General features: G+C 35.2%; 1 long non-coding RNA gene across 1 annotated transcript; it reads right to left on the bottom strand.

The window, feature by feature from the left end:
- Positions 1–23,854: 23,854 nt before the first annotated feature.
- On the bottom strand, positions 23,855–54,305 carry LOC132366316 (uncharacterized). The gene is made up of 5 exons (XR_009503417.1): positions 54,231–54,305; positions 43,563–43,642; positions 38,667–38,799; positions 36,747–36,791; positions 23,855–25,127 (listed from the first exon to the last, which is right to left on the bottom strand). It is a non-coding gene; the product is annotated as an uncharacterized LOC132366316 (long non-coding RNA).
- Positions 54,306–72,089: the final 17,784 nt, after the last annotated feature.

Below are 72,089 nucleotides of genomic sequence, written 5' to 3' on the forward strand. Positions count from 1 at the left end.
CCAAATACTGCTATTCCAACTGTCATCTTCTATCTTTGTATAGGCAAACACATTTAAAGCTTAGACAGGATTCATAGGGCAGTCTTCCTTCATGTGCCCAAGGTATCACTAAAGGTACACACAAATAAGATCAGAGTCAGTAAGACTGAATACTTTTTATTTATATATGCATAGCTTGAGTCCAGACAGAATATAAAAGAACATTATTTTATTAAAAAAATATTTTCAGTTCCTGGTTGAAGGCTGTTGCATAGCAACTAATTGTTCATGGAGTACTACCTAATAATACCTGACCCCATGTAACATTACATCTATTTTTCAAAATTTCAATTCTATTCCAAAAAATCAAGGTAGATAATTAGAGTGACCTGAATATTTTAAAGAGAAAAGTTCATCCTTTTAAATTGATAATGATGAAGCTTCTCTTCAGGAAATGTATTTTTTCTTAGATGTGCATGTCAGTTTAAAACTGTTTTAATCCAGAATGAGACTAAAAAAATTTGTTTTTCAGCTAAGATGTTTAGGTCAACCAAAGGAATTAAGAATTGATTGAGAGATCACCAATTGACCAATAACTTGCTAACAAGATTATAAAATGGTAGGCAATGGTGATTTTTCTATTTTGCTCTGCTGATGTTTTGGTGTTTTGAAAAATATTTTCTATTCTATTGCATATTCCAAATTAAAAATCCTGGAATTTATTTGGAATAATTATATGAATCTTCATTCTGGAAAAATCTGGATAGTAACATATTTCAGATCTTTTTATTCACAGGATTATAGAAATAATAATAAAAATAAAACATCAAAAGGTTTGATTCCCACCTCCAACAATTGTAGATAACTATGTGATTGTTAGGCAAATTGTTGTCTAACCATAGGTTAGTAATTTCATATATGAAGATCACACATACCTAATAGAATGGAGGTCATGGGGATTAAACATGGTAACACATGGAAAAATGCCTCTTATAGTGCCTGACAGATAGCATATGATTAGTTCAAGTTGTACATCAATTCTTATGTTTCACTTCAGATATAGTAAGTTTTTTTATTTACAGAACACTTTCCTGTAAGCCATCTTATTTTGTCGTTGGAATTTTGGTAAACTGGGTGGTAACTTTGTATTTTTGATGTGGTTCTGGATTCTTAGATTCCTAATAGAAAACAGTCCATGCTTCTCTTTTCTTCTTATTTTTCCCAAAATTGTTAGAATGAAAGGAGCTAGAACTCAGCTCTATGCTATAAAGAGAGGAAGGAGAGTGTAGCAGTAGCTTATAGCCATGTCCTTCTTCAAAGGTAAAGACCAATCAATGCAGGTGGTCGATCATGTAAAATGAACATTCATTCCGGTATCACAGTTACATAACACAAGGTATGCTTACCAAGTTCCAGAAGGAACAAAATTGATAAGGCTGGTAATTGAAGTCAAATCAACATTTAAAATGGAGAAATGAGACCAATCCAACAATCTAAAATTTTAAAAGAATGAATATAATTTGCTTTAAGGGGCTCCTAAGAATAAATGGCATAAGTACCACATGACTTAGAAGTGCTATGTATGAAGATGATTTAGGAATTATACTAGTTTTCTATCACTGCTATAACAAATTATCATAAACTTGGTAGCTTTAAAAACACAGATTTCTTATCTTACAGCTCAAAGGTTAGAAGCCCCCAAGTTTCTCTTACCAAGGATAAAATCACGGTACCAGCAGAGCTGGTTCTCTGGAGACACTGAGGGAGCATCCCTTCCTGCCCTTCCCAGCTTCCAGGGGCTGCCTACCTCCCTTGGCTGTTGGTTCCCTTCCAGCAATAACATCACCCTGACTTCTGCCCTTGTGGTCACATCTCCTTCTCTGACTCTGATGCTACTGCCTCCCTCTAATAAGGACCCTGTTATTACATTGGGCCCAAGCAGGTAATCCAGGATCATCTCTTCATCTCAAGTCTTAGTCTCATCCCAATGCAGAGTCTCTTTGCCATGTAAAGTAACACATTCACAGGTTCAGGGGATTAGGATGTGGCATCTTTAGGGAAGGGGTGTTGTTCCGCCTACCACAAGGGCTTTGGGGGGATAAGTACAATACAAAACTACCATGTAATTGAGTATAAGTAAAGTCAATATGACATCAGGCTTTCAGTGACAGAAAAACAAATGTTTTTAATGGAAGAAATAATCCAGCTCAGCTCTGCTGATCACAGAGCTTCTTACAGAAGATTGGGACTAGAATGATGAGTGGACCTAAGAAAAAGATATACGGTTTTTCAAATTTGAAAAGGTTTGTGAACAAAAAGAGGATACAATGCCTTTCCTCAAATATTTATAAGGGTGTCTGTCAAATGAAGGAAGGACTATTGTTCTGTTAAGGGCAAAGAGCTAGAAACTACACAGTAAGCAGAAATTGCAGGGTGGCAAATCTTTGAGTCAGCCTGAAAGAAAACATGTTTCCTTCCCTGGAGGCTCTCCTTTTCTACATGTCTTCAAGCTTGGAGCTTACCAAATCCTTTATGGGCATGTGGTAGTGGACATTGAAGCATCAGATAAGAAGTTGGGTTCAACTGCATTAATTTTGAAGTTATTACTTCCAAAAATTTGATTTTATTATTTAATATTGCTATCCTCTGACTTATATTTAGGACAGATTCACTCTAGAGTTTATGATTATTAGATTTTTTCCATCTAACAATTTGCTTGATGTAAGTCAATATTGATCTTAAGTAAGAAATCTTCAGTCAGGGGGTGAGTGAATCAGAAATAAAACCAAAGGATCTCTATAAAAACTTATACACTGTATCATAAATGAGAAATTCATATTTAAATGACACAATGTAAGGTAAAGATTCATGCTTTGGAAAGTCCATACAAATAATAGAGCAGGAGAGCTTTAATGTAGTTGTAGCAAAGAAGAAAATCGGAAACAATTCATTTCCAAGTACATAAGAGGGCCACACGGTGAATGAGAATTGGATCTGTTCACTTTTGTAAAACTGTTGCAAATACTGTGTATAAAATATATTATTAATCCACTGAGAGGAGGAAGCACAGATGACATCACCTAAATTTATATACAAAATAATGTATTTATGGATTATTTTCTTTGATGGAAATAAAATAACTGTGTCCCTTCAATGACATCACTGAATTTTGAGAAACAAGTTGAATTCTCTCTCCAAACTACAGAATCTGAAATGCTGAGGGAATTTTCTCTGTCTGTCTGCCTGTCTCTTTCTCATTTTATCTTAATTCTTAAAAGCACAATTTAAAAACTCACTGTAAGCTTCAAACTGTAAGTGTAGTAAAAAGGACAGAAAAGGAAGAAAGAAAGAAAGAAAGAAAGAAAGAAAGAAAGAAAGAACATAAAGATATGCTTTTTAAGTCTTTTTAATACAAAAATTACTTTGATGAGTAGTAAGGGAAAAGTTAATAACCAAAAAAATATCACTTGGCAATTAGGAAAATAAAGATAAGAAGTTCTGAGTACACTGAAAAAGAAATAAAGAGTGAACAAAACATGATTAAAAATTGCAGAAAGATAATATTTGTTATTTTCTCATAAAACATTTTTTATTTGTGATGAAGAATTACCTTATGATTCTTTAAAGCTTGAAGAGTTGGAAAGAATTAGGTGTACATACAAGGAAGAAGGAAATTATCCAAAAGGTACAATCAACTAAAAAGAAAATAGAAGTTAAATGGTTAAAATAGTCAAATAGGTAAAGAGCAAAGACAGCATAATTTAAGTATCATATGTTATTTATATCTAAAAGTCATATTTATCTACTAGCAAATTTAAATTTTATCTCAAAGTTTTTTAGAAAAAAGAAAAATTCACAGTGCTTCATAGCAAACAAGAAAGGCCTGGATGACAAAGAGACAGTCCAGCCAGGTTAGGGATACAAAAACATATTTTTCAAGTACCTACATAAAGTTCAACCTTGACATGATAAAAGGATGCACGCCTACAGTGGAAAAGCATCCAAGGGCTATTTCCAATGGAGAATGAAGAATTAAATTAGCTTCAAAACTACAAGCCGATCATTCTTCTCTTAAAAGCATACAACATCTCTTCTAACATTATACTCTATTTCATCAAGGAAGACGCCAAACTACAAAACCAAGAGAGAAGCCAGATCCCATCCAGGTCCCATATCTGTCAAGCACATTCGTTCTATCCAGTAACTAAGAGAAAAGAGACCAAGACTATCACATGTCAATCTGATTTACTTTTGTTGAAGTTAAGAAAGAATTGACTACTGAACATAACAATGTTTTAACATGTTTCTATATAAAGTCCAAAATCTGATAAGTAAAGATAAAGTAACATGTCTCATGGTTGCGAATACCAAAGTGTCCTAGAAATGATCCCTTTAGTTTAAAAAAAGATGTGTCATAAACCTTCTTCAAAATAATTTATGCAAATCATTTTTAAACTATGAAATAAATCTTGAAAATGCTATAGTGACAAGAATTTAAACCAGCCCTTTGGAAGGATAGTATTTTATACCACTTAAAAAAAAAGAAGAAGCTTATGGTTGATTGTAAACTTCCTTTGGAGACATAAACAATATTTTTCAAAACAAAATTTCCTTTATCATCACTGATTCAGAAATCAATTCTGCATGTGTAACCTGTTAAACATGAGGTGATGCTTAAACAAAGAGGCTCAAAGTTACTACTGGAGTGGAAAGAGGGGGTTGAACACTTGATACTGTACAAGAAGCAGCGTTAAATTTCTATGTGATGTGCAATCCATTTACCTTTCAAGTCAATCGTGGAGTAATTCTTTCTGCCAGGAATAATTTAACACAGCAAAGAACTCCAGCCTCTAAAACACATGCACAACAAAAAATTTAGAGATGAAAGAACACTGAACCATTTGGGTAAGGTGTTGTCATTCATTTCTTGGTGAGAGGAAACTGGGGATTTGTATTAGATATCACTTCAGTGGTAACCTAAGTGCTCAGGAAACCTGATGCTCCAGGCCCAGACTCAGAGATTCTGACTCCATATTGTGACAAATGCATAAAAACTATGGAATCTTAACAAGTCTTATGTCTCTGTGGATACTGTTATATTTCACCTAAACTCAAGAACTGAAGTTATTTTCCACAAGCAAAGGACTGACATGGATGTAAATATGTCGTGAAGATATTTTGCAGGTGGAATTCGGAAACACATGTGTTTAACACGTGGTGCAAGCAATTATATATTGCCTCCAAATAGACAGACCTGTGGGTAGGTTATGACAACAGATGGTCTTTTCACCTAAAGACATTAATCTTAAGGAAAAGAAAGCATTCATCAGTTATACTGAGCAGGTGGCACTTTCCTGATATCTCTGCCCCCTAGTTGCCACCTGCAGAGCAAAAACTAATTAAATTTTCCTTAGAATGCTCTTATGAAGGCAGAATGAAAACTGGTCAACTAAAACCGAACAGTTAAAAAGAATGTAAATTCAACGCATCGCCAATTTACCACATTGAGTCTCCTAGTCCTGATTGGGTTATTTCGGATATTAATTTGAAAATGAACTCATCTTTCTCATCTTTTGTTTTACAGATAAGGATACTGAGACCAGGGATAAAGCTCATAGAGCAAGTTGATAAGAATCCAATATTTCTAGTATTTTGTCTTAATTTTTAATTTTATGAGGAAATCTATTTTCAAAGGTCCTTTCCTATAAAAATTGAAGGTCATCCTTTCTTGGTGGTCCAAACCACACTGTCTGCCTAACCACACTCTTCTCACCAGCTTTGTTGTCAAGATATGCTAGAAAGACCATTGGTGTAGAAAAATGTTTCAGTTGTGGGGATCCTGTGCTAACTCATAGTTTTCTAAAGGTTAGTGTGATGGCTATTTACTGTCAACTCCCTGCTCCAGCAGGAGTCTGCACACTAAATTTCAGACTTTTGGCAGGAAGGCAATAGAGAGAGAAACCTAAGGGGCTCACTAGAGGGGAATGAGAAGGTGGGAAGAGGAAAGAAGAGACTAACTATTTTCAGTTTTTAATAGTGTTGTTCCAGAGCATGGGCACTGCTGCTTCACGCTCCACTTTCTTTGGGCACTTCCAGCACTTCCAGCACCAGCTGTGCTGCAGCCCCTCAGAGAGACGAGGACCAAACCCTTCCATCACCTTCAATGGTTCCAAGCTCTCGTTTCACGTTCCAACCCCCAGCCCTCCTACCAATCTGCCTAAGCCCCAGCTCTGTAGAGGGGGAGTCTCCAGTCCTGCAGGTAGAAGTTGCCACCTCCTGTAATCACTCTATCTGGGGTATCTCACGTGCAAAAAAGGATTAACTCAGCGGGCCTGGGGTGCTCAAACCCTGCACATTCACAGGAAGGTCCCGTCTTTGGGACTGGCCCTTGGCTACCTCCAGAGATGGGTTCTGAGCACTTGGAATATTCTGCCTGATAAGATTATTTTCGTATGTCTGAGGTCTTACAGCATGAGATAACTGTTTGATCAGATAGTCTATGCTAACATTGTGATTTGGGGTAAACACTTGTCTTTGTATGTCTGAGGCTATGGGGCTTGAGGTACCAGTTGGATTAGATAGTCTATGCTAACAATGTGATTTATAACAAAATCGCCTGTTTTTGCTCTGGAATGCTAAAGCCTGAGCAGCTGGGGTGAGTCACTGCCTGCCTGCTTGCCCACCTGACTCCCTAAAAATCCTTGTACACCAGGTGATGCCGAAAACTCAGCCTCCGTGCACTGGTGCTGAATCAAATCTTGGAGACAGAGTTTTGGGTGAAGTAGAAAAGAATAGCTTTATTGCTTTGCCAGGCAAAGGGGGACACAGTGGGCCTGTGCCCTGAAAAACTGTGTGTCCCAACCCGGGAGGATTTGGTGAGGAGTTTTATATAGCAATGGTTCAAGGGTGGGGTTGCTGATGAAGATCAGGGTGTGTGCAGGGCCTGCACTCCTTTAATCTGGTCTCAGGTGGTCTCCTGATGAGCTTCTTGAGGTTATCAAACTGACCTTCTCTGGAATTAAGAATGCTTCATTAAGTAATTAACATCTTCCATTTGTTGGGGGTTTTATTATAGTTCTGTAAAGAGTTCAAAGGTATTGTTCTGTGTATCCCTTAAAAAGGAACCAGGACCCTGCCCCAAGGCTGCACTACTGTTTCTTGGTTGTTCCTCCCTTGTCTCTGCATCCCCTCCCTTCCCTGATTAGCAACTGTTCAAATCTGCCCTTTGGAACTCAGGGAAAGTCCTGGAGGCTGGAGTCTATTTCCTACAGGCAAGAAACTGGGGACACAGAAAGGCTTCTGTGCCCAGGAGCCCCACAGGGTCCTGCGGGATTTCACAGGGCTTGGTGAGCTTCCTTGCCCATGTTGTCACTTCATAGTGGGAGCATGAAGTGTGTTTGTGTGATCTCACTGGGAGAGGACACATGGAAACGTGTGCCTGGTTTCTCCTGGACTTCACTTCGTCTTTTCCCTTTGCTAATTTTAACCTGTATTCTTCTACTGTTATAAACTGTAACCATGAGAATAACGGCTTTCCTGAATTCTGTGCATTGTTCTGCTGAGTCATCAGGCCTGAGTGTGGTCTTGGGGACACCTGACACCCCTCAACTTCTTGTTTGCTCTGTCAGCCTTGATAATATCTGTGTGACAAAACTTTGAATTAAATATACTCTCTGTTTGAAATACTTTGAATGCTTTCTATTTTCCTTATTGGACATTGACTGATAAATGGCAAATTAGCATCTTCAGTGCATAATTCCTTATAGATGTAGTGAATGACTTACAAGTGATAATCTCTATGAGTCTGTGCCTCCTTCCCCAGAAATAATTTTTTCTCTCTTTCTCACTGTCTGGGGCATGGGCCATTTATGTCTCAAAGAAAAATCACTTTTAATATTTTCTTATTCCATCTTCTAAGAGAGAAGGTTACATTATCTCCTAAACTGATATAACAGAACCCAGCTCTTCAATCCAAATTTCAGAATTGTTATTTCAGATACCTCCTCTTTTAATTTTTCTCCAACCTTCTTGAGGTATAATTGTATATATTTAAAGTGTACACATGATGATTTGATATAAGTATACTCTGTGAAATGATTACCACAATCAGGTTAATTAACACATCCATCACCTTACATAGTTATCTTTTTCTGTGTGCGTGTGGTATGGACACTTAAGATGCTCCCTCTTAGCAAATTTCAAGTGTACAGTACAGTATTATTAATTATAGTCACCATGCTGTATGTTAGACCCCAAGCACTTATTCACTTTATAACTGAAGGCTTGTACTGTATGACCAGCATCTCCTCATTTCCCCCACCCCAGCCTCTGATAGCCACTTTCTACTCTTTGTTTCTATGAGTTTGCTTTTTTTAGATTTCACATGTGAGTGAGGTTATACAGTGTTTTCTTTCTCTGTCTGGCTTATTTCACTTAACACAATGCCCTCCAGGTTCAACCATGTTGTTGCAAAAGGCAGGAATTCCTTCTTTCTCATGGCTAAATATAATAATATTCCATTTTGTGTGGAATCACATCTTCTTTATCCATTCATCCATCAGTAGGTACTTAGGTTGTTTCCATATCTTTGATATTCTGAGTAATATTACATGGGAGTGCAGATATCTCTTTGAGATACTGATTTTGTTTTCTTGGGGTATATGTCTTTTTATTGTGGTGATGGTTTCATTTGCTGTTGTTGGGCTGCACCCTGCAGACCTACAAGCCCTGTGCATGCCCAGCTTCAAGAACGAAGAAAGAGCCTGGAGTCAGCAACTGAGACATCAATGATTTAATGGATGGGGGACCTTACATGTCTGAAGCAAGGTCCTGGAGTGACACCCCACCGTGTGCAGTGCATGGTGGGCAGGACATGGTGTCAGTCTTTGCTCCGGGGAAACGGGGAGATTGCCAGTTGCAGGGGAATTGACGTCAGGTTGCCTCATCGGTTACCATGGAAACCAGCAGATGGGCATGCCCCTCACTGCTCCTTTGAGAAGAACAATCATTAACTGGGGCCTGGGGCAGGCACATAGGAAGGTCAGTCATGTGAGTAGGTGTAGGTGAAGCAGGCACTGGTCGAGCAGGGGATGGACAGAGAACAAGAGAACAGCCACCTTGAATGGCCTGACCATACATCTATGCAGAAGCCTTTTAGTTTGATGTAGTCCCACTTGTTTATTTTTGCTTTTGTTGCCCTTGCCAATCTAAAACCTTACCTCTTATGTTTTCTTCCAGGAGTTTTATGGTTTCCATCCTTCTGTTCAGGTCTTTGATCAATTTTGAGTTGATTTTTGTGTGTGGTGTAAGATAAGGGTCCATTTTCATTCTTTGGTATGTGGATTTTCCCATCCCTTCGCTTTCGGTGTCTTTAAATCTGAATTGAGTTTTTTGTAGGCAACATACAGTTAGGTCTTCTTTTTATTCTTTCATCCACTCTAGGTCTTTTGTTTGGAAAATTTAATCTATTTATATTGAAGGTAAGGACTTACTAATGCCAACTTAATAATTGCTTTGTGGCTGTTTTGTAGTCCTTTGCTTCTTTCTTTCTCTCTGTTGTCTTTCTTTGTGAATTAACAATTTTCTAGAATTTTATTCATTGATTCCCTTCTCCTTATCTTTTGTGTGTCTACTGTAGGTTTTTGTTTTGTGGTTACTGTGAGGCTTACATGTAATATCTTACAGTTATAATAGTCTATTTTAAGCTGACAACAACTTAACTTTGATGGAATACAAAATTCTACCGTTTTACCTCCCTTCCGCACACAAACATTTTATATTTTGTTGTCACAACTTACATTTTTTTATATTGTGCATTCATCAACAAATTATTGTAGCTGTAGTTATTTTTAATACTTTAGTCCTTTAATCTTTATACTACAAATAAGTGATTAATACACCACCCTATTACACTGTTAGAATATTCTGAATTTGACTATGTGCTTACTTTTAACAGCGTGTTTTATTTTTTCAGATGTTTTCATGTTATTAGTTAGTGTCCTTTCTTTTCAGCGTGAATAACTCCTTTCAGTATTTCTTGTAAGTCAGGTCTAGTGGTGATGAACTTCTTCAGCTTCTGTTTGTCTGGGAAAGTCTTTCCATCTCTTAAATTTCTGAAGTAAAGTTTTACCAAGTAAAGCATTCTTAGTTGGCATATTTTTCCTGCAATTTGAATATGTCATTTCATTCTCTCCTGGCCTGCAAGTTTTCTGCTAACAGTCTTATGGGGGTTTCCTTCTACATGAGGAATGTTTCATTCTTGCTGTTTTAAAAATTATCTCTGTTTTTGATTTTCGAGTATTATTATATTATGTCTTGAAGAAAATTTCCTTGGGCTGAATCTATTTTGGGATCTGTGAACTTCAAGAACTTGGAAGTCCCAATCCTTCCTCAGATTTGGGAAGTTCTCACACATTGTTTTTTTAAATAGGATTTTTCTCCTTTCTACCTTCCCTCTCCTTTTGGGACTTTAATAATGCATAAATTATTTTGTTTAATGGTATCCCATACTTCACATAAACTTTCTTAACTATTTTTTAATTACTTTTTGTTGTTCTCCTCTGACTGGATAATTTCAAATGACCTGTTTTTGAGTTCATAGATTGTTCTTTTGTTTGATCAAGTCTGTTGATTCTATTACATTTTTCATTTCATTCATCGTATTCTTCACCTTCAGATTTTCTGTTTGGTTCTTTATATGATTTCTATCTCTCCATTAAACTTTTTGTTTTGTTCATGTATTGTTTTCCTGATTTTGTCAAGTTGTCTTTCTGTGTTTTCCTCATAGGCCGCAGACCTTCCTTTAAACGATTATTTTTAATTTTTACCAAACAAATCACAGATATCCATTCCTTTGGAGTTGATTACTGGACGATTATTGTGTTCCTTTGGTGGTGTCATATTTCTTTGAGTTATCATATTTTTGGAAGTCTTGTGTTGCTGTCTTTGCATTTGAAGAAATCGACACCTCCTCAAGTCTTTACTGATAGGCTTTGGAAGAGAAAAAACTTCTGTCAGCTGCGATGGTCCAGCCACCACAGGGGGTCTTCCAGGTCCTGATGGAGAGGGGTAAGGGACTGAATAGCACCGCGAGTATGGGGTCAGAAGGACCAAGACAACTGATGGTTGCAAGGTGCTTTATTTAGAATTTACTGAATCTTATATAGACAGAAGAGGAACTCATTATTAGACAATAATCCCATGGAATTGCTTATCGTCTCAGTTCAGTCACCACCATGGACGTCAAGTTTACAACGACCATCCTTGAACATTATCTTCCCTTAACCAGGCACACACAGCCCCCAGCCATAAGGAACAACCAGGACTCTCAGTTCCCTGAGGTCTCCTGGCCTGAGATAGCTTTGCTAATCTCTTTTACATTCCTCAGGCCTGGGAAAAAAAGTGCATTCCAAGTCAAGGGTAAGGGCTTTGCTTTTTGTGAGAGACATACTGTCTCCACCAGGAGTTACCTCCGGCTAAGGCTGCATGCCTCGCACAGTCAGCCTTGCTAGGAATTCTGAGGCTTTCTGTATCTTTCCTATGGGTATGCCTGTACCATACTCTGTTCCCTTTTCATGGGGTATTGTTAAACTTGCATGCCTTCCTGAGATCCTGTAAAGTCAGGCCAATTACTGAAAGCCTCCCATTTGCTTCCTCCAGAGTGGTGCTAAATTCTCTAGTTTGTGTGCTGTCTCCCAACCCTGCAGCGTGGGGCTGGCTTTATGTGCATACTAACTACCTGTCTGCAAAGGCTCAGAGTCACAGCTCCCAAGGCTGTGCACAGGAAGCTAGCCAGGAGGTGCATGGGCGATCAACTGGGATGTTGGGGGTGCCCTTGGGCCAGTGTTGGGGGATCTCAAGGTGATGCCACCCCAGAGGCTTCTGGGTGGACTCCAAGAAGTACTTAGCCGCATACGCATCTCTCCCATGCTCTCTGAGCGCTCTGGCGGCTGCTACCTTAGCCTTTTCTCACCCCCGTCTCTGCAGCCCATCTCTGCGCTCCAGATGGAGCAGAAAAGAAGTGGGGCCCTTTGGCAGCCTCCTGCATGGCTGTGGAAGCCGGGCACACAAGCACATGCCCTGACTTTACCACGTGGGCGAAATGGCGGGCTGAGAGGTTCTGTCTTTGCACAAGTTAAGTCAATACGTTTAATCTTTTATATAAAATTCACGTTTCTCATTACTTAATGTGATCTTTTAGAACTCAACAGTGTTAATTTAGAGTTAAGAATAGAATCCTTAATTAATTTAAGTGGGTAGATGATCTTCTGGGGGCAGAGATGAGGCACAAGCCTGGGAGCAGGGTGATGCAAGTACAGTGAAACTGTCCCTCTTTCCTTCTTCAGTGCATACAGTTTTGAATATTTTTGTTCCAGTGGTGTGCTGGAGCTTCTCCACTGGACTCTTACACTTCCACGAAGGTACTCTGGCCCATAGACAATTGTCAAAATTGGTGTTCTTTGTGGGCAAAATGGTAGGAAACTCCTGTTCTGCTGTCTTGCTGATTTTTTCACCCTCCAGATACCTCCTGTTTTTAAAATTTTGGTAAAATAGAATGCAGGCATGGTGTTTGGAGTTAGATCTTTCACTTATATTGTGAAATTGAAATATTCATTTACTCCATGTAGGTTTCAGTTTTCTTGTGTTTAAAACGGTTACTTTGCAGAGTTATTGAGAGAATTAAATAAAATAGTATGTGATAAAAGCTTTTTATAAAATAGATATTCATAAATTAGCTTATGACCATTATTTTAAGAGTGAATATAGCTCAGTTGTTGAGAATACTGGCTATGGAGTTAAATAGATGTGTTTCCAAATTCTGTTGTAAGAATTGAATGACATCTTGATGATAACTTGTCAAGCATTAAAGCCAGGTACAGAGTTGCTGTTCAATAAATGGTGAATTAACATTATTATATTTTTTGACAATTATTCTAGGTTCTGTACCTTCATGTGTAGAATTGTTGTTTCCTATATCCTTTTTCAAGTGAAAATTCAGCTGCCTCAATTCTGCCACTAAAAGATCATCTACCCACTTAGATTAACTGAGGATTTCCTTCTCAACCACAATAGTGACCCTGTTGAGTCATAAAAGGCTCACACTAAACCATCTAAAATGTTAGTTTTTATATTAAAGATAAAACTTGTCTTAAAATAATTTCCCCCTTAGGTAAACTTCAAAATTCTTGATAATTTGGGAAAAAGGCCATTTTTTTTTTTCCTGACAGTGACGGGTTTGCAATTTGTATTTGGGCAGATCAGAAATGTCAAGTTGCTAAGTTTTCCAAGTAAAGTGAAAAGCGACAATTTTTACTGTTGATTTCATTGATTTTTTTTCATGTATATTTTTAAAATGATTTTCATTTTACAGATGGTACTATTAATGCACAAAGAGCACAAATTGTTTGTCAAAGATTTAGTGGCAGGTTTGTTTATAAGCTATGAAAAATACAGTTGGATGTTTTGTAACATTACCTTTTGTTGGGAAACAAATATGATATAATCTATAGTGAGACAGATGCTGAAGACATAATTTTAGCTTTATTGACATACTTTTTTTTGTTCATGTGAAATCAGTGATATATAAAACTACCATAATGCCTTAGTTCTAATTAAAAGGACCAGTGGTCTACAGTATTAATATTCGTAGTTGTAGTTAATAGTCCAAAAAACTAAGGGCTCAAAGATGAAATCAATGGAGAAAATAGAAAAACAAAAAAGAAGATCTGGATAATAGGTAGGAAAAAGGCACTAATTATATACCAGACATGGTGTTGGGTGTACACATTAAAAGGCAATTGCAGTCATTTAGATTAGAATAAGAATATGGATGGCTTAGACTAGGATAGTAGCCCTGATGGTCCTGAAAAAGAGTCAGAATCTGAATCTATTTTGAAAAGTGAAATTGAATTGGATGTGGTTTGTCAGAAAAAAGAGGTGACTCTAGTATGACTGCAAGTTTTGTTTTGCATTATAAACTGGAAGGATTGGGTTGCCATTTGCCCAAGAGTAGACAAGACAGGGAGAAGAACAATTTGGGGATGGAGTGGAAATCTCTATTGCAATTTTGAAAACATTAAATAGTTATTGAAATCATTATTTGGTAAGCCATTAGATATTTGAGTCCAAAACTAAAAGAAGAGATGTAGGAAGGAGACATAAATTTGAGAGTTATCATACAGATTGCTTTTAAAGTCGTGAAACAGGAGAGATTATAGGTTGAGAATGGTCAAATGGAAAAAAAAAGAAGAGATTCAACAACTGAGCTTGAGGGTTACGCAAAGGTTTAGAGTTAAGTAATAAGAGAAATCCAAAAGGAAATGAGAAACAGTAACCACATGTGAAAGGTTACAGAAAGTCCAGGAGAAAGTAACATATAATAAGCCTATGAGAAAATAGCCTAGCTAAAATGATATTCTGTAAAAATTTCTGTACATCTCATTTTCCTACTCTTGTTGCCTAAGATTATATACTCAATCTTAAGGTGACACGTCTATTCATAACAATAACTGATTGAGTTCTTCAAATTTGGATTTGATGAATATGAATAAGAACAGACAGGCATTTGTTGAGAAAGACTGAATCTATATTATTTATGATAACTGTATACATTATACTTAGATGACCTCAGTAACTGTCACTATACCATGAGGCTTTGTATCAATATTCAGTGCCTTTTTACTAGTAACTAGTGAAAACTATTCTACATTTTTCTGTAATGAGGTTGATTTTTTTCTTTTTAAGGGCCTCTTCCTCTCACTTAATGAATTCATTAATCTGCATCGAAAAATTTGTATCCCTTAATTGATATAGAGATTTTTCTCCTTCCAATGGGCTCTACTAGATACTGGTTGCCTCGTCTAGATTGCAACTGGTAATACCTTGGTTTCTTCCTATTGTAACACAACCATATAACCTTGTTTCTTGTTATTTCTTTCATATCTGTTTCTACATTCTGCTGGTCAGTGCCAGGGAGGAATTTTGACCTTCTTTGGCTAAAAAGTAAATTTCTGATTGGAATGTGAGCTAAGTTGTAATTTCCTTCATGGGCAGAAATTTGCTAACATATTTCCTACATGGCAAAGTTAAATTTATTCCCTGTTTGTAAGTTCAGTGAGTTTAGAGTTTTCAAACACATCAATGTTGATATCACAGAGGAAACACCAGAATATCAAACTGGTGAATGCAACACCATAATCCAAGACTTGCCTTATATCAAAGTCCACGTCCTTCCTGCTGCCACGGGATGACTCCAGCATGCCTCTTACCTACCCACAGCTGGGCCAGGAGGCAGTTAGGAGAGAGACAAACAAATCCGCTCAATACGCCCAAGTGGTGGTGATTTCAGTCAAAATTCATCGGCTTACATGGCTACTCTTGTGAAAGCATAAGTGCTCAAAGATGATTTTCCCTGATCCTATGATTATGAGTCTATGCTCCATTTCTTATGCAACTCGTATGGGAAAATACTCAGCTGAGCAATTTTCTTACCATCGCCACTGTCTTGCGTCAATCTACTAGTCAATATACGGCACTCTCTAAAGGCTAGCGATTATAGTACAAGATAAAGTGAAAGAGCTTCTTTCCTAGAAGTAGGGAATGATGAACATTTAATTGCAGAAAAGCCAAAGATCACTGAGTCCAATATCTTAATTTGGCATGTGAGGAAATTTAAATAGAGTCAAGCTACTCACTAAACCCAGGCATTCTGACTCTTGTTTTACTACATACTTTTAAAAAAATATTTTAATTTTATGGGAGTATAGTTGATTTACAATGTTGTGTTAGTTTCAGGTGTACAGCAAAGTAACTCAGTTATACGTATATACATATTCATTCTTTTTTAGATTCTTTTCTCACATAGGTTATCACAGAATATTGGGTAGAGTTCCCTGTGCTCTACAGCAGGTCCTTGTTGGTTATTTATCTTATATAGAGTAGTGTGCGTGTGTTCATCCAAGCTCCCAATCTATCCTCCCACACCGCGTTTCCCCTTTGGTAACCATAAGTTTGTTTTTGATATCTGTAAGTCTGCTTCTGTTTTGTAAATAAGTTCATTTGTATCTTTTTTAAAGTTAGATTCCACATATGAGTGATATCATATAATATTTGTCTTTGTCTGACTTACTTCACTTAGTATGATAATTGCTAGGTCCATCCATGTTGCTGCAAATGGCATTATTTCATTCTTTTTTATGGCTGATTTACTACATACTTTGAGTAGTGTGACAGACAAAAAAGTATGTTCATCTGATTCTATTTCATATGGCTTTTGCTTGGGCACATGGAAAACCACACTTCCTAGTTTGTTAAGCAGATCATATGACTATTTTTGGCAAATGAGTCATGAGCATACAGGACATTTGTCACTCCTGGTCTGAAGCAATGGGAACTTGCTGTGCGATTATTCAGACACTCCTTTGCAGCAGTGTCTTGAAAGAATCCACTTTTTGAGCTGACAGAGCCACAAGATTGAAGCAATCTGCATTCCTGCTGCCTGAGTGAAGCTTTTTTATGCTTTGGTGAGTGAGAAAAAACTTTGGTTGTATTAAGCCACTGAGATTTGGGGTTGTTTGCTACCCAAGCAAAAGCCTATTCTATCCCAACTAATTCAGGTACTTAAAGATGCAAAGGGAAAGCCATATCTTTGTGACTGCTGGAGTCATGGGGATTTATAAAAATCAAAGCACTGAAAGTCAGATGCAAATAGACAGTCTTGCAAACTGGGGAAAAATTATTATAAATTGAAGGCATGCTCCATGGGGCCTGGTACCTCTGATTTGACATGAAATACTTTTTATTCTCTTTTAGATTTACTTCATCTTCTCCTGCAACTCCAATGTCACATTTAGGAAAGGAGAAATGCATATTAGTGGCATAAAAATAGAAATCTCTCCTTGAGTAGATACACCTGCTCTATGCAGAGTCTCTCCTTTTCAATTTTAGCAAAGTACATTTGACAAGATTTTTCTGTCTGCGGAACGCTGTCAATGAGAGGAGAGGATCTGCTTTATTCTGGGGAAATGCTATTAGTCATGATAGTCACAGATCAGCAACAGTGTAACACGGTAATGCAGGATAATCAGATGATGCCTGTGGACTAGTTGAGTGATTAAAGAATCAATCATTGGCTCTTGGAGAATTTTATGGCTCTCCGTAAAATAATTTAAATGTACAGAGGTATAGATTTTTAGTTTGAAAGTGCTTATATGTATAGCAAACTGAACTATACATACATACAAATAAACATAATTAATAACTTAAGAATAGTTTGATAACACAGAAAACTATTGTCATGTTGTGACATAGGTCGAAATATATTGGCTTTAATTTGCCTCGGCTGTGGGAACATAGATTATTAAAGAGCTGTTTTCCTTGGAATTGTGGCTCTGGCAGAAGATGACTATTGACTACAAAGTTAGACAAACTAAATAACTGAGATTTGCATTTTAAAAAGTATTTCAAAGTTTTATAAGATTGCTAGCTCAATATAACTGAAACCTATTTGTGGTATATTCACAAAATGTTCATGCCTCTTGAATGGATTTGCATGCCAATCATCTCAAGTAACTTTACTTTTAACTGACTTTTTCTCTGGGGAAACAGAATATAATTAAAATGTGGTGCTACCCGTGTTTGAAAAAATAGAGAAGATGACTTGTGAGTATTTTAATTAGTGAATATATTTTTATATATTTCTGCAGTGTTACTATACATGTGTGTTATGTAGATAAATGAATGAAAGGACACTTGGAACACTCTGAATGTACTTAAAAAGTGGATACGTATTCTCTAAATTGAGACACATTTGTAAAAATAATTGCTATGGTCTGAATGTTTGTGTTCCCCCAAATCCATATGTTAAAATCCTAAAACCCAAAGAGGATGGTGTTAAGAGGTGGAAACTTTAGGAGATGCTTAGGTCTTGCTGGTGGAACCCTCATGAATGGATCAGTGTTCATCTAAAAGAGACCCCGCAGAACTCCCGAATCCCTTCCACCACTGACGACAGAGTGAGCAGGTGCCAGCTGTGAGCCAGGAGGAAGATCTTCACCAGAACATGACCGTGCTGATGCCTTGACCTCAGACTTCTCGCCACCAGAGCTGTGAGAAATAAACTTCTGTTGTTTATGAGCTACCCAGTCTATGCTATTTCATTACAGCAGTCCGAATGGACTAAGAAAATAACATTTTACAGAGCTCTGTGAACATCTTTCTTCCCAAAACAAGATCTGGACACAGACCTTATGAAAATTAATCTTCTGCCTTTTAATAATGTTCTAGAGATTCCATCTTCATCTTGGAACCGTCCTGGGTTGATGAAATACGAAAAGGATTTAGAGCTAGCCTTACATTCCTCTCCACTAAAAAAGTGCTCGCTTCTAAGATGGAAGCACTGTTGTAGAATGAGTTATTGTCTCAATTCTTTACTCCTCCCTGTATCCATGTCCTTTGCTATGTAAATTTGCAGTTGACTCCACAAACAGTAGATTCTATTTCTCTATACTTTGAATTAGGATTCTTCCACATAACGTGCTTTGGTCAATGGCAAACTAGTGTATGGGACACAAGCAGGGATTTTAAATGTGTCATCATGAGAGGGTACTTCCTTTTGTGCCTCTTCAATCACTTGGAGAAAAACCATGCCTTTCCTGGGCCGCCGGTCTGAGGAGGGAGAGAGGCATGCAGAACAGATGCAAACTCTCAGATCTGCAGTGTTCAGTGCGCAGCTGTGACAGCTGCACAGAGCCAGCCAGTCTACCCAGGAGAATAAGTGTTGCATTGTTTTAAGCCACGGACTGGTAGGGTCGTTTTGTTATGCAGCGTTATTGCAATGATCAATGCTTGATAAATTCAGGGATGCCACAGTATTTAAGAAATTAGCACTGGACCACTTATCTGGGATAAATTGGAAATTCCCAAGATGTCAGAGAATTTACTATCATTTCTTAGTACTGTATTTTCATGTATGAACCTAGAGGGCATTATTTTAAAAGGTCATGTTCTTTTTATTATTTTTGCTCATAAGTGCCAACATCTACTTCCTGTTATTTTAGACATGGATTCTTTTCTGCCTTGATACTTGAGACCTGCAAATCTTCTCCATCTTTTTAAAGTGCCTAATAGGACTTTAAAAAACTCCCATAAACTTTTGAAATATCTGGATTTCATTACCTGTCCTTTGACTTAAGATATCCATCTCATTCCTTTAGTCTTATATTACTAGATACTAGCTAAACTTGAATCTACCCATTGCCCTGCTATGACATAAAGGCACCATATAGGTCTAGTACTAGTACTATAATTTCTTACATTCCTTAAAATTGAAGCCCTTCAAATTATCAGGTGGATACCTGGCCATATCACCTGGTGATTTTTAAACATCTATATTTCTTTTCATTTTATCCAGATCTCATCATACATACTGCAGTAGATAATCTGTTGCTTATAAGGCATTTCTGGTCTAGGTCTTAGTATACAATCTAAGATGTTATATAGTTCAAATGTTTATAAGTCATAAAGGTGGCTCCAGGATGATTAAAAAATAAAACTGTGAAAATAACCTAATAATTTTAACATTAGAAGAAGTGTAGATAAAGTGGATCCAAGAAGAGAAAAAAGGAACTAAAGTGATCAAAGTCAGAAGAGCAATGCTTGCCACCTGCCTTCCAGATTTACTACGGCACACCTTATGACTAACTCGTGGGTTTATGTGGGATTTTATCGTGAGAATCACTGCAAGATGTATAACGTGAGCAAATGGAAAAGCAGAAGGCCATCCAGACACACGTGAGCTATAGTGCTTTCGTGGAAGCTGGCTTGTCTACAGACTTTTGATTCTTGTCAGGGGAAATCCTGGCAGCAAGAATCCAAAGACACTATAAATTTATTTCACTTTACACAAAGCTTTCCTGTAACAAAACATGATATATAACTATACAACTTTATTTTGCAGTACGACTTTAAATAATTTCAATCAAATATAGGTATATTTCAATAATTCCAGTATATAAACTTTGTGTGTTTGCACATTTTTAATCATCAGAGGCAGTTTCTAAAATCATTATATGGTATATTTAAAAACAGTAAATTGAACATGTGCAGTTACTTTGAGAATGCAGAGAAATATAGATCACCTTAGGGCCATGCGTGTTATAGAACCAGTCATTACTTTAAGCTCTAACTAAACACAATTATGATTTTGTTTGGGATCTTTTGTTTCTCTGAGAAATTAATGGTTAATATTTAATGAATGTTTATAGAAAAGTAAGATATTTACAGTCTTTTTAATAATTGTTTTCCTCGGGGGGTGGTGGTGGGGTGAATTGGGAGATTGCGATTGACATATATACACTAATATGTATAAAATGGACAACTAATAAGAACGTGCTGTATAAAAAAATAAATAAAATAAAATTCAAAAAAAATTGTTTTCCTACATGTTTTTTTAAAGACAATTTTTTTAGAGCAGTGGTAGGATCACCGAAAAATAAAGTGGAAGGAACAGAGATTTCCCATATATGTAACCCCTACCCTCACACATACACAGCCTCCCCCATTATTGACATTCCTACTATATGCTACATTTGTTACAACTGATGAACCTACACTGACACATCATTATTATCCCAAGGTCAAAGTTTACCTTCAAGTTCGTTCTTGGGGTGGTACATCATAGGAGTTTGCACAAATGTATGATGACATGTAGCTATGATTCCAACATCATACAGTGTTTCCACTGCCCTAAAATGCTCTGTACTCCCCTAGTCATCTTTCTTCCTGCACCTAAACCCTAGCAACCACTGATCTTTTTACTGTCTCAATTTTGCCTTTTCCAGAATGTCATATAGTTGGAATCATAAAGTATGTAGTCTTTTCAGATTGGCTTCTTTCATTTACTAATATGCATTCGGGCCGATCCATATCTTTTCAAAACTTGTTCATTTTTTTGTGATGAACAATATTCCATCGTCTGGATGTACCGTGGTTTATTGATTCATTCACCTATTGAAGGGCATCTTAGTTAACTCCAAGTTTTTGTGTGAATACAACTTCTATCAACATCTGTATGCAGGTTTTTGTGTGGACATACGTTTTCAGCTCTTTTGGATAAGTATCAAGGAGCATAATGGCAGGATTATATGGCAAGAGATTTTTTAGTTTTGTAGAAAATTGCCAAATTGTTTTCCAAAGTGGCTGTACCATTCTGCATTCCCACCAGCAATGAATGAGAGTTCCTGTTTCTCGACATCCTTGCTAGCATTTGGTGTTGTCAGTGTTCCAGATTTTGGCCAATCTAATAGGTGTGTAGTGATATCTCACCTTTTTAATTTTCATTTCCCTAGTGACATATCATGTGGGGCACATCTCCATATGCTTATTAGCCACGTATGTATCTTTTTTGATGAAATGTCTGTTGACATCTTTGTCCTACTTTAGTTGTGTGATTTGTTTTCTTCTTGTTAAGTGTAAAAGTTCTTTGTATATTTTGAACAACAGTTCTTTATCAGATGTGTCTTTTGCAAATATCTCCCAGTCTGTGGCTTGACTTGTCATTCTCTTGACATTGTTTATCACAGAGCAGAAGTTTTAAATTTTAATTAATTCCAGCGTATCAATTATTTCTTTCATAGATCGTGTCTTTGGTATTGCATCTAAAAAGGCATCTCCATACCCAAAGTCGCCTAGGTTTTCTCCTAAGTTATCTGCTAGGAGTTTTATAGTTTTGAGCTTTACATTTAGGTTTGTGATCCATTTTGAGTTAATTTTGTGAAGGTTGTGAGATGTTTGTATAGATTGTTTTTTTTTCTGCATGTGGATGTCCAGGTTTTCAAGTACCATATTTTGAAAAGATTATCTTTTCTCCATTGCATTGCCTTTATTCCTTTGTTAAAGATCATTTGAATATATTTATGTGGATGTACTTCTGAGGTCTATATTCTCTTCTGTTGATCTATTTGTCTATGATTTTGCTATTACCCCACTGTCTTGATTACTATAGTAAGTCTTGAAGTCAGATAGGGTCAGTCCTTCAACTTTGTTCTTCCTCTTCAATATTGTATCAGCTACTCTAGGTGTTTTTTGCTTCTCCATATTACCTTGATAATCAGTTCCTTAATATCCACAAAATAACTTGCTGAGGCTTTGTTTGGGATTGTATTGTCTATATAGATCAAGTTGGTAAGAACTGAAACCTTAGTAATAATGAGTCATCTTATCTGTGAACATGAAATATATTGCTATTTATCTAGATCTTCTTTCATCAAGAGTTTAATACTTTTCCTCATATAGATCTTGTACATATTAAAAAAAATTTACACCTAAGTATTTTTGGGGTGGATATTAATGTAAATGCAATTTTACTTTTAATTTCAAACTCCACTTGTTCATTGTTGGTATATAGGAAGGTAATTAACTTCTGTAACTTAACCTTGTATCATGTAACCTTACTTTAGTTGCTTATTAGTTCCAGCAGTTTTTGTGTGGATTCTTTTGGATTTTCCACATAGACGACCATATCATTTGTGGACAAAGATGGATTTATTCCTTACTTCCCAGTCTGTATACTGTTTATTATATTTCTTTGCCTTGTTGCATTAGCCAGTAGTTCCACTATGATGTTGAAAGAGAGAAATTTTCAGTCATTATTGTTTCAAATATTTTTCTTTTCCTTTCTCTCTCTTCTCTTTCTGGTATTCCCATTATGGGTATTTTACACCATTTTTAGTTGTCTCACAGTCCTTGGAAATATGTGTATATATATATATATTTTTTTTTTTCCTTTTTTTAGTCATTTCTTCTCTTTTCAATTGTGGAGGCTCCTCAAACTCAGAGGATCTTTTCTTGGCTGTGTCCAGTCTACTCATAAGCCCATCAAAGGCATTTTGTATTTTTGTTGCAGTGTTTTTGGTCTCCAGTGTTTATTTATTTATTTATTTTTAGGATTTCCATCTTCCTACCTACATCACACATCTGTTCTTGCACACTGCCTTTTTTATCCACTAGAACCCTTAGCATAGTACTCAAAGTTGTTTTAAATTCTTTAACTGGTGATTCCAAAATCCCTATCATGTCTGGTTCTGATGCTTGCTCTTTCTCTTCACATGATGCTTTTGGCCTTTTGTTTGCCTTGTAATTCTCTTTGGATTGTCAAGCATGGTAGACTGGGTAAAAGGAACTGCTGTAAATAGGCCTTTAGTAATGTGGCAGCAAGGTCCGGGGGAGGGATGTGTTTGTTCTATAGTTCTGTAATTAGATCTCCTTTTAGTGGGCCTGTGCCTCTTGACTGTGAACTTCACAAATGCTCCTCAGTCCTTCCCCTCCTTAGTTAGGACAGGATGGCTAGAACAAGCTGGAGTTGGGTATTTCCCTTTTTCCAGGTCTGTTATGTTCCGATAATACCCCAACCGGTTAGGGTTTGGTTAGCTAGCTTGTCCTGAAAGGAGGTATTAACAACAGCATGCTCGGGGGGCTTCCCTGGTGGCGCAGTGGTTGAGAATCCACCTGCCAATGCAGGGGACACGGGTTCAAGCCCTGGTCTGGGAAGATCCCACATGCCGCGGTGCAAGTAAGCCCGTGGCCACAACTACTGAGCCTGCGCGTCTGGAGCCTGTGCTCCGCAACTAAAGAGGCCGCGATAGTGAGAGGCCCGTGCACCGCGATGAAGAGTGGCCCCCGCTTGCCACAACTAGAGAAAGCCCTCGCACAGAAACGAAGACCCAACACAGCAAAAATGAATAAATAAAAAAAAAAAACCAAAAAAAAACCCAGCATGCTCTTGTGATACACCATACTGGAACAGAATATGAAAAAGAATATATATATGTATAACTGAGTCACTTTGCTGTACAGCAGAAATTAATACACCATTGTAAATCAACTGTACTTCAATAAAATAAAAAAAAAACAACAGAATGCTCTAATATATTTCTAAATAGCTTCTTTTTCCGTCCTTCATTGGAAGTATGAGGACACTTTTCTCCTATATTTACTGTGGGAATCTGGTCAAGATCCTTGAGGTAAATCTCACAATATTGTGGAAGTCCCACAACTCCCCCTTGGAGATTTTAACTCAGAAGTGTCTGCACTTTGCTTCTAGCAATTGGTTAATTGCAATACAGGTTTTCCTACCCCGGCACTGGTTCCCATGACAGTTTCTGCTTGTGCTTCTCTGCTCTAGTAAGCTGGGATTCCCTGTCTTGGCCTGTCTCTCCAATCTTACAGGCATTGGTTTTCCCTTCACCCTCCCCTTTCTAACAGATCCAAGAACAGTTGTTGATTTTTCAGTCTGTTTAGCTTTTACTTGTTATTATGATGGAGTGGCAACTTCCAAGCTCTTTACATATGGAACCCTGTTTACATACTCTTCAAATGCAATACTATGCTGAAATATTGTATCTGTATATAAATGGGCACAGATATATACATAAACTGAATGTCCTCTCATAAAGTGAATGTACCTCTTTAATCAGCATCTAGATCAAGAAACAAAACATTACTAGCATCTCAGAAACTCCTTGCATGTACCTTTCCAGTAACTCAGTAACTACATCTTCACTGAGAGTAACCACTATTAACAGAGGTACTTTTTTTTTTTTTTGCCTCTCTGGGTGGCTTGTGGGATTTTAATTCTCTACCAGGTATAGAACCCAGGGCCCCAGCAGTGAGAGCACCAAGTCCGAACCACTGGACTGCTAGGGAATTCCCCAGAAGTACATTTTTTTTTTTTTGAAAATCATTTCAAAAATCAAATTTTCTGAAGTTTACTTTTCCAGCAAACAAAGAATCTCTTTATTTTATGGAAAGGGACTGAGGGACTATGTTAGGGTTTGCTGGTAGATTTTACCTTATTATTTTCCCATTGTGGTGTTATTTTTTAAAATGCCCCAAATTCTTCTGCACTCCTCCCATCAAAAGGCAGAATCTGTGTTTTCTCCTTTTGAATCTGAATGACTTTTGACTAAGGAGGAGGAGACACTAAGTACCTCTGAGGCTATATAGAATAGAGCTTCTATTTAATTGTCTTGGGGGGTTTACACTAACATACAGTCACCAGCCTCTGAGAAAACCAAGTAGCCACATGAAGAAGCCACGTGGAGATGTTCCAGTCAAGAGCACCAGATGCAGTTCCAGGTGACAGCCATCACCACCTGCAGGATAAATAAAGGAAGAAGCCTTTGTGATAATGCCAACCTCAGCCTCCATCTCACCATAAAAGCATTTGAGACCCTGGGTGAGGGTCACCTAGCTGAGCACAGTCAATACTTAGAAACAAATAGTTATAATAAAATGGTAAATGTCTTTTATATCATTACTTCTTGGGGTAACTTGTTACACAGCAATAGTAACTGAACCAGTTTTTGTACTTGAAAGTGCTGTAACAAAAACTTGCAACGTGTGTAACTGGCTTTGGAACAAGAGAACAGCTGGAAGGGTGTTAAAGAGTGTTTTAGTGAAAGCTTAAAGGGCCATGAGGAGAGGATAAGCAGAAGTTTAAAGGGATCAGGAGGGCATGGCGGCTCAAAGGAAAGTGATGAAATGTTTTGAGAAGCCAGAAGAAAGAGGACTACATTTGGAAGAAAGTTTGGTGGACACTGTCAAGTATGATAACATGGAAAATAGGAAATGTACCTAAGGACCTTGAAAGTCTAATGAAAATATTATCCAGGCAGAATATTAAACATACCACATGACTTTTTCTAGTTGAATACATTAAATGTGAGAATAGAGAGGTGAGAATAAAAGGAACTATATAATAAAGTTAGAAAAAAATCTAAAAAAGAGATAGAACCTCCTAAATTAAAAACACAATTCTTTTTCTCATTCCTTTCCAGATGGCAAAAATTCTCCAAGAACAAAAGGAATAAAAAGCTTCCATGCCAAGGTCATATCTAGAGCAAGACCATAAAGTACTTTGTGAAGACTTCAAAGAAATATAGAATGGTGCCTCAATGAAACTTTTGGAAAGATAAAAGACCTTTTATGAATCTTAAAGACACGTGGTGCAAATCCTCTTAGTAAACAATAGGGCTTCTAAGAATCTTAAGGCTGTTGTCCAATAGCAGTTTCATTGAGAGCTAAAGGTCCAGAAGGGCATGTCTGGTAGTTAGTTATCATTGTACATTTTGTTTAAAGGAATGAACTGTAAAATTTATAGAAAACCCACAAAGTTGTTAGGATATTGTTTCTCTTGGAAGCACAGAAAAAGAATATAAAATTAAAATGTCTTTGGACCCTCAATGTTTCAGAAAGAGAGTAGGCTGAGACTATTCAGTTCAACCTGTTTTCTCATGGAGAAAGGATGGATGACTCAGAGTGTTGCATCAGGAACTCAGAAAATGGAGCCACGATCCGTGGAGAATCACTCCCAGGAAGCAGAACCAGGCTGTACCCAAGACCTGGCAACGTGTGCCCAGCCAGTCCATGGGACTATCCCATGCAGTCTGGTTTCCTCTTTTTGAACAGAGTGTTTATTGCTATAATGCCTTAACACTTGCTTATTGGATTTATGTAGGGCAGCTAACTTGTTTTTTTTAGTGGAGACTTTCAAGTTGAGAAAAATCTTATCAGAGAAGCTATTTCCCCCCCAAAACAAACCAAGAGCCTCATCTCAACTTGATTTGACTTAGATGGCATGATTTTGAACCTACAGCCCCGTCTGATGAGACATTTGACAAGTCTTAGAAAGGGGTTAAAAATTGAACTTTATTTTGAGTCTTATGGGATAATTCAGCCTGGTAGTATTATAGGAATTTAATTGACTAAGCACCTCCCTTTTCTGAGGGCCAAAATGCTTGCTGTGGAAAGAAGGATCATCAAATATATTAATTGATTTTGCATCATATAAGGTGACAATTAAGTTTTATATCATCTGGATTTCTCAATGTTTTAGTTAGGAAAAATGTGAATAACTTGTTGCCGGTATGTAAATCATGACTGATCTATAATGTAGCCCCTGAATTCTTTAATACTGATCCCAGCAAGAGGTGGGGATCTTTGTTCTTTACCCTTGAATCTGGGTGGATTTTGACTATGGCAGGAGGAACATTGTACCATTTCTTTCTGGTTCTTTTGGCGCACACATATTGATTATGTTCTAAGGAAGCCAAGCAACCTGTGAAGTGGTTGCTGGTTGCATGTGGGTGTTGTAGCTGATGACCACAGAAAAGATCCAAGCTGACAGTATCAACCACCAGACATGTGGGAAGAAGCCTCTGTAGTGGCACCAGTGCCACCACCTACTATAGCTGTGTAGACTCTAAGTCAAGAACCACCTAGCCAAGTCCAGTCAACCAACAGAACCATGAGAAATAGCAATGAAATAACAATTATTGTTTTAAGCCACTAAGATTTCAAGTTGTTATGCAGTAGTAGGAACTAGAAATCTAGATATATGACTTGAGCTCAAATTTAGATATGTTTTAATAGCAAAACATGCTATTATTCTTTGCCAACAGTTCAATTATACCAACAATTCATTTTATCTTCTAATAAAGTATTCTTCTTTGTATCAGGGGCCTTTGATGGTAGAATATCAGGTAATTATAGAAGTTAATAAAAATGGTTTTGGCATGGTTGTTGATCATATTTGGGGATCCAGGTCAGGTGGAACTAATTTGTCATCTTACATGTTAAAAAATCAGTTCACATATTGAATGCATCTTTCTTCCTAAGTGAGTACTTTGGAGAATAAAGTCTTATAGTAAGGGGTGGGTGTTATTTGGGGTGCTATTATATTTCCAAGCTAAACTACTCCAGAATCTTTAAATCTCTTTTTGTACTTTGAACCTCCTCATATATTAAATCTTTGAATCTCTTTATATCATCATTTTAAATGAATTTTAAAGTGTTACGTAGTATTATTTTAACCCTTAGGTTCACTAAGAAATTATTTTCAGAAGTTGTTTTACTTATCTCCTGTTTCTGATATGTTAGTTCTTTGGTTTTTCAGTTATTGTTTGATCTCACCCAATTAGGATACCTAACTTCATTTTGCTAGTGTGTTAGAAGGTCACCAATGCTTCATGGTCCAATAGCTTATTCTGTATTCTCTGAAAATGCTTTCTTCTGTAAATTGATCATTAACATGGAGTTTATAAAACATTTAAATTAATAAATACACTGTTTCCTTTGTGAATTAAATACACTTTCATGTGGGTAGAGAGGATAGTAAGCTCCAGTTCAAAGAGGCTCAGGATTTCACCTACAAAAAGTAATCTGGTTTTAAAACCTCATTTAAGCTTTATCTGGCATTACAAAAGTTCAAAATCCTATACACTGCTTTCAAGTAGAAAGTAATGGAATTTCAATTTTGCTAAATAGATTGCCTAGTGATGCTTGAAGAGTTTGATTTAACTAGATAAATGAATCAAAGAGTTGAAAAAGGAAGTGCAGGAATGAATTTTGTGTGTGTGTATGTTGGGTTATGTAATAGAAAAACTTTGATAGTAGCTATACATGTTTATAAGAGATAGAAAAATTTGATTTAAATTCTAACATGTCACTATCTACAGGAAATAATTTGTTGACAAATATTAAATACATTGGGAAAGTTATGAAACAGCTTCCCTTGGAAGTTAGTATTTTCTATGCAATTACATAGATAAAATCCGGAATGGAAAGAAATGTATATGTTCAGAGATCATTTAAGGTCTTCAATCATTTTGGCTCGTATTCCATTTGAAATAATTTTGCAATCTATGCTCTCTCTTATATATTTGTAAGTTTACAAACTTACAGAAGTCTTCATCTAAATTTTTCCATTACCAATTTAAATAGTTCCTAGGGATGTAATTTTTGGAATATTGTAAATGTTGGCATTAAAAAATAAAACTGTTACATCACTTTTAAAAATATAACCAATGGAATCTAAATATCAGTTTAATTTGACATCTACCACTACTCAGGTTTAAACATGACAGCTTATTATTAACATTCTGAAGTTTAGATTTTTCTTTTACGCTAAATTTATTTATGTTCTTCTCCCTGTAAAGATTTATATGCTAAAAACTTAAGTAATTTTCAATCAATTTATCTGCTTGGGATCTCCTCATATAATAAAACATAATAAGTTTTAAATGTTAGTATAATCTTAATCCTAACTATCTAATGTCTTTAACTGATCTTACATAAATTCTTATATAGAACTTATATGTATGTAAATTAATGTACATACATTAATGTGTATTTATATTGCAATTTTAAAATAAGTTTGTTTCCTGTGAAAAGAACCTATGAGGCACTACATTTCTTTTCCAGATTTAGATAATATTATATTATAATGATTACAAAATTAATCAAAATAAATGATTTAAAATGTTTGATAAATAATTATTAAATCTAGAAACATGGTACAGATGAACTGGTTTGCAAGGCAGAAATAGAGGTGCAGAGGTAGAGAACAAACGTATGGACACCAAGGCAGGAGAGCGGGGCAGGAGTGGTGGTGGTGGGATGAATTGGGAGATTGGAATTGACATATACACACTAATATGTATAAAGTGGATAACTAATACGAACCTGCTGTATAAAAAAAATAAAATAAAATATTAAAAAATAATAATAAAAATAAAGATAAAAAGTAAAATTTTATTGGAAATGAATTTCTTAATGAAATGAATCCTGACAGCTCTATTATTTTACTTTCTGTTGACAGAAATTGTAAATTATTAAATATTTTAAAAGATGAAATAATATTAGGAGTGACACTAATTAGACTACTTCATAGTACTAATTGTTAAAATAAATTTTCACTGTTTTCTTGAATAACATCTAAGTTTTAAAAAATTACATAAATGTTTTATCCTTGGGGTTTATTTATTCTATCCTAAGAATTTTTATTTTCTAATAAAACATTTCAGTTACATTTAAAAGAATTAGTAACAGGAGACCTTCAAGATGACAGAGGAGTAAGACGTGGAGATCACCTTCCTCCCAACAAATACATCAGAAATACATCTACATGTGGAACAACTCATACAGAACATCTACTGAATGCTGGCAGAAGACCTCAGACCTCCCAAAAGACGTGTGGCTGACAGAGTCTTTGTGCTCTGTCCAGGTGTCAGGCCTGTGCCTCTGACGTGGGAGAGCCGAGTTTAGCACATTGGTCCACCAGAGACGTCCTGGCTCCACATATCAAACAGCAAAAGCTCTCCCAGAGATCTCCATCTCAATGCTAAGACCCAACTCCACTCATCGACCAGCAAGCTACAGTATTGGACACCCTATGCCAAACAACTAGTAAGACAGGAACACAAGCCCACCCATTAGCAGAGAGGCTGCCTAAAATCATAATAAGGTCACAGACACCCCCAAACACACCACCAGACATGGTCCTGCCCACCAGAAAGACAAGATCCAGCCTTATCCACCAGAACACAGGCACCAGTCCCCTCCACCAGGAAGCCTACACAACCCACTGAACCAACCTTAGCCACTGGGAGCAGACACCAGAAACAACGGGAACTACGAACCTGGAGCCTGTGAAAAGGAGACCCCAAACACAGTAAGTTAAACAAAATAAGAAGAGAAACACACAGCAGATGAAGGAGTAAGGTAAAAACCAGACCAAACAAATGAAGAGGAAAAAGGCAGTCTACCTGAAAAAGAATTCAGAGTAACGATAGTAAAGATGATCCAAAATCTTGGAAGTAGAATGGAGAAAATACAAGAAACGTTTAACAAGGACCTAGAAGAACAAAGGAGCAAACAAACAATGATGAACAGCACAATAAGGGAAATTAAACATTCTCTAGAAGGAGTCAATAGCAGAATAACTGAGGCAGAAGAACAGATAAGTGACCTGGAAGAAAAAAATAATGGAAATAACTACCACAGAGCAGAATAAAGAAAAAAGAATGAAAAGTATCGAGGACAGTCTCAGAGACCTCTGTGACAACATTAAATGCACTAACTTTCGAATTATAGGGGTCCCAGAAGAAGAAGAGAAAAAGAAAGGGACTCAGAAAATATTTGAAGAGATTATAGTTGAAAACTTCCCTAATATGGGAAAGGAAATTGTCAATCAAGTCCAGGAAATGCAAAGAATGCCATACAGGTCAAATCCAAGGAGAAACATGCCAAGACACATATTAATCAAACTGTCAAAAATTAAATACAAAGAAAAAATATTAAAAGCAGCAAGGGGAAAATAACAAATAACATACAAGGGAATCCCTATAGGTTAACAGCTGATCTTTCAGCAGAAACTCTGCAAGGCAGAAGCGAGTAGCAGGACATATTTAAAGTGATGAAAGGGGAAAATCTACCACCAAGATTTTTCTACCCAGCAAGGATCTCATTCAGAATCGACAGAGAAATTAAAACCTTTACAGACAAGCAAAAGCTAAGAGAATTCAGCACCAACAAACGAGCTTTACAAAAAATGCTAAAGGAACTTCTCTAGGCAGGAAAAACAAGAGAAGGAAAAGACTTACAATAACAAACCCAAAACAATTTAGAAAATGGTAATAGGAAAATACATATCAATAAGTACCTTATATGTAAATGGATTAAATGCTCCAACCAAAAGATACAGACTGGCTGAATGGATACAACAACAAGACCCCTATATATGCTGTCTACAAGAGACCCATTTCAGTCCTAGGGACACATACAGACTGAAAGTGAGAGGATGGAAAAAGATATCCCATGCAAATGGAAATCAAAAGAAAGCTGGAGTAGTAATTGTCATATCAGACAAAAGAGACTTTAAAATAAAGACTATTACAAGAGACAAAGAAGGACACTACATAATGATCAAGGGATCAATCCAAGGAGAAGATATAACAATTATGCAGGCAACATAAGAGCACCTCAGTACATAAGGCAAAGGCTAACAGCCATAAAAGGGGAAATTGACAGTAACACAATCATAGTAGGGGACTTTAACACCCCACTTTCACCAATGGACAGGTAATCCAAAATGAAAATAAATAAGGAAACACAAGCTTTAAATGATACATTAAACAAGATGGACTTAATTGATATTTATAGGACAGTCTGTCCAAAAACAACAGAATACACTTTCTTCTCAAGTGCTCATGGAATATTCTGCAGGATAGATCATATCTTAGGTCACACATTAAGCCTTGGTAAATTTAAGAAAATTGAAATCGTATCAAGTATCTTTTCCAATCATAGCGCTAAGAGACTAGATATCAGTTATAGGAAAAAAATCTGTATAAAATACAAATACATGGAGGCTAAACAATACACTACTAAATAACCAAGAGATCACTGAAGAAATCAAAAAAATACCTAGAAACAAATAACAATGAAAACATGACAACACAAAGCCTATGAGATGCAGCAAAAGCTGTTCTAAGAGGGAAGTTTATAGCAATACAATCCTACCTCAAGGAATAAGAAACATCTCAAATAAACAACCTAAACTTACACTAATTAGAGAGAGAGGCAAAAACCCCACAAAGTTAGCAGAAGGAAAGAAATCATAAAGATCAGATCAGAAATAAATGAAAAAGAAATGAAGGAAACAATAGCAAAGATCAATAAAACTAAAAGCTGGTTCTTTGAGAAAATAAACAAACTTGATAAATCATTAGCCAGACTCATCAAGAAAAAAAGGGAGAAAACTAAAATCAACAGAATTAGAAATGAAAAAGGAGGAGTAACAACTGACACTGCAGAAAAACAAAGGATCATGAGAGGTTACTACAAGCAACAGTATGCCAATAAAATGGACAACCTGGAAGAAATGGACAAATTCTTAGAAAAGCAGAATCTTCCGAGACTGAACCAGGAAGAAATAGAAAATATAAACAGACCCATCACAGCACTGAAATTGAGACTGTGATTAAAAATCTTCCAACAAACAAAAGCTCAGGACAAGATGGCCTCACAGGTGAATTCTATCAAACATTTAGAGAAGAGCTAACACCTATCTTCTCAAACTCTTCCAAAATATAACAGAGGGAGGAACACTCCCAAACTCACTCAATGAGGCCACCATCACCCTGATACCAAAACCAGAAAAAGATGTCACAAAGAAAGAAAACTACAGGCCAGTATCACTGATGAACATAGATGCAAAAATCCTTAACAAAATACTAGCAAACAGAATCCAACAGCACATTAAAAGGCTCATACACCATGATCAAGTGGGGTTTATCCCAGGAATGCAAGCATTCTTCAATATATGCAAATCAATCAATGTGATAAAACATATTAACAAACTGAAGGAGAAAAACCATATGATCATCTCAATAGATGCAGAAAAAGCTTTTGACACCCATTTGTGATAAAAACCCTCTGGAAAGTAGGCATAGAGGGAACTTACCTCATCATAATAAAGGCCATATATAACAAACCCACAGCCAACCTCGTTCTCAATGGTGAAAAACTGAAACCATTTCCACTAATATCAGGAACAAGACAAGGTTGGCCACTCTGACCACTATTATTCAACATAGTATTGGAAGTTTTAGCCACAGCAATCAGAGAAGAAAAAGAAATAAAAGGAATCTAAATCAGAAAAGAAGTAAAGCCATCACTGTCTGCAGATGACATGATACTATACATAGAGAATCCTAAAGAGGTTACCAGAAAACTACTAGAGCTAATCAATGAATTTGGTAAAGTAGCAGGATACAAAATTATTGCACAGAAATCTCTCACATTCCTATACACTAACGATGAATAATCTGAAAGAGAAATTAAGGTAACACTCCCATTTACCAATGCAACAAAAAGAAAAAAATACCTAGGAATAAACCTACCTAAGGAGACAAAAGACCCGTATGCAGAAAACTATAAGACACTGAAGAAAGAAATTAAAGATGATACAAACAGATGGAGAGATATATCATGTTCTTGGATTAGAAGAATCAACATTGTGGAAATGACTGTACTACCCAAAGCAATCTACAGGTTCAATGCAATCGCTGTCAAACTACCAATGGCATTTTTCACAGAACTAGAACAAAAAATTTGACAATTTGCATGGAAACATTTCTCTCAGAATGGGAGAAAATACTTGCAGATGAAGCAACTGACAAAACTTAATCTCCAAAATATACAAGCAGCTCATGCTGCTCAATATCAATAAAACAAACAACCCAATCCAAAAATGGGCAGAAGACCTAAATAGACATTTTTCCAAAGAACATATACAGATTGCCAACAAACACATGAAAGGATGCTCAACATCACTAATCATTAGAGAAATGCAAATCAAAACTACAATGAGGTATCACCTCACACTCATCAGAATGGCCATCATCAAAAAATCTAAAAAAGTAAATGCTGGAGAGGGTGTGGAGAAAAGGGAACCCTCTTGCCCTGTTGGTGGGAATGTAAATTGATATAGCCACTATGGAGAACAATATGGAGGTTCCTTAAAAAACTAAAAGTAGAACTACCATATGACCCAGCAATCCCACTACTGGGCATATACCCTGAGAAAACCATAATTCAAAAAGAGTCATGTACCACAATGTTCACTGCAGCTCTATTTACAATAGCCAGGACATGGAAGCAATCTAAGTGTCCATCAACAGATGAAAGGATAAAGAAGATGTGGCACATATATACAATGGAATATTACTCAGCCATAAACAGAAACGAAGTTGAGTTATTTGTAGTGAGGTGGTTGGAACTAGATACTGTCATACAGAGTTAAGTAAGTCAGAAAGAGAAAAACAAATTCCGTATGCTATTACATATATATGGTATCTAAACAAAAAAGTGGTTCTGAAGAACCTAGTGGCAGGACAGGAATAAAGACGCAGACGTTGAGAACGGACTTGAGGACACAGGGAGGGGAAACGGTGAACTGGGATGAAGTGAGAGCGTGGCATGGAAATATATACAGTACCAAGTGTAAAATAGATAGCTAGTGGGAAGCAGCTGCATAACACAGGGAGATCAATTCAGTGCTTTGTGACCACCTAGAGGGTTGGGATAAGGAGGGGGGGAGGGAGATGCAAGAGGGAAGAGATATGGGGATATATGTATATGTACAGCTGATTCACTTTGTTATAAAACAGAAACTAACACACCATTGCAAAGCAATTATACTCCAATAAAGATGTTAAAAAAGTTAAAAAAAGAATTAGTATTAATAATCTATATCAAATAGTGTCAAAATACTCTTTTAATTGAAGATGTTTTGCTCTTCAGATTTGTCCTAAGAGCGGGTATTAAGAATAGCTAAAAATAATTGATAATCTGTTTATATATGTACGTGTGTGTGTGTGTGTGTGTGTGTGTGTGTGTGTGTGTGTGTGTTTAAATCTGATGCTTCTTCGTTGGTCGTCCAAGAGTCTCTTTCAAAAAAGATACTTAATTGTTAAAATAATGGGCAATGGAAAAGGAAAATTGCTAAATGTAAATGACTATTATTTGTACCACAACACTTTACATATACTCCATTACGAGGTATATACAGATAGAAATATACATGAAAGAGATAAATTCAGGAAGCTCTATTTATTTTCGGTAGGTCAATTATAAAAAAAAATTTGGTTGGGCAGCCTAGAGGTTTTTATGTCTTGAGAAAATGAGCCATAAGAAAATTTCAAATGGCTGGAGTTAAATTTGTATATGAAAAGAGCTATTCTGAACTCTGCTGAAGGTTCAGTTGTGGAATAAAAATATTAGTGTCAGTTAGGAGTCTCCAAAACAAGGGTAAGGAATTACAGAAACCAGAAAGAAGGGAGTAATTGGAAACCATGAGAGGAAGGTTTGCATTGAAAGTGACTTAGGATGTAAATTCAGCAAGTTGGATGTGTGTGTGTGTGTGTGTGTGTGTGTGTGTGTGTGTGTGGTGGCAGGGGGAGGAAGTGGGGAAAAAGGAGGAAAGCGAGAGAAATTGTGCTCTCTTAGTTTTTCACTTGAATGACTGAAAATTTAATGGTCCCATAAACTGAGATTGAGAATTCCTGGCATAAACAAATTTGGGGTAAAATTTTGGGGAAAGATTTCTAACTCTGACACCTTGAATTAACTGAGGGAAATTATTTTAATATGTTTGGTATTCACTTAGTTTCTGAAAGTTTGAGGAAAAGTCTGAACTAGTGACATACATTTGGGTCATCATAGAATCCACTAAGGAGATCTAGAAGAAGTAGTTAAGCTTACACACTGAAGGAGAAATTGGGAGTGGTTATGGTAGGAAGTGCAATACAATGGAAGTTAAATATTGAACTATCTTCTTTAGATCTCTGGTTTTATATCACTAATTACTACCAGAACTCTGCTCAGATTCCATTACCCTGACTTCAGTGTAAAATCTTAAAATTTAATTGGCTATTTTCCCATCAATAAAATCTTTCTCTTCTGAATTTGCTTCATCTATAGTAATTTTTCTTTCAGTAATCTAAGTTCGAATCTCTTTGATGAATCCATCCACTTGCCTTCTGCCTTTTTCTAATATCAAGTCAGATATTAAGTTCAAGTCTGTTTTCCATATCTCTTGGTTTGTTTTCAATTGTCTCACCCCTAACTTTGAACATCTTTCTAAATGAACTTCTGACCATCTGTTCTCCTTCTTTTCCCCATGGTATATTACTTCCATATTAATCTTTCTAAGAAATCTTTTGGTTTATGTCTGTTTCTGATTTAAGAACATTTGAATGAATCTGGGGTTTTCAAAATATTATTTAAAAATATATCTCAGAATACTAACTAAAAAATCACTTGTTAATTTTTGAAGGATGTGTAAATTCTTTTTAGTTTGAATAACAACTTATAGACATGAATATTTTAGCTTCTCCTTATTTTATACAATAGGGAAAAATAAAACTCACCATTATCTTCAGGCCCATATATTTCATGAACATAAATGAAAAAATCTGCAACAAAATATTAGCAAATTAAATGTTACAATATATAAAAAATATACATCATGATCAAGTGAGATTTATTCTAGTCATGTAATCCTAGTTCAACATTTGAAAATCAAGTAATATAATTCATCATATCAACAGGCAAAATAAGGAAAATCATGATAATGTCAATTGCTGCACCATAAGCATTTGACAAAATCCAATATCCATTCATGATAAAAATCTCTCAGCAAACTAGGAATGGAGGAAGACACCCTCAACTGGATAAAGAGCGTCTATAAAATACCTGCAGTTACCATCATACTTAATAGTGAAAAACTAGATGCTTCACACTAAATTAGCAGCAAGTCAAGGATGTCTTCTCTCATCACTCCTGTTCAGTGTTGTCCTGGAAGTCCTAGCTAATGCAGTAACACAAGAAACTGAATTAAGATGTGTGCAGATTAAGAAGGAAGGAATAAAATTGTCTTTGTTCACAGATGACATAATTGTCTGTATAGAAAATTCCAAAGAATCAACCCAAAAAACTCCCAAATTAATAAGTAAAGTAGCAGGTTAATAGATACGAATCAGTTGCCTTCCTATATACCAACAACAAACAAATGGAATTTTAATTTAAAAACACAATATCTTTATATTAACACCTAAAAAATGAAATAGTTAGGAATAAATTTAACAAAATATGAATAAAATCTATATGAGTAAAAGTACAAAACTCAGAAGAAAGAAATCAAAGAGGAGCCCAATAAAAGGTAAAGGCAATACATTTCATGTTCATGGATAGGAAGACTGAATATTTTTAAGATATCAGTTCTTACCAGCTTGATCTGAATATTTAATACAATGCCAAACAAAATATCAGCAGGTAACTTTCTGGATATCCACAGACTAATTCTCAAGTTTATATGGAAAGACAAAATATCCCACATAGCCACCTCAATACTGAAGAAGTACAAAATTGGAGGAGTAATTCTACCGGATGTCATACTTAGTATAAAGCTATAGTAAAGACAGTGTGGTGTTTACATAAGAACAGATGATGGGTCAAAGGAAAAGAATAGAAAGCCCAGATGTAGATCCACATAATAAGAGTAAACTAATCTTTGACAAGGGAGCAAAGACAATTAAATGCAGAATAGTCTTTTCAACAAATGGTTCTGGAACAACTTGAGATCCTTATAAAACAAACAAACAAACAACTTAGACACAGCTCTTACGCATAGACACAGATCATACACCTCTCACAAAAATTAACTCAAAATGTACCATAGCCCTAAATATAAAATGAATGCAAAACTATAAAACTTCTAGAAGATAACAGGAGAAAATATACGTGACATTGGCTTTAGAAATGAATTTTTAGTTACAAGACCAAGAACACAGTCCATGAGAGAAAAAATTGATGAGTTGGATATCATTAAAATGAAAAAAAGCGTTGTGCTCTGTGAAAGACACTGTTAGGAGAATGAAGAGACAAGCCACAGACTCGGGGTGAATCTTTGCAAAACACATATCTGATAAAGAACTGGTATCAAAAATACGTGAAGAACTCTTAAATTCAACAGTAAGAAAACAAATAACCTAATTAAAATGGAAAAAGAAATAAACAGATATCTCACCAAAGAAGATATACAGATGGTAAGTAAATGTATAAAAAATGCTCAACATTATATGTCACAAGAGAATCGCAATGTAGAACAAAAAATTAGATACCACGACACATCTCATAGAGAGGCTGAAATCCAAAACATTAAGAATATCAAATGCTGGTGAGGTTGTGGAGAAACAGGAACTCTTACTCACTGCTGATGGGATTGCAAAATGGTACAGACACTTTGGAAGACAGTTTGGCCTTTCGTACAAAAGCAAGCATATGCTTACCATATTATCCAGAGAACATGTTTCTTGGTAATTACCCAAATGAGTTGAAAATTTATGTCCACACAAAACCTTCACACATATCTTCATAGCAACTGTATTCACGATTGTTTAACTTGGAAGGAATCCAGAGGTCCTTCAATAGATAAATGGATAAATAATATGTGTGACATCTATGCAATAAAATAGTATTCAGTGATAAAAGGAAATGAGCTATTAAGTCCCAAGAAAACATGGATAAATCCAAATGCAAATTTCTAAGTGAAATAAGCCAATCTGAAAAGGCTACATAGGTAGGATTACAGCTATAAGACATTCTGAAAAAGCACAACTAGGGAGACAGTGAAAAGAGATCAATGATTGCCAAGGTTTTAAGGATAGGGAAGAGGGATGAATATGTGGGGAACGGGATTTTTATGACGGTGAAACTTATGTATGACACTGTGATGGTGGATATATGTCATCACATTTGTCAAAATCTGTAAAATGTACAACACAAATCTTGGGCCCTAACATAAACTATTGACTTTAGTTCATAATAGTGTATCAATATTGTCTCATCCACCTTGAAATGTACCATATTAATGCTGGATGTTAATGATAAGGGAAACTGTCTGCTGGGGAAGAGAGGAGATGTGGGGCAGAGGGTACATGGGCACTCTCCATACTTTCAGTTCAATTTTTTTAAACATAAAACTGTTCTAAAAAGTCTGTTAATTAAAGAAATGTGATACAGATTCCCAGCTGGAAGTCTTATTAGCAAAGATGACAGATTCCACTGCTAGTCTCTCATGGACCTTCCTATCTCCTGCAAGGAAATATTCTGAATTTCTTTTTGGATACATTCCTAGATATCCATCTGTTTTGAGACTTTGTAGCAAGATAATTAACTGTTATAAAGATGAAGATGTATTGATTTAAATATCATCTAGGCCAATATTTTTATCTTGCTAATTATGAAAATATGTACAATATTGAAGAATACTAAATGTTCAAACATTCCTATTCCCTTCTTTTTCTGTGAAAAAAAAATACAGACTGAGATTATGTTTCTGTTTCAAACTTTACAGGTAAAAGTACAAATTGGAAAATTATGTTTAAAAGTTAGTGGAAAATTTCACCAAACTCTATTAATAGTCATATTGAAAAAGATGTGCTTTTCCCTAGAATTGTTCATTAGTTTTTCTCAACATGTATTATGAAAAATTTCAAATATACAGAAAAGCTGAAGGAATTATATTTAGTTTGCTATATATTTCTGCCAGGAAAAATCCCACAGACAATTTTCTGTTTTGACGTATGTATACATTCATGAAACCACCACCTCAACCAAGAAAATGAACTTATTTATCTCCCACAAAAATTTCATTCTGCCTCTTTGTTTTACTTCTTTCCTAATCTTCCCTTTTTCTTCTATCTTACCCCATTTTTGGGAACTACTGATCTGCTTTCTGTCACTATATATTTGTTGGTATTTTGTGGAACTTTATAAAAATTTAATAATACAGTATGAACACTTTTTTGTCTGACTTCTTTCACTTAGCATAATCATTTTTTATTTCATCCATATTGTTGCATGTGTCAACAGTCTATGGTTTCTTACTGCTGAGTACTATTCCATTCTGTGGCTATAACACAGCTGGTTTATCCATTCACCAGTCAGGAAACATTGAGCTGTTCAGAGTTTTGGGGTGTTACATGTAGATCTGCTATGTGAAAATTTGTATACAAATCTCTGTGTGGGACATCCACTTTTATTCTTGCTTAAATACCTAACAGTGAAAATGCTTTGTCATTTGGTAAGAAATTGCTCAATTTTTTCCAAAGTGGTCGTTTAATTTTACCTTCCTACAACCAGTGTAAAAGTCTTTTATCAGATAAATGGTTTTCCTTTATTTTTCTCCACTCAGTGATTTGACTTTTTATCTTTCAAAGCCTAGAAGCTTTTAATTTTTACGTAAAATGTATCCACTTACCAATTTACTAATTTATATTTGCCAACTTAAAGATTTTCTCTATATGTTCTTCCACATATTTTCTAGATTTAGATTTTCTATTTAGTCTACAACACACTTTGAATTAATTTTTGTAGATGCTGTAAAGTATGCATTGAAATTTATTTTCTTGCATATAAATATTCAATTTTCCCAGCATCAATTGTTTAAAAGGCAATCTATTCTCCACTGAATTATCTGTATATCTTATTTGATAATCAACTGAACAGATATATGTAGGTCTATATCTGGAGTCTTTATTCTGTGCCAATATTCTTTTGTCTTTCTTTACGCCCACACTGTCTTGATTATTGTGGCTTTATAAGAAGTCTAGACATCAAGCAGTATAATCTCTTCATCTTTGCTTTTCCTTTCTAAATGTTTTTCTCTTTTTTATTTTTCACAGATTTAAGTTCTTTGCCCATAGTATCAATTGTTATCCTATTGATATTCAGTCTTCTCACTAATAGCAAAGGTATATTTCTAAATTTATTTCTGTCAGCAGTGTTTTGTAGTTTGCCATGTAGTGGTTTTGCATATCTTTTGCCAGATGTAACTCAATGCAGGGAGAATGCTGGGCTCCAATTGAGTTCCCCCTGTCATTGCCTGGAAACTGTCTCCAGAGAGTAAGCTGGGCAATCATAGGGCTCCTTCATCTGTTTCCTGTATCTTTGGCATCCCTGTCTCCTGTTGCTTGTGGTCAATGCCACAAAAACCATGGTTTTATATATTTTGTTCAGATTTTAAAATTAATTTAGGTCGGAAAATACCTGTTAACACCATTTTGGCTGGAAGGAAAAATCCTGTGATAGATTTTGAACAAGAAAGCTATTAGATTTTTCAACAGGTGTTTGCCTTTGGTTCAGAGAAGCAGCTTACTATTAAACCATATTGACAATGTGATCCTCTGTATTCAAAATTTACTAAAGGCATTTACCATCCCTTCTAAATTTTTTTCGTCCTCAAAACCAATTATGTGCCTGGCACATAGACAGCTGAAAGACTCCTTAGGTCCCTGATTAGAGAGATAATTATATAAATTATCTTTATCTTTTTATGAATATTAATGAACGTTATTGTTCATTAATATTCATAAAACTTAAATAAATATTTAACACATATATAATTTGTTTTAATTATTTTCTTAGCATAGATTTATTTAATAGATTAGATTAAGTGAATATATAAGTATAAACTTTTCAGAAATTCCTACAGTTTCCTAGACAGTGTTAAATGATAAAATATGGGTTAATCTTTTACAAGTTCTTGAGAAGTGTAGGCTACACACTAATGAATAATAATTTTCTATAAACTGTATCATAATTTTAAAAATTACACTGCTTCTAAAAGATTCACATTATCTTAGTTGGTCTTTACTAAAAAGTTACACATTTTTTAAATGATGTGTTACTTAAAGATATTAAGATGAAAATGCGTGGCGCGGGGGGATCAGCTCGGTGCTTTGTGGCCGCCTGGGGGGATGGGATGCGGAGGGTGGGAGGGAGGAGATGTGGGAGCGTGTGTGTATGTGTAGCTGATTGACTTTGTTATAAAGCAGAGACTAGCACACCATTGTGAGGCAATTATACTTCAATAAAGATGTTTAAAAAAAAAAGATGAAAATGAATTAGGTTTTTTGCCTTTATTTATTGAAAAAATCTAAAAGAAATATTATATTTCTCATTATGTTTTCTAGTCAAGTCAAACCAAAAACTCTACTTTGTAAATGACATTTTTAATACCATGTTTTATCTCCTATTTTGCTAGCTCTTGGTTTTAATAAGATCCTTTTAAAATAGATCATTCTGCTTTGGGGAATGAAGGAAAAAGCCAAGATTCATGATTTATTGTTAGCTGATGGAAGAATAATGGGTATCAGACTCATTGGCAACAACTCCAGCATTGTAGTGGTATAGAGTCTTGAAGTTCTCATTAGCTGTGCCATTCTGCTTTGAAAGCCTTATTCCCAGTACTTCTTCATTCAATTCTCATATGTTCTTATAAAAAGAGACTATTATAATCATTCTTTTCCAAGAAAATCTAAAGTCCTTTAACTATGAAATCTTACCTTCCATCAAACAGAATTCTTAGACCACATAATTTGGAATTTAATATTAATCTTTCCACAACTGTTTTTATGTATTAAACTCTCCTCTCCCGGAATATTATATGTTCACTGAAGATGTGGCTATATCATATCTTTGTGATTTTGTTATACTTTTTCATGCATTCACTATTGAAGCAATTAAGCATTATTTTTCTAATACTACTAATAATATTAAACTTTTGCTGATGCAGTTGAATTGAATAAAGGGGATATGATTGCTCTATTGAGTATGAATGGAAAGTGTATTGCATTTAAATATTCAAGTGGCCCATTGCTTGGCATATAAAATACTATGCACAACACTCTTAAATACTCTCTTAATTGTGAACTAGTACCATGTACCCCTATTCTATACCACTTTTGAGATATTTAAATCAGATATTTAAATGCAGAGAAGTTGGAGAAATATTTGAAGGCAAATATTTGGTCACCCTTTTCAGATTTAACTTCTTCCCTCCACACATTTGGACAAAGAAATGATTTGACTTTTCTAGCGAAGAAGTTGAATTGAAATAAAGTGAGAATTTCCTTCTATATATGCTTTCATTAAATGCCATACTAGATTTGGGACTACACTAAATTTGGGAATTCTTTATCTCAATACAAAGAAAATGAAAGAACTGGCTTTGAAAAGAAAGAGAAAATAAAGAGAAATCAATATTCTTAGATCAAATTTTATAGCTTGTGTATGCATGTATTCTAACTCTAGTATGATTAGTTACATTAAGAAATATCTACTAATATTGTTTCAGTCTCTAATAATATTCTGTATTTTCAATGAGGTATTTTGAGCATTACCTGTAGTCTTCAGAGAACTGCTGATGACAAAACTCCTACTATAACTCAGATTAATTAATCAATTATAGTCCTCCATGGATCTAAATGAAGAAGAAAATGTATCCACTTAGAACTTATTCTAACATAAGCAACGATGGCAAAAAGAAATTTATCTAGTGTTTATTTACTTCTTTCCCAATATTTTGTTGTGGTAAAATACATGTAACAAAATGTATCATCTCAATCATTTTAAAATTTATGGTAATAAATAGATTCAGAGTCATGTGTAACCATCACATCCATCAACTCCATAACTCTTTTCATCTTGTAAAACTGAAGCTTTGAATTTGTTAAACTCCCCATTCCTCTGCCCTCCAGCCCTTGGCAAACACCTTGCAGTTTCTGTGATTTTGACTTCTCTAAATATGTGATATAAGTGAAATCACCTTCCTTTGATTAGTGTTAACATGGCATATCTTTCTCTATCTCTTTACTTTTAATCTATAAGGGTCTTTATACTCAAAGTTTGTCTTATTTTTAATCTACCTGCTGTCATTTATTTTACTTATACAGAAGCCTATATATGTATGTATATGTATATTTATGTGCATATATTTTCAAATACATTGTTACTATTATAATAATTTTGGTCAAGCCATTATTTTAAATCAATTAAAATAAGGAAAAGTGCAAGTTTTTATTTTACCTTATTTATTTCTTCTCCAGTGTTCTTCCTTTCTTTGTGTAAATCTGAGTTTCTGATCTACATTATTGTCCTCTTGAAGAACTTCTTTTAACATTTCTTGAAAGGCAGGTCTATTGACAACAAATCCCTTCTCTATTTATTAGTATAAGAAAGCATTTTTACTTCACTTGTTAAAGGATTATATTTCTGGTACTGAATTCTACGTTAGTTTTGTTGTTTGTTTTGTTTTTTTCTCTCAACAGTTTGAATATTTCACTCCACTCTCTCTTGCTTGCATGGTTTCTAAGGAGAAGTCAGATGTAATTCTCATCTTTGCCTCTCTGTAGGTACAGGTTTTTTTTTGTTTGTTTTTTTTTTTGTTTTTTTTGTTCCTCTTTTTTCTTTATCTTTGTTTTTTGAAATTTGAAAATTACCAGTGTAGGTGTAGTGTTTTGTCATTTATCTTGCTTGCTGTTCTCTGAGTTCCCTGGATATGTGCCTTGGTATCTGACATTATTTAGGGGAAATTCTTGGTCATTATAGTTGTAAATATTGCTTCTGTTTCTTTTGCTCTCTCCTTTCATTCTTGTATTCCCATTATGTACATATTATACCTTTCACAGTTTTCCCATGGTTCTTGGATACTGTGGGGTTATTTATTTTTGTCTTTTTCCTCTTTGTTTTTCAATTTTCCATCTCTCTTTTTATAATTCTGATCCCTTCTTGCTAGTTGTAACTTTATGTATTACGGTGCTTAGCCTACCTATCATAGATATTTTAAATTCCTGTTAATTCCAACATCCTTGCCATATCTGCGTCTGGTTTTTGATACTTCCTATGTCTTTTCAAGCTGTTTTATTTTTCCTTATAGTATACCTTATAATTTTTTCTTGTTAGCTGGACATTATGCAATGGATTAACTGTAAATTGACCTTCAGCAATGTGGTGGTAATGTGAGTGGGGGGATAAGAATCATTTTATAGTGCTATGATTAGGGCTATAGACTTTAAAAGCAAATATAGCAATTTTGAATGATTTATGATAAATATACATAAACCAATTTTATTTCTCTATATTGGCAAATATCAATGGAAATTTAAAAATGTATAATTTATAATAGTATAAAAATTATTTAAAAATTAGAAGTAAATCTAATAAAGTATATGAAGGACCCTTACACTTAATAGAAATATAAAACTCTTCTAAGAAAAGTTTTTAAAACCATAAATAATTGGCAGGTTAAACTTTGTTTAGATGTCAGTTCTCATGTAATCTATAAATTTGAAGTAATCTGAGCAAAACCTTTGCATTTATTTTTGCGTTTTGAAAATTGACAAGCTTATTCTGATTTTTATTTTTATTTATTTATTTATTTAACATTTTTATTGGAGTATAATTGCTTTACAATGGTGTGTTAGTTTCTGCTTTATAACAAAGTGAATCAGCTATACATATACATATATCCCCCCAGAGACAAAGGACAGCCAAGGAAACCTTGGAGAAGGACAAAATTGAAGGATTTAACCTACCATATTTTAAGATTTACTATAAATTTATGGTAATCAAGGGAGATTCTTGTTGATGTGAAAGTTGACAAAGTGATTAATGAAATCAATAAGAGAGCCTAGGCATAACCTGAACAAATATGGTCACTTGATTTAAGACAAAGGTGTCATAGAAATTCAGTCTTTTCAATAAATTATACTGGAGCAGTTGGATATTTATATGAAAAATGAATTATTACTCTTACATCAAATCATTCACAAAATAATAAGGATGGATTGTAGTCCTAAATGTTGAAATTAAAAAAGAAAATCTGCTAGAAGAAAGCTTGCAAGAATAGCTTCATATTCCTGGGGTAAGTGAGGAGTTCTTAAGGATACATTAATCATAAGATTCAAAATTTGATACATTACACTTCACACATTTTGCTTAACAAAATACATCTTTGAGAAAAAGATAAGTGACAGATAAGGAAAGGGTGTTTTTCATACACTTAGTTGAGAAAGGACTCATATCCTGAATATATACAGAACTCCAACACTTCAATAAAAGCAAGAAAAATAATTCAATAACAAATCCTGGCTTAAATACTTAGTCATTCACAAAAGGGGATAGCCAATCCAAATATGAAAAGGCTGTTAATATCAATATACCCTTAAGGAAAATGTAAATTAAATCTATGATAATATATCATACAGACCCACCATAATGGCAAACATTATAAAGACTGGCAATACCAGAGCTTGATGTAACTATGGAGAAATTGGAACCCTCATAAAATGCTTGCTGGAGTACAAGTTGGTTAAGCCAGTTTGGAAAACTAGCAGTATCTACTAATGCTACAGTATGCCTATCTTATGTCCTAATGATCCAACTCATATAGAAATAAATGCATAATTTCACAGAAGACAAGAATATTCTATATTGTAATACCCCAAACTGGAAACAGCTCAAATGACCATCAGTGATAGAACAGATGCATCAACTGTGGTATACTCATACAATGGAATACTATATAGCAATAAAAAAGAAAAAAGTACTGACACCACAATATGTTTATATTTCACATATATTTTATTGAAAGAAGTTAGAGAAAAATAGCTAAGTTTTGTGTTATTTTATTTTAAAAAAGGTAAAGAATAGGCAATCCAATTGGTGGCCATAAAAGTTAGAATAGTGAAAAAAAAAAAAGTTAGAATAGTGGTTACTTCTGTGTGTGTGTGTGTGTGTGTGTGTGTGTGTATTAGTGTTGATTGATGAGAAGCATGGAGGATTTTTCTACAGTGGGTGCTACATATGGGCACATACTCGTGTGCAAAATTCCATGGGCACTTTATTGAAGATTGCTGTACTTTACATACCTTTTTACTGTATATATGGCATACTTTAAAAATATATGTTATATATTTATATATCTTCTAAAATTTCTTATGATAATTTTGTTTATAACATTATGGTATTCATTTAGATGAGGATACTTCAATGCTAATTAATCACAATTAAAATTTACATTAGTTTGTACACACAACAGACTGAATTTACTGAAGTATTTTGTTTTTAATTTTCCCAAGGGCAATCTAACATAATGTCATACGTAGATAGATATCAATAGATAGGTAATAGATAATAGATATGATATGTATATAATTCTCTGTTTTCATTAGTGTGGAGTATAGTTAAATATCTTTACTATAGGGAGCAGACTTTTTGTTCAGAATCTTAAATATTTATTTCCCAATTACCTTTTTATAAAGATTACTCAAACTGGTTATTAAATGGTTTTTTAAAGTGGCTTTTAAATGGAGTTTTTAAAAAGGTTTTTATTTTCTATTCTATCTTAACTCTACTGTCTGTGTTTTCCTGATTAGATAAATTTCCATGTTTTTCATAAACAATTCAAACAATAAAATTCTATAGCCACCTTTAAGTGAAAAAACAAGTGGAAAAATACTGTATAGAGAATGGTCCTAACTTGTGTTGAATTACATATATGGCCTGTTTAAAATATACATGGTCTTAAGAAATGTGCAGAGGTAATATTTTTTTCTAAAAGTGAATTAAACTTAGGACATTCATTATCATCCTGTTGTTGACTAGGTTACAAATATTTGGAAAATAAAAAAAATAATAATGAAAAAGAAAAGAAAACTCTCTGCTCTTCCCATTTTTAATGAGTTTGAATCAGTAAATTCTGGATTGTCCCTCTTTCCTTCCCTTAATCTCAAGGGTTAACAAAACTCCCATGTTCTCTCAAGGATCATTTGGTCACTGGGGATAGTATCTAGTTAGATCACTACTTCTCATATCCTGCAAGAGAAGTTGAATCAGGCTCTGTGGGCAAGGGAATGGTTGAGCCTGAGCACAGGCATTTTTAAAAGTTCACAGCACCTTGGAGATTTGTGTTTGGCAATGGATTGTGACCTTTGCAGACTCCACTGATGCGAAATGGGTCCTCTCTGGCCTGCAATTCTGAAAAAGAATGTCTCTTTCTGTTGTGTGCTTTCTGCCATAGTTTTTGCTCCATCATACTTTGTGCTTTGATCTCTTCTGGACTACCTGCTCTCTCTATACTTTGGTGCTCAGGACAGTACCTACATCCTTAGATCCAGACAAGAGAGTCCTTACTCTGGGCCCTGTATTTGAGGGCCCTATATATTTTCATGACTAATGTCCATTCAAGCCCCAGGGAAATGCTTCTCCACACTCAGTTTATACCTTAGAAGAAAAAGATGGCTGTGTCTGAATGTGTAGATGGATGCAGATTATGACCCAGTCTCTATGGCAGGTGATAATGCTTCCATGTGTTGGAGGACTGGAGCAGCTGAGGAGCTTGTGGGAGAGAAATGACCAATTCACTCATCCACAGTTCATCTTACAGGGCACAAATGCGATATTCTCTTAGATAACAAAGTGTCTTTTCCTAGCAGTGCTGAACTTGTGTTTTCTTGCTTCCCCTTGTCTTCCATGTCATGGTTCCAAAGAAACTCTTGACTAAGCACCATATTCAGAACAGTTGTACACGGTGGTTGAAGAGCATTTTCCGTATTAAAAAATTTCTTATTACTCAAATCTATTGGTCTCTAAATAACTTCCATGAAGCCTGAGAAGAAGATGGGACACAATGGGGAGCTTGCTGGTGGTAGTGAAACAAGAGCAAATCATTGTTCAACTCACAATATTATTTCCTTATGTCTTTAAATATAATAATTGTTTTAGAAAGCAAATCAAGAAAATTCATCTTATGCTTTCTGTGTATCAACTTAATGTATTGTGTGAGAGAAGAGAATCTAAGAAAAATGTCAAAATGTGGAAGTTAAATGAGTTCTTACGTAAAAAAATGAAGTGGAAATTTTGGATACTTGGGCAGCAAAAAACAAGATTAAAAGGCAGAACAGAGGTCCATAAAAGATGATCTTTAGTGGCAAGGTAAGAATGCATGTTTATGTTTACTTACACTCATAATTTTCTTATTAAAGTGAAATTTGATAATATTTTTACTATTTCTGTAATGTACATATGGGAAATTGTTGTAAGTTAAGGAGAGTCCTAAATAACAAAAATCCTGGTCTCATTGCACAAGTTTCTATAGGTTGAAAAAGGACCCAATTATAACAGTTATGTCTTTCAACTTTAATTATATGCCAAAAATAGTTATTTGGGAACCATAAATATGATGTATTTACAGCTGAATTGACAATTTAGAACATATTGACAAGCAAGAGATTAACTAAAATCACATATTACTGAAAAAAATAGATTCAGCACCAGAAATAAACAATTTCACATTATTTGCAACTATATAGAGACATAAGAAAATTCTCTCTTGACCTTTCAATATTCAGATAAATAAGGAAAGATGGTACTGTAAGTATCCTCCCACTATATGTCATTTATTTTTTAACATTTAAACTAAAAATGTATTCATTAGGCTTCAGTCTCTCTGGACCTCAAAAGAATCATAGAATAGAGAGATCATCAATTCCCTTCTTTAGAAAACTCTCAGAAACAATTTACTGAAATATTTATTGACATTATACTACTACTATTCCCCAGATTTAAGATATTAGCATCCCTTTCCTCTATTATTTTATTTGTTTACTCAGAATTCCTAAGGGTACCTCGGTGGAATCTCTTAAATCAGACCATGAGAAGATTTAGAAAACAAAGCAACAAAGCGGTTCTTGTTTCCTTATAGGTATTTTATGTATTAGAACTAATTATATATACTTACATGTAGTTGTATATATTTGCAACTTCATCATCATAATAATTATAATAATTATTAATGGAAATAATAAGGTAAAATCCTAAAGGCAGGCATAATTTCTTAGATATATTTGTATATCTACAGATATCATCATAGAACAGCCACCAAATACATGTGCTCTGAATTTTAAAAAATGAGTTAGAATAATAATTACAAGTAAGAAAAATATTTTAAAGGAGATATAAAAGCAAACGGTTTTATTGTGATTGTAAATTTTAATATTACTGTAATCAAAGCTCTCTGGTTATAAAAAGGATGATTTAAGCTGCCTTTTGATTGAGTTTCTCATCAATTTTCCTTTAGATTTGTTATCATAGTGAAAAAGACAACATTCATTTATTGAAGGCTTGATTTTTACAAGGACTCTGGTACTTTAAATAGCCACATGCATTTTTTAAAATATTTATTCTTAAATAGAAATTATTATGTCATTTTGGAGGAGAAAAATCTAGGTACCAGGGATATCACTCATGGAATTGGTTAGGATATTCTGCAATGTGGTGCTTGATCATATGACTTGATGGTAGAAAAGTGGAGTTGAGTTTACCAAGAGATGAAGTAGGGGAAAGCTTGGCAGGAACTCAGGGCAATCAGTGTGAAATCAAGAGAAGGCATGGAGAGATTCTGGACTGGAGTGTAGGGGGGCAAGCAGAGAGTAGAGCAGTTTTATTACTTCCCCTCCTCCTCCATTCACATGACAGTACCTTAATGATAATAGGGGATCCTTGAGAATTGCTGAGGTTTGGGCTTAAGGAAAATAGGTAGGTGAGCTGAACTCTCCATGGAGGTGGTATTCTTGCAGTGTGTAGTCTGGGGTAATAGGAAGGGAAGCTGCTAGCTGATGGTATTGCACATGCACCTAGAAAAATATGTCCTTGCAGATAAGATGGTTATTTCATGGGTTTAAGGCTCACTGGTCAGGAGAGCGGCAGGGAATCCTGGAATATTACGTGGTAACAGGAAAAGCTGGATCAGTTTCATTTGGGGAAGGCTGTGTGAAATTTATCCTAAGACTATCCAAGGAGAAACATGTGTGACTAAAAATTACTTAGCAGGGCATTCTAAAGGTAGACTTTTAAAAAACTTGTATGAATATTTTAATCACTTGCTTAAAATTTGGAGAAATGTTAAAGTTTGGAGAAACAAGAATTGCTTAATTAATTTTAATTAGAATCTTGTCTCCACACTCTTGAGTTTTCACATTCTCTCAGTGGGGATTTCCTTGGATAGCCAGTCTTTTCTTATGTTTGCAGTCACTCTACTTGTCATATTGGGATAATTGCAAAATTGAATTCTGCTACATTTTAAGTAGATTTTTACCTGAAGGAATACTTGTTTTTAACTCCAGCCTGTGTCAAAGCTTATCATGCAAATCTCTGTAGTGAATACTGAGTCACCATGCCACCTCTGAGGCAATCCGTTTATCAGGTGGGTAGAGGAATCTTAATACTTCTTTTTTAAGTGATGAGACATTGTCACTGTGGCAGCAGATAGACTAGGGTACAAAGGAGAAAACCAAAGAAACAGAGTATACATTTTTAGCTTTTGCTATCCAGCTGCTTCTTTGTATTTTAACATAAGGAGTACGAGGCAGTTTTTGATAAGCTCTTTCATGGTTAAGGATGAGGAAGAGTAAAAGCCAGAATGAGATATTCATGTACAAGTAACAATGATTCCTTCTCTCTGGGAAAGAACATAGCAAGAACAACTATAAAAAGTTTGAATAAATACTGTAGATCTCAAACTCTAGTTACTCAAGAATTCCACATGGAAGAGAGACATGAAAGATTCCTGACATCTGGTGTAAAGATATAAGGCATGATGATTCCAATAAATTAAGCTAATTAACTATATGTGTGTTGCTTAGCACTGATAAGCTTTAAGGTCAATTTTGAAAAAATAGTTTGCTTTAGAAGAGTGGGCTTTTTTTAAATCTTACTGCCCTGAGGGGACTAAAGATTTTAATTGAACAACTATATAATTTAAATAACTTTACAATTAAGAGTAGGGGAGTTTAGAGAAAAGTGATTTTAATGACATTATAATTAGTTAATATTTTGGGGAAAAGAATATGTGAAGTCTAAAGTTTATGTTTGATTCAAACTGGGGAAGTTCAGTATTGAATTAGAATCCAGAATTTCAATTCAACTTAGTTTACGAAACCAGAGATATTGAGTGTCAGGAGTATCATGTAAACACTGGTACAATATCAAGATGAAATATGTGCATTAGCTAATCATTTTGAGATAGAAACTTGATGACAGCTTGAATTTAGAGTAACAAAACAAAAGGTTGAAACAGATTTTAATGAAAAGAGGAAGTTTGAGGCATAAAGTCTACTTTTTCCATTCTTTGTTATACGAGTGGGAGGTAATTCTCAACAATAGGGTAATACATGGCACTCCTTTGACCCCTGTGATAGCCCTACTGATTGACCTTGTTTCCACTCTGCATTCTTCCATTCACTGCAGTGAGAAAAATCATTTATAAATAAAAATCCCTGTATTTAATTTTCTGCTGAATTTCCCGGCCTCCGTTCGATGTCCTTGAAATCCTTAAGCACTTCCCAACATTGATGAGATAAATTTCAGAGTACTTGTCCTCAACCACAGGCCTTGGATGGTCTGGTCTTTGCTTTTCCATTCTCACTTCATACCACTCTCTGCCTTGTGCTTTCTACACTGCAATCACCAGGGGACTTCTGATTGGCCTCAGAGCCTTTATATGTTTTTCCCTTTGCCAGGAGTATTTTCTACACTCTTCCCTAGTTAAGTCCAATGCACCTTCCCTGTACACAAGGGTCAGGACAGGTTCCTGTTTTATATGTACAAATTACATTATACTCTTCCTTTCTGGCTTTTATCACACTTTGACATTTCATTTTTATTTCTGTAGTTATTTAATATCTCTCTCTCCTCATTAGAATGTCAGGATGTGGGTTCACAGTATATTATTATTACATAATTTAAGACATGATGTTAAAACTTGCATTTTAGATAATGTAGTAAACTGAGTCAATAGCAAACAATTCTATGGACACACTCTTTAAATTCAGTGTTCTTCTAAGAAATAGAAAAGATTGGTAGGTTAACTATCTCCTATATACACTTTGAAATAAACAAGCTTTTTAAAAAGACCTATTTCAGACTATATCTAATAAAGTTTGTAAAAAAAATATATGTTAACATCTACCATGGATTCAGTTAGACTGGAAAACATTTTTACCCCTAAATATAGACATATTATGAGGGGATAGACCAGATATAGAAAATATTACAAATTGTGTTCTTGCCTTTCTAATTTTGGAAAGAATAAAATTTATGTTTGGATGCTTCACAGGATAATTATAATGGAATATATTTTCTCTATTATTTAACCAAAATTTCAAGAGTTGACAATATGATTTCTAAAAGTTTCCACCGAGCTAACACTCCATATTATTCTCTTTGGTGATTGCTTCCCTGTCTTTTTTTCATTGTTATTTTTATTAGCAAACTGAAAACTTGGTAAAATAATGTTGAATGTTTTGGATACTCTTGCTAAGAAAATTATTATCAATCTGAGATTGTCATCAATATCCCTGCTGAGATTTAGACCTTCTGGAATATGAATTTCTCCCTCCAAACTCCAAGGCTGGAGTAATCCTACACATAGGCTTGTCTGGATGCTAGCAACTTTATATCTGAGCCAGTTTACTTCATCAATAATCTCAAGGCTGTATAACACATAACACAACCCTAGAAAGAGCACAATAAACTCAGTCATAAACACAATCCTCATTTCTCTTTCTCTTATTTTCAGGCTAGTACATCTTGGTCCAAATACTTTCTTGAACTGAAGGCTGAAAAACTATAACAAGTTTTCTTTTTATCCAAAAGTCCCTGAAAATTCTAAGAGCCCCTATACCAGGTATAGGGTCTATCCTCCATCTATAAATAAGGATTTGAAGGACGTTACTTCCGAAGAATGTTTAAAATTAGTACCCTGTGCTCAAGTATATGCTTGATTTTCATAATACTTATTTTTATTGTCATAAATTATGTGGAAATACTGCCAGAAGTATTCACACATTAACAATATCACGTGGCGAACGGAGAAAGATTTAACTTCTTCCTACTTCGAAAGTTAGTTCTAAAATGGCTCTTTCTCTAATTGAGCATCTACCTTCAATTAGTCAAAATGCCAGTGATGGTCTTCTCACAGCCCAGTTCCTAATTTAAATTGATAAACGTACCTTAAGACCCATTTCTAAAGACATCTTCGTCTCATCAACCTCTGAGCTTCACTTTGGTCTCACCAAAGTCCTGCCTTTTGCTCCTTAATTGGCACTCCTGTGCTGGAAAACAGCATGACTCATCTTTGCCCTATATGACCTTGGGGTCCAATTACTACGATGCCGGTGCCTTAGTAACTGCATTGCGCACCAGCTGTGTGTCACATGGGAGCCAGAAAGGGCTGTCCTGGAAATTGGTCTTGAAGTTACAAGGCTGCTTGGCAGAGGGTAAACAATGGCTGATTGCTCTGACTTTGCGCCAGCATCCATGAGGCCAGCTCGCCCTTTGCAGTGTTCTTGGCTCAACTTCTCATTTTAAAAGCTACAGTTAACTTTTCTATTACGCAGTACATTTAAGATATCAATGACTATATCCTTGTCATATAAAAAAAAAATGACAGAAAGAATGTTTATAATTCTCTGCCGCTCTCCATGAACGTACAGGGGATGTTTATAAATTCCATTTTCCCTAGCCTTCAAAAATGTAAACACCATAATAAAAGACACCTATGAGAATGCCGCCATGGTGTAACTCAGGGAGTTACATTTCTCTGAATACAAAAGAGACACAAATAAAGGCCAAAATGAAATAGACGGGAACCTCAGAGTTGAGAGGCCATATTCAAGAACGAATTTGTAGGGCTTCCCTGGTGGCGCAGTGGTTGAGAATCTGCCTGCCAGTGCAGGGGACACGGGTTCGAGCCCTGGTCTGGGAAGATCCCACATGCTGCGGAGCAACTAGGCCCGTGAGCCACAACTACTGAGCCTGCGCATCTGGAGCCTGTGCTCTGCAACAAGAGAGGCCGCGATAGTGAGAGGCCCGTGCACCGCGATGAAGAGTGGCCCCCGTCTGCCACAACTAGAGAAAGTCCTCGCACAGAAACAAAGACCCAACACAGCCAAAAATAAATAAATTAATTAATTAATTAATTTAAAAAAGAAGAAGAATGAATTTGCAGCCCAGATAATAATTGAGAAGAGAAATTAAGGAATACATGGTGCTAATTTAATATGCTATGTATTTTGTGGTAAGTGCCCTCGCCTTCACTTGCTGTCCATAAGCTTTAGTAAAACATCTATTTCTCATTTATGCCTGATGGGGCGAGTTTTCTCTGAGGGGGTGGCCAGGCTGTCAGTGGCTGGATACAGGTGGATTTCATTGTGTGCTCACTTCGTGTGTTCAGGGCTCCCCAGTGTGTCTTCCACATGGTTGTTTATTACTAAAATGTGTTAATCTAGATTATTCTCCCTCTTTATATCTACCTAAGTGCTATGGACCGAATGTTTACATCCCTCAAAATTCATATGTTGAAATCTTAACCCCCCATTGTCATGGGATTAGGAGGTGGGGCCTTTGGGAGGTGATTAGGTCATGAGGGTAGTGCCCACCTGAATGGGATTAGTGCCCTTATAAAAGAGACCCCGAAGAGATCCCTCACTTCTTCTGCCGTGTGAAGTTCCAGCTTGAAGGAACCATCTATGAACCAGAAAGTAGGCTCTCACCAGACATCGAATCTGTTAGCATCTTGATCTTCGACCTCCCAGCCTCTACAACAGTGAGACATGAAGTTTTGTTGCCATTAAGCCACCCAGATTATGGTATTTTGTTATAGCAGCCTGAATGGACTAAGGAACTAAGGTTATCTCCACAGTGTTTGTTGGACACTGGTTTGCAGACCAGGACCAAGAAAAGAGTTGTCCAAGTCCATTTCCTGCACATCTGTCTCCAGCATTCTATGGTCAATAGCTCTGGATTGGAGTCAGCAATTTTGTTTTTATAAGCTCCTGGGAGACTTTGAAGCTGACTTCAGGTGAAGAGTCACTCCGTCATGACTCTACCTTACCTCAGACTTGACTGGAATCACTGTCAGTTTTGCTGCTGGGTTGGCATCTGTGTTCTTTACTGGAGCTCTCACGTCAGGGGGAATTACAGAAAAAAGGGGGACATCAAGGAAGTGAGGAAACATCAGATAGTTGAGTCTCTGACAAACTTACCAATTTCTTTCCCTCTCTTTCTTAAGTAGTCAAAATTAGAACCAGTTTGTGAGTCACAGTAGTCTTTTCCTCATACAATGCAAATCTGAAATATTTTTGCTACTTTATATAAAACATCATGGTCAATCCTCTTCTATGAAACTGCCTAAAATGTATAAAAAATTTGTTTTTACACCCTTGCCAGTGCCATTACAACTACTGGACAGGCAATCTAAACATGTACTGTGGACCCCTTCTACTCTCATTATTTCTTAACGACATTAGTTCTGCATATTCTCTGTCTCCTGCATTAGAAGTGCCTCCCTGTCTCTTGGGTTATGCCCACGTTGGAGAGGAAGACAATGCAGTATGCTGCTCACGTCATAAGATAGAAACAAACTCCCTTCATTTTGCAATGCTTCAGCCTGTTGTCCTTTCTGACTGATCTACTTAGAAATCAAGGTTCTTCAGAATAAACTTCTTTCCTCACCTCTCATTCATTCCTCATCACAACAGAATGGGTCATGTGCTCCCAGTCAACAATGGGAACTTCCGACTTGGAAGACATATTTTCAAGGCTACGTCTAGGTTCTAATTTGCTCTCTCAGAAGCAACTAATCTAGAAGCTCACTGATTCCTTTGTGAAACTTTCTTGTCTTGGTTTTCGTGACAACAGACTCTCCTTGTTTTCCTCCAGTTATTCTGGTTCCACTTTCTCAGTGTCTTTGGCTGGCTTCTCCTCATCTATGTTTCATCAAATGTCTCAGACCTGGGCCCTCTTCTCTCCATTTTCTCCTCTCTCTCTCTCAGGCTGATCTTGTTGGTTTCAATGACTGAAAATTGTGACTAGTCGCTGGTTTCTAATTGAATGGTACTTGGAAACCTGACTCTTTCTCTGAACTCCAGATCTTTACAGCCAATCCACTTGTACATCAACAGGCATTTCGACTCAATATGTCTACAGCTCTTACTTCCCTCTCTCTACAACCTTGTTTCTTCCTTAATCTTCTATATGTCATTAAGTGCTAGAACCAGTTGCTCAAATCCCACCCCCCCAAAAATCCCTCCTGCTTCCCCCAAAACACTACGCAACTTACTTGATTTTTCTCTTTCATTCATGCCTCCCCACTACTACACACACACAATCAGGGAGACATGTTGATTTTAACTCTAAACATTTCCAGTTCGTTTACTTCTTTCCATGTCCTACCATCTTAGTTTAAGCTAATAAACTTTATTTATTATTATTTACAATAGGTTTCTAAATTCTATTTCTGTCTTTCTCTAAGCCATTCTCCACAACCAGAGAAACTATATTTTAAAAGCATAAATCATATCACATCCTTCCCCTGATTAAAACACTATTGCAGGTGAGATAAAATCAACCCCCTTACCTTGGTCTGCGGGGCATTCTGTGGTCAGAGGCTAACTCGGCCACTCCTTCCAATACCATCCTTCTACGCTCAGTTGCACCACTTTCCTTTCCATTTTTGAAGGTGCACAGCTCTTTCTTACTTTAGAAACTTTCCTCTTCCCTTTTTTTCTGAATGGAAATGTTGCGAGTCAGTTTTGGCACAGCTCAAATTATTACTCCTTAATGAGGTCAACTCCTCAACTCCATTCCCGTGTTGTTTATTTTCTTTCTTGTAATTAGCACAGTTTGTATCTTCTGTATCTGTTACTTTACATGTTTATTCTCTCTTGTCATCACTACAGTTTATGTTTCTTGATGGAAGATATTTCATCCATCAAGCTCACTGCTGAATGCCCAATGTGTAGCATGTTGCCTTGTTAGTAGTGTAACCTAACAAATATTTATTGAATAAGCAAAGGAATGGATGAATGACTGGACCAAGGAGGCTCTAGCATCTCTACAGCTTTTCATCAGTGTTCCTGCACTTTTAAATTAGTTATGTATATATAACTAATTCTAGTAGAAAACTAATACAGTTGGAGAGAGAGCCAATCATTTTTCTGTGTATCAATCTGAAGTTTTTCATACCATGGAAGCAAAAACTAATATGCCAGAACTAAAGAACTTTCTAAGATTGTATTTTACACAAAATTAAAAAGTCAAGACAGGGGTTTGCCTTCCTAACTATGAAGGACAGGTACACTGAGCATTATCTATATTAGACACATATTTCATTTTGTATATAACATATTGTATAATATATATTTTTCCCTTTTCTTACACAAAAGATATCATATTATACACCCTAATTTTTCCCTTGCTTTTTTTGAATTTAATATATTTGGGGGTTTTTCCATAGTATGTAGCTTCCTCATTTTTTAATTAGTTACACAATATTTTATTGTATATATGTTCTGTAATTTAAATTATATAACTAGTTTTTTATTGATGAAATATGGAGATTCTTTTTCATTATAAAAAATGTTTCAACGAATAGCCCTTTACATAAATCATTTTAAATATACTAGTATAATTCTAGGTGAAGTTCCAAGAAAAAAGATTAGATCTAAGATTAATATGTCCTTTTTGATTGTCAAGATCTAATTTTATAATATAGGTAGAAATTAAAAATATTTTGCCTATGAACTTTTACATCTCTCTATATATTTATATATTTCATATTTTATGATAAGGAATTCTGGATATTTAGTGTAGTATTTTAATTTATACATTTAAAAAGTTCTGGAAATATGTTACAAATTTTCTGGTTTTTTTCACTTATTCACAATCTCCAATTGACATTAGGGATAATTCTTTCTTTCTCTCTTTTTTCTTTTTTTTTTTTCTTTTTCTTTTTTCTTTCTTTCTTTCTCTCTTATAGCAAGAACATAAGTCAAAAATACATATCAAGTAAAATAAAATGTTATATTAAAATAAAATATTATATTTTCTGTATTAAAATAAAATGTTATATTTTCTGTCAGCACTCTTTGTATGAAAAACAGTAAGTTGCACTTTAAATTGCACATCAGAATCACCTGTTAGGTTTTTAAATAATATACTTTTTTGAATCTCCACCATCAATGATTCTTGTGGTGGGCTTCATCCATTTTCTTTTTCTGTGTTATTCTAACACATATTCATATTTGAGAACAACTGATTTTAAAAATATAAGAGTTTTTGTACTCATTTAAAGTCTGAGTTTCAGTTATTAGGTAATAACTCACCTTTAAATTATCTAACATCTTCTCTGCATGATCTGATAAGATCATTAGAGGTCTGGTTGGAATAAATTAGAGCACTTGACAACCATAGAATATATGTCCTGGACCACTATAGCCCTAAGGAACATTGGGCATATTTATCATTATCACAGGCAACATGCCGGGTATAATCCAAAAGTTTGAGTTTCAGAAGTTACATAAACTTTTTTTTTTTTCTGATGAATCATCTCACATCTCTTACATTGTAAATTCAGAGCCCTATTGGTTTGCTAGTGACCAGAATTACTTAATGCTTCTTCCTAAGATTCTATTTTACATAGAATTAATAAGTCAATACATGGGCTTACTTTATTCACCGAGAAGGACAGATTAGATAGCATAATATGAACAGGGAGTGAGAGATTCCTAAAGTGGGTGTCAAGTTGATAATGGGCAATAAAGCCCCAGAGCAGAGACACAATAATGATTTCTAACAAAGATCAGCAGCAATCCAAAGTTAAGACAATTTACAGTACAAATGTTTATAAAAAAGCTGTTAAATAAAGAAAAAAAGTCATAAATTTCCAGCTAACCTAATGATACATTAACTAATGACCTGCTTCATGAGAATATACTGTGACTGTGGAAAATAGACTTGTACTTAAATGGTTATTTTATATCATCAATGTATATAAAAAATAGTTTCCAAAGTAGGATTAACACTGATAAAAGCTGTCCTATATAACATAATAAAATGTTAACACTAGCAAACAAAGAAAGAGCAACTTCCAAAGCTACTTTATCATTCCCTGAAAAGAACTGTTCAATATCCCACCTCCTTAATCACTAGCTCATATTGCCAAAGGGGTGGACCTAACAGTTTGTTTTGAGTGGTATATCTTACAAGAAGTAAAGACACTTGACCCACCCTCAGTGCCTGTGACAAGAACTTCAACCGTACATCACAGTGATGGGGGTGATGTTCAGTATACCTTCCTTTATCTCTCTCCTTCATCTTTGTCTCTGTTCCACTCTTCAGTTTATCAATTTGAATGTTGCTAATATGCTAATGTTGCACTTTTAAGGATAGTGCAGTACCAGAAAGAAAAAAAGTGAAGAAAAATTACACTTCTTCAACAAATTTATCCAATGAACAGTTACCCACTAAGTGTTTAAGCATAAGAACTATATAAGATAATAATTGAGGTCAAAAAAATGCCTAAGATACTTATTAGCAAAGATAATAATAACAAGGAACATTCTTAGTCTTTTACAACTTATAAAGTACTTTCCTCTGTATCATTCATTTTGAATTGTTACATATCTTGAAAACTGCATATTCTTTTTTTTGTTTGGCTGGTGGCAGGAAAGGCACATGTGCTAGGAGGTGCAGATTTTATTTCCAATCTTGGCTCTGCCACTTGGTGGTGGGATTGGGCAGAGTGTAACTTTTCTATGAGCCTCAATTAATTTGACCCTTAACATAAATTATTTATACATATTATCTATTATATTAATGGATGACCTCCCTCATCCTTTCCAGTATAATGTCTTGAGTTGTTAAAAAGGAATTATATGGTTTTATGATAAAAGGCTATTTATCTCTTGGTGACATCCTTTAGTCATCTAAATTGTTCACTAGAATTTTTACATCTTATAGAGCAAAGGTTGACAAGCTCTTTCTGCAAAGGGCCAGATAGTAAATATTTTCTGCCTTTTGGGCCAGACAGTCTCTCTTGTAACTACCAGCTCCGCTCTTACCCCAGGAAAGCAGACATAGACAATACATAAACAAAGGGGTGTGGTTTTGTGCCAATAAAATGATATTTACAAAAACAGGCAGCAGCTGCAGGTTGCCCGCCATGTTCTGGAGGGTGAAGGTAAAAATAATAGAAGACAATGGTAAAGAAGACTGTTCAGAAGTGAGGTATGAATGAGTGACAGGGGGAATATTCCTGATAAATAAAACCGGACTTCAGATAATATTGTACACTGTCACTAAATTTTGTGGACTTAATAAAATTATTTACTAAAATTTGCAAAGTATAGAGAGAAATGATAGGTTTCTCATTCAAATATTATAAGTTGTGTATTAATTTTTATGTTACATATGTTAAAGTTGAGTTAGTGTAGAGAAATTTTAAGGTATATCATTTTTCTCCTTCAAATATTATATGTATAAACATTATATATATATAAACATTGCATATATATAAACATTATGTATATATATATTTATATATACATAGGGAGAGAGAGAGATTAGAGAAAGTGGAGGAATTCCAATATGCATAACTTTGTGCCAATTTTGTACTTCACTTTACAATAAAAATTATTACTTTTACAAATGCACAACTTTCTGTGTTTTTTTTTTTGCTTTGTATTTCATTAATAGGTAAAATTGTGTTCATAAGCATAAATAAAATATGATCACCTGAATCAAATTAAAGTAGTAAAGTATTTAAAGATTAAATATATTTATTTTTAAAAACTGTTGATGCACCTTAACATCAACAATTCAAGTTACTTTTTCTTAATTATAAATTATTTCTCTTTTTATGATTAACTTTTCTTCACCATTTGTTATTAGGCTTTTTATATGCATACTCTTTTCAGTATTTTCCAAGTCTGTACAGGTTGCAACTAACAAAACTTTATTAGACTTATTCTTAGTCCATTAAAAAATGGTACTTGTAATATTTGTATAGTTGTATAGTTTTGTACTTGATGCTTGGGTATAAAAAGAAAATAAATTTAAAATCTCTTGTATTTTGTGTCCTCCCCTGTTGCAATGTACTGTGTTTTACAGTGGAAAACTTTTGCAGAATACATGGGATAAAGAACAAAGTTCCTCACATGATAATGGAAATTATTTTGGGAGTCTTGATAAAAGCACATTAAATATAAGGGTATATTTTATCAGACTTTGTGTTTCATTTTACAGGAATCAAGTCAAACTCTGGGCAGCATCAAGAATTGCTGGGAAGAAACCCTAATGCCCTCTGTTTATTAGAAGGTAATTACAATTGTTTTACATTTTTGACAACTGATTTAAAATAATGTTTTATGAAATAAACACATTCAAAACTTGATGACTACTATGTTGTCATTTTCAATAAAACAATTTTCATAGCTTGAGTATTCTTTAAATAGACTTTATATTTTAGAGAAGTTTAAGTTCATGGGAAAATTGAACAGGAAGTACAGAGATTTCCCTAACCCCACACATGTATCAAATATATCATTCTAGATTGTCAACCTGCCCCCCCAGAGTGGTGCATTTGTTATAACTGATGTACCTAGATTTACACATCATTATCATCCAGAGACCATGGTTTACGTTAGGGTTCACTCTAAGTGTTGTACATTCTATGAGTTTGGACAAATTTTTAAAGGCATGTATCCATCATTACAATGTCATAGAGTAGTTTCACCAAACTAAAAATCCTCTGTGCTTCTCCAGTTCATTTGTCCCTCACCCCATCTACTGTCAACTGGATCCTAACAACTGATTTTTTTTTAACTGTCTCCATAGTTTTACATTTTCTAGAACATTATATAGTTGGAATCATACAGTATGTAGTTTTTCAGTTGGCTCCTTTCACTTAGCAGTATGTATTGAAGTATCCTCCATGTCTTTCTCATGGCTGAACTGTGAAAGATGACATGGGTGGAACTATTTAAAATAGAGCCAGAACAGCTGTTCCAGAGGACCTGCCTTCTGTTTTCTGTGCCTGTGAACTGGTACATTCCAAGAAGTCAGCAAAGAAACAAGAATAATTTGCTGAAAGGTCTGATAAAAGTGAGCTGTTAACTAGGGACCACTTCACCTAATCAATCAATGAAGTACAAATCTAGTTTGACCTCATCTTTTACCAATGAACACCTCACCTGATCGATTATCTCATCATGCACCCATGAATTTTTCTTCCTCTCTTTTTCCCATAAAAACATTGAACCCCTATCCTGTAATCAGGACACTGTTTAGGTTTCTACCTAAGTCTGTGTACCCAAAATTTTAGTTTGTTGATCCCAAATAAACACTTGAACTAGACTCTTGTTTTTTTGGTTGATGCTCATTTCTTTTTATCACCAAATAATATTCCATTGTCTGGATGTACAACAGTTTCTTTTATCCATTCACCTGCTGAAGGACATCTCGATTACTTTCAAGTTTTTGAAATTATGGATAAAGCTGCTGTAAACATCCCTGGTCAGGATTTTGTGTGAACATATTTTCAGCTCCTTGGGGTGAATACCAACCAGTGCTATGGTTGGATTGTATGGTAAGAGTTTGTTTAGTTTTGTAAAAAACTGCCTAACAGTCTTCCAAATTGTCTGTACAATTTTGCATTCGCATCAACAATGAATGAGAGTTCCTGTTGCTCCACATCCTCGTCAGCATTTAGTGTTGTCAGTGTTCTGGCTGATGGCCATTCTAACAGGTGTGTAGTCGTATCGCATTGTTTTAATTTTTATTTTCCTGACATTAACTTCATATGTGTTAATATGATGTGGAACATATTTTCATATGCTTGCTTGCCATCTGTACAACTTTTTTGATGAGGAGTCTGTGAAGGTCTTTTTCCCATTTTTAAATGTTGTTGTTTATTTTATTATTGAGTTTTAATAGTTCTTTGTATATTTTGGATAACAGTCCTTTATGAGATATCTTTTTTCAAATATTTTCTCCCAGTTTGTGACTTATCTTTTCATTCTCTTATTAGTCTCTTTCACAGGACAGAAATTTTAATGCTACTGGAGTCCAGTTTATCCGTTCTGTCTTTCATGGATTCTGACTTTGGGTTTGTATCTAAAACGTTATCAACAAGCCCAGTCGTCTAGATTTTCTCTTATGGTATCTTGAAGTTTTACAGTTTTATGTTTTACATTTAGGCCTATAATTTATTTTGAGTTAATTTTCAGTGAACTAGGTAAGATTGGTGTCTAGAATTATTTATTTATCTATTTATTTGCATAAATTCCTGCCTTTTATTATGCCTTGTAATTTTTTTCGATAGCTGGAGATGATGTACTGGGTGAAAGAAACTGCTATAAATAGACATTTAGTAGTATGTTGGTGAGGTATGGGGACCTGGGAAACAGCCTATGATTAGTCTATGATTAGGTCCTATGATAGGTCTCAGCCCGGATTATGCATTTCAGTTGGGCAGGATGGCTAAAGTGGGCTGGTATCTCCTTCTCCCACGTGGAAGGCTACAACTGGCTAGAGTTGAATATATCCCTTCCCGGGTCAATTAAGCTCTGATAAAACCCCAACAGGTTAAGCTCCAATTAGTTTCTCTGAAGGCAGAGCTTGTTAAGAACAGAATGCTCTAGCACGTTTCAAAATGCGTTTTTACTGCCCTCCTGCAGGAGGCGTGAGGGAACTTTTTTTTTATATTCACTGTGAGAACAAGGTCAAGCTCCTGGAAGAAAAAATGTGTGGGGCCCCCTATGACTAGGTGTCCCTGGAGTTTTGACTCAGTTTTGTCCACACTGAGCCTTCAGCCATTTGTGAATTACAGTTCAGGTTTCCTTACACTGGCAATGGGTCCCTCAGCAGTTTCCTTTTGTGGGTTTCTACTCAGCTAAGTTGCAATTCTCATTATTCGCCTCTTGGGCTCTCCAATTGTGCATGGTGTGGTGTTAGAGTCTGAATGTTTGTGCCCCCAAATTCATATGTTGAAAGTCTAACGCCCAGGGTAATGATGTAGAGAGTAGGACTCTGGGAGGTGATTAGGTTATGAGGACCCTCAAGAATGGGATCAATGCCCTTATAAAAGGCCCAAGAGAGATCTCTGTCCCCTTCCACCTTTTAGGACACAGAAAGAAGTCAGCAGTTGTAACTGGGTCCTTCACCAGAACCCAACCACACTGGCACACTGATCTTGGACTTCCAGGCTCCAGAACGGTGAGGGATAAGCTTCTGTCATTTGTGAGCCATTCAGTCTATGGCATTTGTTATAGCAGTCAGAACGGACTGAGATAAGTACTCTGCCCTGGGACCTTACTTCTACTGTGGACACAAGAACAACTGGTACTTTTTCAGTTCAGTTTTTCACCTGGTGTTGGGACAAAGTGGTGATATCCGGATTTTGTAATTGTTGGGCTGGAAGTTTGACTTGATTTTTTAAACAATAATTTTTTTCCTTAAAAATGTCTTGTTGGAATAACCATAAACTATAAGTACATTTAGTCTATACTATTTGCCTTCATTTCACATGCAATCATCTCTATAATCTATAAAACATGCACTAAGTTTCTAGCTAAGGAAATTGCTTTTAATTCTTTCTTAAGGATGTAAGAAATTCTGTGCTTAATACCAAGAGAATTTTTCTACTTATTGCAATCAATTATTTCAGTTTTAGTTAGCACAATGATGAATTAAAATCTCTAATTAGTACAGACTTTTAAAATTTTAATTCCCACAAAGTGCCATTAGATATAAATTGTTCAGACATTTAAACATCAGTCATATAAATCACATTAAAGATGCTACTTAGTCCCTGATTTATTTTAAACAGCATTAAATCTTATTAACATTCCAGTTATCTACTCTTAATATTAATTGTTATGGATATTTGTGAGATACCTTGTCAACTTAAAGTCATTAAGGGATGAATGGCACATGACTGTCTTGCACCAAATATTTCTCTGGTTGTATATATTGCAAGTCTTGTATGGAAAGATAAAATATAGAATTTGACAGCCAGCCACCTAAAATTAATTGAATATTTAGAAGAAAACATTTTACTTAGAATTTAGTATCCAAAGAAAAGTATGGTATGGCTTCAGTGATAATATGGAAAAATGTATCATGTAATTACAGGAACATTTTTACTTCATGGTTTCGAGGATTATCTGTATTACTTATAAGATATATTCAGTATGATTTATTACATGATGGTACACATTACATTTAACAAGGCAATAAAATCAAACAATTCACCACTAAGGTGACCCTCACATCCACAGCGCTGCTAAATAAGTTCTTTTTGGAAAATGAGTGTTTGGGGACCTTATTTGTACTAATAGAATCATTTATATATGTATAATAAATTTGAAAATGACACAAAATGCTTTTTTCCAATAAACCATAATATATTTAAAAAACTGAAATATTAAAAGTAGGCTATACTCTATTACAACTACATTAGTGGCCATGCTGTTCTTTGAATGATTCCTTGATATTATCACATTGGATAAGCTAAGAGGATTTTTTCTGAATATATCAGTAAAGCTTATTCAATTTTATTTCTTTATATACGGCTTCTCCCCACTTTTTGCTTTTCTATATATTTGTATCAAAAGGAAGAAATGCAATTAAATTGTTTCATTAAAATACAGGCAAAAGCTCAATTATTTTTTCCACTTTATGCATTTGTACCTGATATTCCTCCCTCATGGAATGTCTTTTCCATTCCTCTCTCCCTAATACTAGTTCTCACTTCTTTCACATTGGGTTATCTCTGGCTACTGCAGCAAACATTAGGTTTACTCTGCAGGACTGCAACAAATTTTGTTTGCCTTGTTAACCTTGGCCTTATATTTTTACCTTTTCCAGCACATAGTGAGCTTTCAAATAGGTATTGATGGAATTAATTGAAATATTTCAGAATGTACCGGCTTCTGAATAGATTATAAACCTTGTAAAGATGGGTACAGGTTTAATACTGTTTTTACATCCCTCATAACACTCCTAATTCCTAATTCCACTGCCTACTTTTCTGTTCTCTGCAGTGATCTTTTTACTTTTCTGCAGTATTTGACAATTTAAACAATACTGTAATCTTGTACTTTTTGTCCCCTGGATTTGACCATATCATTGTTTCTCCAGAAATATCTTAGGTTTGTGTACTCTCAATTTTTAAATTTCTGCCTTGCTTTGTTTTCTTTCTCTATGTTTTTTCCTGGCCAATCTTACTTGCTTCCATTACTTAAATTATTAGCTATTCCCTGACAAGAATAATAATGAGTAACTTTTATTACATGCTTTCCAGGTTCCAGAAACTTAATTTGCATTCTTTCACCAGATCCAATGACATAGATTCTCATATTGTTCCCATATCACAGATAAGGAAAATGAGAGATTACATCGCATGCTTACGGTGATGCAGTTAATTGTGTCGGAGTCAGGTTACAAATACAGGTTGCAGGCCAGATTCTGAGCGTCTATTACCCTGTATTACATGACTCTCTAATTATTTTAGACTGTATCTTTCCAATGCTCAGATTTCTCCTGACCCACATCCCAACCGTCTATTAAGTATATCTATTTGAAATGCTTTACAGAGAAATCAAGTTCTACTCTTGAACGTGGACATTTCTTACAGTTTCTCTATGTTTCCTGCTCATTTAATGTTGCCTCAACCATTCAGCTGTCGAAGCTAGAAACCTCACAAGTGTCTTTATTGAGCTTTCTCCCCCTCTGTAGGCAGTGGTCCTTGAATCCTTTCAGTACTACTGCAGAAATATCCTTGACATGACTTCTTATCCCTAATCCAAACCATCATTGTTCCTTTCTTAACTACACTATTGTAATAGTTTTATCTTCAAATTCAACTTCAGTGATGCTGGTAGGGTTATTTCTGTGGAAATATAGATTTGAATTTATCTTTTATTTAAAACCTTCCTTGCTTCCCTTATGTACATAATAAACTCCAACATTTTAATGGAAATATTCATAGCTCCAGCCTCTCTTTTAGACTTGCTTCTTGTAACTTTCTCCCCGATTCCACTTCCAAAAACCCTATATTCTAGACCCCAAAGATTTCTAACACTGTAATGAGTTGGTCACGCTCTTTGTTCCTCTGGGCCTTTGCTCATGCGGTTCTCTGTCTGAAATATTATTTCCTTCCTTTCAACCCAGTGGAATTAATTTATCCTTCAAGGCATAGCTCAAATTATATCTTCTCTCTAAGGCCTTTCTGCTACCAACTCCAACTCCTCCACCTTCGACAGAATCCATTACTACTTCCTTAGGGCTCCAAATCTCTTTCTACTCATCCTGACTGTAGAAATTATTACAATATATTTTATTGTTTTTTGTGCTTCGAGGCATGGCTGTATTCTCCCTTGACACTTAAAAAACTGGCTGTAATCAGTTTTCTTTTTAAATCCTTAATATGAATACAAAAAGGTCAATATGAAGTAAGGAACAAAAATGTTTTCTATATATTGCACATAAAAATGTATGAAATATATATGTTTTCCTTTGGATTTTATTTCCTTCTGTTATGCTTATTAAGTTTAGCAAATTTGGAAATATTATTATAATGGTAACAGGACACAAAGAATTAGAATTAAAGTCATATAAACATTTATCTAACTTTATATGTATCTCTGAATGTTTGTAATTGGCCATTTGTTAATAATAACTAAAGACATAAGGTTTAATTTGTTGGAGTTTTCTAACCATATTTATACAAATAAAAATAATTTTATGGTTCCCATAGAGTCTGTGATATGAACAATTCTGTGTCTGTTCCCTTTACAATTTTTCTTTGAGTTGTACATATGTCAGTTTGATTAATAATTGTAACTAAAAGTTCTTTGCTTTAGATTTAAAATTTATTTACTGACTATTATTAATGGCTTTACTAAGTACAGCTGCAAGAAGAAGTTTGACATAATTTAAGCAATAAGGGCTTTGAGATGAGATAGACCTGGGATATAATTTCAGCTCTACTATTTATTAGTTGTTAGATTAAAGGCATGTATGTAACACCGCTGAATCTCAGTTTTGTCTTCTGTAATATAGGGTAAGAATGACTTTTTGGAAACCTGTTTTGAGTATTAAAAATGGTATACATAAAGGTCCTAAGCTAAGGCAGTAAACTCTCCATAATTGGTAGTTGTTAATATTGTTACTCATATTACTATAGTGAATAGATTCTTCCTGTAGTGTTTCTAAAAAGTTTTTTTTATTATCTTCAATATTATCATGAATTCTCCTGTATCATGATTTAGGGGAGGGTTGTCTTCAGCATTTGATTGAATGATGTTTGATGTGTCAAAATGGAAGTTACATGATGAATGTGGGTGTGGAAACCTCTGCCACATGGTTGATTTATGTGTGTTCCCTCTGAATCATCAGAGCAGCCTTACTAGCCAACGTGGAGGTTGAGTCACCTCCCTCTTCTGATTCTCAGTTGACAAGAGATTGAACATTGGAATGACAATACCTAACTTCTTTTTCTTTTCCTTTCTAAAAAGTTTATTGGAGTATAGTTGACTTACGATGTTGTGTTAGTTTCAGGTGTATAGCAAGGTGATTCAGTTACACATATACATATATTCATTCTTTTTCAGATTTTTTTCCCCATGTAGGTTATTACAGAATATTGAGTAGAGTTCCCTGTGCTATACAGTAGGTCCTTGTTGGTTATCTATTTTATATAAATATCTATATAATTTAGTGGCTATCACTTAATTCTAGTCCACTACCTTAAAATGGGTTTCCGAATATCCTTAAAACACTTGTGTAAAATATTTTTTACATATTACCGAATTTCATCTTAATTACATGTTTTTAGGGAAAAAAAAATGTTTGAAATGACTATTCTTTATAAGTTCTCATGCCTGTAAAGGGATTGTGCTTCTGGTTCTTAATGTTTGGGGTAATTGCCTAATAATACGAAAGTGGGTACGGCTATATCCCGTAACACACTAGAACAAAAGGAAATAGTTAAGGTTCCCATTTCATTGTTAAAGTTACATATAAAAAAGTGAACGATGGAGCTAGAGGGAGTCATTTGAGATGGGATTAGCACTGGAAAAAAGAATCACTGTGGGAGAATTTGGATGCAGTGGTGAGAATAATCCGGTAGGTTTACTCATATTTGGGTTATTGTTTCCTTATGTGCACCTGTCTATTCCAACAGTTCTACTTATATTTTAGAGGCTTAGAGGTTGAGTTGCACTCCAGAGGGCCTTGGTATTCCACTGATTTTTTTTTTTTTCCAGGAGAAATTCATGTCTAGTTTTTCAAGACTTTCCAATGATCTCAGTAATAGAAACGGAGAATGCCTAACCCCAAAGGTTGGTTTTTGCTAATAATCTTTCCTCCTCTCCCTGTCAACCCCATTCCACTCCTGCACGCCCCCTTTCCCCCACATCAGCATGTTAACCTTCCTATTTATTTTATTTAAGCTAATTTCTTTTTTAAAATTGAACTATAGTTGATTTACAATGTTGTGTTGGTATTCCACTGATTTTTAATTATACATAGGAATAACTCAACAAATATTCATCAGACAAATAGCAGATAGTGGCAATATTATGGGGAAAAATATAGCAAAGCAGGAGGATAAAATTCCCTGGTTAGTTTTGATGCAATTTCTAATAGGGTAATCAGAGAAGACTTAATAATAAGGTGGCATTGAAGAAAGGCCTGAGGAAATGAGGGAGAAATCCATGTAGGTACTGGAGGAAGCTCTGTAAGTAGAGAGAAAGCATGTGCAAAGACCCTGAGGTGGTGTGTTCAAGGGAAACCAGGAACTCAGAGTAAGGGGGAGAGAATTAGGAGATAAAGTGAGGCCGGGTCATGAGGTATTTGTGGAAATTAAAAGTATGTTAGAATTTGCTCTGTATGAGCCAGAAAACGTTAGAAGAATTTGAGCAGAGGAATGCCATACCCTCGCGTCTATGTTGAGGGTGTACTGTAGGAGAGGCAAGGACAGACACAGAGACTATGATTAGGTAGAAGTTTTTGCAGTAAGTCAACTGAGAAGTGATAATGGGTTTCTAGTGTCATTGGGGAGGTGAAAAGAGGTAGTTACACACTGGGTATATTTGATCATGCAAGAGAAAGAAGATATAGGTCAGAAATTTCAGGATTCAGGGTACAAGTAGAAAGTTAGCTTACCTATGAGCAAAGACAATTGATCTCTGGGTAGAGACACAGGTGAGTTGGTGAGTGTGATGCTGAAAGCTTGTGAAAGTTCTCTTCCAACTACTTATATTTCTTTCAGTGAAAAAGGAAAGTGAGACACTGAAAGTGAGAAAGTGGATGGAGATTTTAGAGCCTAGAAGAGAGGAGAAGTTGTAAAATAATCTGGGAGAGGAAATGGAGCGTCTGGGAGGATAAAGGGACTTAGGAAAGTAGTACAATTACCAGACAGTAAATAGGGGCCACTTGAGGTTACTGGCTTTGATTTTAAAAATCAGATCTTTTTTGCATAGGTGTGTGTCTTTCTCTATCCATATTCTTCTGAGTAGATGAGGTACAAAATATGAATTGCCTTGGATTTCAGTAGGATTAGAATTTTGTCCTGTGAACAGAACAAGTGTGTATAGCAAAGAGGGCAGGAGACTTGAGGGTCTGTTCAAGGAGTGATTTTAGTGATGGGCCATGTAATCCATACTGGATAGGAGGGAACTGAGGACATGAAGATCAGTTGAAGGTTAGTGAAAAGATATCTTGGTGTAATTGAAGCGCTTTCGTGTAAGGGTACCAGAGAACATGACATTCAGAGAGTTAAGATGCTTGAAACTGAGATTGTGTAAGGTATGTTCATTCAGAGACTAAGATGCTTGAAACTGAGATTGTGTAAGGTATGGTCATTTGTCACTACAGGTCAGACATAAGATTGAAAGAAGGAGAAGAAGAGGTTAAAATGGGGTAGAAGATCATCAAAAGAGAGGAGATTCAGATAGAAGTAGGTGGATATTGAAATCAATATACTATATTATTTTGTAATAAAAGAGACTAGTGTAAGAGAGAAT

Source organism: Balaenoptera ricei, chromosome 5 (genome assembly GCF_028023285.1).
Source record: "Balaenoptera ricei isolate mBalRic1 chromosome 5, mBalRic1.hap2, whole genome shotgun sequence".
NCBI lineage: Eukaryota > Metazoa > Chordata > Mammalia > Artiodactyla > Balaenopteridae > Balaenoptera > Balaenoptera ricei.